The 71,922-nt window shown below is 42.2% G+C and overlaps 7 protein-coding genes across 7 annotated transcripts; 2 read left to right on the forward strand and 5 right to left on the reverse strand.

Moving 5' to 3' along the window:
• Positions 1-290: 290 nt before the first annotated feature.
• LOC115077210 (olfactory receptor 11G2-like) lies at positions 291-1,262 on the reverse strand. Its single transcript, XM_029579495.1, has one exon. The coding sequence runs from the start codon at positions 1,260-1,262 to the stop codon at positions 291-293; it is 972 nt and encodes a 323-aa protein (XP_029435355.1).
• Positions 1,263-8,870: 7,608 nt separating this feature from the next.
• LOC115077211 (olfactory receptor 11G2-like) lies at positions 8,871-9,842 on the reverse strand. Its single transcript, XM_029579496.1, has one exon. It carries the CDS (start codon positions 9,840-9,842, stop codon positions 8,871-8,873), a length of 972 nt encoding a protein of 323 aa, XP_029435356.1.
• Positions 9,843-15,532: 5,690 nt separating this feature from the next.
• Positions 15,533-16,285, reverse strand: LOC115078146 (olfactory receptor 11G2-like). Its single transcript, XM_029580841.1, has one exon. It carries the CDS (start codon positions 16,283-16,285, stop codon positions 15,533-15,535), a length of 753 nt encoding a protein of 250 aa, XP_029436701.1.
• Positions 16,286-28,214: 11,929 nt separating this feature from the next.
• LOC115077212 (olfactory receptor 11G2-like) lies at positions 28,215-29,186 on the reverse strand. The gene has a single exon (XM_029579497.1). It carries the CDS (start codon positions 29,184-29,186, stop codon positions 28,215-28,217), a length of 972 nt encoding a protein of 323 aa, XP_029435357.1.
• Positions 29,187-41,221: 12,035 nt separating this feature from the next.
• LOC115077213 (olfactory receptor 11G2-like) lies at positions 41,222-42,193 on the reverse strand. The gene has a single exon (XM_029579498.1). The coding sequence runs from the start codon at positions 42,191-42,193 to the stop codon at positions 41,222-41,224; it is 972 nt and encodes a 323-aa protein (XP_029435358.1).
• A 12,352-nt stretch (positions 42,194-54,545) lies between these two features.
• Positions 54,546-55,523, forward strand: LOC115077214 (olfactory receptor 1361-like). The gene has a single exon (XM_029579499.1). The coding sequence runs from the start codon at positions 54,546-54,548 to the stop codon at positions 55,521-55,523; it is 978 nt and encodes a 325-aa protein (XP_029435359.1).
• Positions 55,524-62,729: 7,206 nt separating this feature from the next.
• Positions 62,730-63,665, forward strand: LOC115077215 (olfactory receptor 11L1-like). The gene has a single exon (XM_029579502.1). It carries the CDS (start codon positions 62,730-62,732, stop codon positions 63,663-63,665), a length of 936 nt encoding a protein of 311 aa, XP_029435362.1.
• The last annotated feature ends 8,257 nt before the right edge of the window (positions 63,666-71,922 follow it).

Raw genomic sequence — 71,922 nt, forward strand, 5'->3', positions numbered from 1 at the left:
TTATGCAATTATCTGAATGTAATTTTCCTATATGATTATTGCTAATGAGCTGATTTGCATGATTCTGCAGCTCATTAATAATTTAACATAATATTTGTAAATGTCTTCATGAGTACAAAATTAGGTTTTGCAAAATAGCAAATGAGGCACATAAGAATTTTCAAACAGAGATTGGTTATGTTTTTTCATGTGAAAATACATTTGTGAGGCAGTTCACAGATAAGTATCTAGTGACTGTTATTAACTTAAGGACATTCTAAAATGCTGAGAATTTGTAGTATAACATCTATTTACTGAGAAGCTAGGCCCCGGATTCCAGGCTTCCTTGTCAAACCTTTGCACTTCTTTGCTGCTTTGGCCAAAGCCTCCCTCATCTCATTGTTTCTGAGGCTGTAGATCATGGGATTCAAAAATGGAGTCACTGCTAAATAGCAAAGGGATACCTCTTTTTCCAGCTTGTAGGAATAGCTAGCTGAGGGCCTTACATACATGAAAGTGACAGTCCCATAGAAGATAAAGACCACCGAGAGGTGGGAGACACAGGTGGCAAAGGCCTTGCTCTTCCCTTTGGTAGAGGACATTTTCAGTACAGTGACGATGATGTTACCATATGATAACATTATGAAACTGAAACATCCCAGAATTATGACCCAGGCAAGAATGAGAAAGCTGTTTTCAGTCAGTGAACCTCTGATGCAGGCAAGTTTCATCAGAGGTAGAAAGTCACAGAATATATGATCAATCTCAAGAGAGCCACAGAAGCTCATCCTGGACAAACCGATGACTGGCAACAGTACAACCAAGGCACCTACAACCCAGCACCCCAAAGCCATCCTGAGGCACACTTTTTCGGTCATGGTGGTCGTATATCGCAAGGGACTGCAGATGGCTACATAACGGTCATAGGCCATGATCATGAGAAAAAAATGCTCTGTGGCTCCAAAGTAAAACAAGAAATAAAACTGGATAAAGCAACCAGCAGCTGAAATGTTTTTTTTTTTGCTCAGGGTATCCATCAGAATTTTAGGCAATGTGGTTGTGACATAACAGATCTGAAGGAAGGAGAAATTGGCGAGGAAGAAATACATGGGTTTGTGAAGATGTAAGTTCTCCTTTACCACTGCAATGATGAGGATGTTGGACATGATGGTTAAAATGTACATGAAGAGGAGTCCCATGAAGAATAGGGTCTGCTGAAGATGACTGAAGTGGAATCCCAGTAACACAAACTCTGTCACAGTGGTGGCATTGTATCTCTCCATGGCTTCAAGATGTCCACCTGTTTGAATAAGTTGCAGTGAATGGTTAGTGGGATTTATCTGGAGCAAGTAGGAGACATTTTGAGATTGAGTAGAGGATGAATGGAAGGAGGAGGGTCAGCCATTAAAATGAAAAAGAACTGTGTTGTTTACTCAAAGGAAACAGTCCTTTACCCTGAGAGTAACTATGAAATCTACTGTGGAAAGAAGACATTTTATCCACTTTATACCTCTAATATTAAAGTGAATCCATTCCTGTAGACTAGTTTTGACATTGGGTGTTTCTCTTGGGTGAGATTCTATCTGATAAATACTGATCAATGTATTCAATGCCTTCACATTTGGGTTTTTTAATATGGAAACACTTGCATGAAGTTCCAGAAGGATATCATTTATTATATTTCCCTTAATGATACAAAAGTCCCCCTATTTTTCTACAGAATGGGAATCCTCTTTCAAAAAAGCTAGGTATGTAACTATACTACAGATCTTCCAAATCATGTACATATTTTCTACAAAAAAATGACTGAAAGCACACAATCACATACACATTTTAATTTATGTGCTGTTTAATAGTCTGAGTTTTTTTTAATTTTAATATACAGTATTTGAAATACATTGAGCATTATTTTGTTAAATGATAAACAGTCTAAACAGATGAAATGCATGAAATTTTCAATCTGACTTGCATAATTGAGCTGATTGGCTCACATTTTGTTGCTGTTGAGGTAAACAGGGCGATAGAAATGGCCAAGGAGCACATCACGAGAACCTGAAGGGTGAGAGGGGTGAGCTGGAAGCAACAGGGAAACCAGCCTCATTAGAATATTTGGATTTTGAGGATACTTGGACCAGTATAGTGACCGAGGGGGAAGGCTTGCCTATCCTGACAGATGGGAGACAGAATCAAATTAAAACAAATGATCAATTTAAGCAGCATTGAAAAAAATCTAAGCCCCTCCAAAGATAATTAAGTTCCATTGAAATCCAAAAATAACTTCAGTTACATTTTTCTTTTTTATTCCTTTTTTATATATATATATATTTTAACCCTGCAATGACGTAGTTGGCTCTTGTTTTTTCCTAAGTCAGTGACATTGCCGCATCTGTATACCAGCAGCCCAGTTCCCACAAGGACCACAGAAATCAATCAAAGGTTCCTCTATATTAGGTAAAACCAGAACAGCTGGTGCTCAAAACAGCCATCTGTGCCCTGTGATTTATAGGTTTTACTTAAAACAATGTTCTTGGCAACAACAAAAAACCATATTTATGGTGATCTTACTTTGCCAAATATGTGTTTTAGATTTAGAAATTTGTTCAAATTTCAGGCATGATTTATAATTAGATCCTGTGTACTTAATAAAAACATACCTATGCTGTACATTTTCTGTATTGTGAAGTAATGAGTTGATACCCCTATTTTAAGCATTTTAAAATAGATTTTGAATTTTGTTTACATTTCAGACAACAATTAAAATCAGTTCGTCCATCAACTACCCTACCTATGACATCCATTCTCTGTGTTGTAAAGTCAGGATGTACCTGGTGAGTTGTGTCTTGGTTATTGTGCATCACAAGACTCCCATTATGCACAAATAAACCCTCCTTATAACCTACCAAGCTGACGCTACCCTTCCCCCATTTTATAAAGAGGGTCTAGCTGCACTATCATGATTGTACTTATCTAAAATACCTACAGTACCTGAATGTAAACCGATGTGATATGTCAGATTGAATGTCGGTATATAAAAAATAAATAAATAACTATTTGATCTTATTCTATGTTTTTGTTTTCAGGTTGTTTCCTGTCTGTGAGTGCCAGAAGATCCTCTGAGCTGGCCCTATAAAGGAAGAATATTAGCAAGAATAATCATAACTCTTCAAAAGAAATCCTGGCTAGCTGCCTGAGGATTTATTTGATAAACCAGGCAAAATTAAGGATAATTCTTTTTTTTTAAAAAAGTATTGATAAAGCACTTACGTTTCTCTGGGAGTCACTGCTGCTGATATATCCCACCTGTGTGTAACACAGGAAGGAAGGGGCGCTCCCTGTCTAGCTTGCCATGGTTTGCGTCTCCGTCTGGAGATGCTCAGAATTTAATTGTTTCTGAATCGCGCATGGGAGGGGACTGATTGCATCACCTCAGAGTTCTTATTCCCCTGCAGATCTGTGAAAACTGAACCTTGGGGCGAGCAACACAAAAGTCCCTCACTTTCTTCTTCCTTGGGGGTTTGTTTCCCCGTCTGTCTGTCTGTCTCTTATCTTTTCCTTCCATCTCTCTGTGACTGTCTACCTCCCTCCCTCAACTTCCCTCTCTCTCTTCCACTGCTTCCTGCCTCTTGTCCATTCTCTTTCCCTCTGTTCTCTCTTCATTGTATCTTGTTTTCTAGCATCCCTTGACATTATCTATCTACCCATTCACCTAGGGTCCAGTCTCTCTACCTAACTCTTTATCTAGCCAGCTAGCCACAGTATCTAAATAGTTGTTGCTGAGCGATGGAAGTTACAGTGGCTGGGCAGAGAATCAGTGGGTGGTGTAATGATAGGCGGGTTGCAGGACAGCTCCACAACCGGCCTACTCATCCCGGGGCTCAGCGAACATCACCTGCAGCAGAGACGCTGCCACGATCTAATGTAATCTCCCTCTCCCTCATGCTGTCCTTAGGTGCACATGAGCAGCAGTGACCTGAATATGCATAGACCAAGGTGGGAACTGAAGTGGCAGCACCAGGTGATGACATCAGTGTGGCAGAATATTTAAAGCCCTGACGTGCTCCCACTCAACACCTCAGCATCAGGTCCTCCTGTCTTGTCAGCAGTGTGTGTATTGCTACTCCTCGTCTTGACTGCTTCTCTCCATCTCAGCTCCTCACCTTGTCTACCTTGTCTCTTGCTTTGTTCCACTCCTTGCTTGCCTTGACTCCAGTCCTACTCCTTGCCTTGCCTTTTCGCTCTCCTGTTACCTGTCTCATTCCCCTGTCCATGTCTTGCTTGTTGACCCATTCCATGTCTTGCCTGTTCTCATCCTTGTCTCCATGTCCCCTCCTCTGACTGATACTTGGCTCCTGACCCTGGCTTGGATTCTGTCTCTGCCTGCCCTGACCTCTACTTGGATACCAACAATGCCTGATCTCTGCTTTCCTTGACCTGTGACTAGAAACTGATGCTGCTTGACCAACGCCTGCCCTGACTTTGGCCTGCTTCCTGACTCTACCTGACCACTCCCATGGAGTGGCTGTTACTACCTTGGAAAGCTTTCTGGCCAGACTAGATGGACCATTTTGGTCTTTTTCTGCCATCATTACTATGTTACTATATGTTACTATGGAAGTGCATTAATACTTTAGAAAGGGGTGGAGTGGGGTGAGTATGTGCATCTGGAAGGGTTGGAAGGGTGATTGACAGTTCTGGAGAAATATTTTCCAAATTGGCCACCAGGAGGATTTGGTGGCTGCACTCTGAGACCACAATATTTATTTTGTGTGAGAAAACACCTGTATTAGCGATATGGGTGCATTGATATGTGCATTGTGTTCTCTTCAGCACCATGGGCAGCAGTACTGACATTTTGAGTTTCTTTTGCTCAGTCTATTCTGATCTGAGGAGAAAGTATTAGCTCCAGATAGGTAGTCAAGGCCTCTGCGCTGCATCACTCCTACCCACCTAGGGCCCAGCTACACGCATATTTGCCGGTATTTTCGCATGTGGCTCTTTTAAAATCCAGTCTTAAGGTTTTTCTTGTTTTTGCATACATTCTCATTGAAGCTGTTATAAAATCAAAGCTTCATCTTTATTGAAAAAATATTAGATAATTTAGAAAATACCTAACTAAAAAACTATAATATCCATATAGATAGTCCTACTCTATATTGCACACAGTTGAGATTAAATACATACAATCAAAAAACCTCTTGAAAAATGTAAATAAATGTAAATAAATCAGAGACGTCTCACATAAAATATGCACACATACCACACTCATTCTCCAACCATACATAGGTGAATATATGTTCATTAAACAGATCCGCTGACATCTTGATTATACTTGATCACATGACATTGATTTTTATCACAAAACCCAATGACGGCATTTAACAAAGAATGGGTCCAGCAGTTAATTAATTCTGCTCAAATAAAATCACCCTGATGATCGAGCAAACAGCTCTCAAAGTACAGCAATAAAGTTTGCCTTCCTCCCTGACAATCGCAAACTGACAACGGGTTCAGTGGGAACTAAAAATGAGGCCTCGTTAAATGCTGTCAGCAATCGCTCAGACACTAAGGGGTAGATTTTAAAAGAGACGCGTGCAAGTCCATGTGTGCACGGTTCCCAGCGCAAGCACATGTACACGCCAATTTTATAACATGTGCGCGCCTGCACATGCATGTTATAAAATCCATTGGCCATGCGCATTTATAATCCGCGTGTGCATGTGCAGGTGGCACACAGGGAGGGTGAATTTTCGAATATTATGTGTGGCGACCCAATCGCGCCTCCCCCAGTTCCCTTCCAGCCCACTCCAATGAAGGAGTGGACTGGGAGCGAAGTTCCCTACCCCCCCTGCCTAACCTTCTGTCCCTTTCCTGTCTCCACCCTGACCTCTAGCCCCTATTTAACTATAAGAATTTTTTTATTTTTTTACTTACTGCTCTGTCAGAGCAGAAGCAACTTGCACGGGCCGGCCAGCTGCCGGCACGTGCTTCCCCAGAACAGCAGCTAATAACCTCTGTCCCGGCTGGCCTCCATCCTGCCCTGCTCCGCCCCTACCCGCCTAGACCCCACCCCCAACCCATGCCTTTTTCAGGACCGGCATGTGCGCTTATCGGCAGTTACGTGCATGGCTGGGGCCTTTTGAAAATGCGCACGGTGTGCGCTGCTATTTGCATGCATGGCCCTTTTAAAATCCGGCCTTAAGGTTTTTCTTGTTTTTGCATACATGCTCATTGAAGCTGCACATGGCAGATAAGAGCTTTTCTGCAATTAGCTCCTAATAGGTAGTCAAGAAGTGTGTTTTTATTTGATACCTGTATTTTTATGCCTTTTTGTACTGAGTCAGTAAGGCAGCAGTTTTTAAACTGTTCTGATAGTTTGCAGATCGGGGGGGGGGGGGGGGGGTCCTATACATTACATTTATAAAGAGAAACTCTTCACCCAACACCCAGCCATCCATTCCTGCCATTTTCTTACCACCATGCTTTGTTATGATAAAAACAGATACCAAATCTAGTGAGGCTGTTGCCTGAATATCCATCTGCCCAAGTTCACCACTAGCCTGCTGGAATATACCTGGTTTGTGACAAGGTCAAAGACATGGGCTGAAACAAATCTATGAACAACTTTGAATACAAATAGGCAACATTTGAGCTAGACTCTGCCAGGGAATGAGATGGTAGAGTTCTGCAAGGAATACATTTAAAATGGATGAGGAACTGAAAAAAAGTATCTTGGATATACTTAGGGGATGGAGAGATATGAGGCTTGAGAGGCCTCGGCAGAAGCAACTTGTGGTAATCAAAAATCAATGAAGTGCAAACCAGAATGAAGGTCTTGTTGGAAAGGGAAAGTGTTGAACACAAGGCATCACTTCACAGTTGATGAAGTCATTCTTACAAATTCTGTATTAAAGATGTGAAACAGATCAAATTTGAACTCAAAAGTGACACCAACTTTTGAATGGAAGAGCTGAGGGTAACGACTGAGTGAAAAAAGAAAAGAAGTAACACAGATTTAAATTTGAAGAGGTGATGGATGTCTGGTTCATGAACAGTTCTTCGGCTTTAGAAGCATTGAATTATCTGAAGAGAAAGCCATGATTGAACTTCAGTTAACTTGATCATCAAGTGGATAGGTTATGAAATCCAGGATGACTAACAAATGAAATGCACTGATGTGTAGTCAACCAGGAAATGGTTGTAGTCAGCCAGCCAAATCACTTAGTGAAAGTACTACACACTGTCATGTCATGGGTTCAATTCACAAGACCAACTTCTTCTCCTTGGGCCAATTAGGTGCCAGGTTCAAACCATTACTAACATTATTTACACACCACAGGTTTAATAGATTGTACAAGCTGGTTAATTGAGCATACCTTTTCATAACCTGACCACTGACACATTTATTTTTTTTAAGGATTGTTTTCATTTGTGTTCCTCCGACTTAATATCACCACGATATTAAGTTGGAGGAAGTACAGAAAAGCAATATTTTCTGCTTTTCTGTACACTTTTTGGGCTGCTCAGAAATGAAAGCCTGCTCCAGTCAGGCATTAATTACTGAGGGTAAAAATTATTCATCGGGCATACATTTCTTTTTTGAATCAGGGGAGAATAGCTAATAGCTTCATCAGCATGCATTTGCATGGTATGAGTGCTATTAGCTTCACAGGGAGTTGGACACACGTTTTGGCCACGCTAATCCCCTTATGGCATAAGAGGATGTAGATGCGTGTTGAAAACACGTGTCCAACCTCAGGTTAACCAGTGCTTGGCTGAGCGCACTGTATTGCATCAGCCTGCTTATGGAGTCATTTACCATAACATTTCACTTACAAACATAATCAGCCAGAAATCTGAAACAGATTATGTGTGTGCTGAGGAGCCCAGCATTCAGAGGCCATAGAAGGCGGCATGGAATACTGGGAGAGTTCCTTTATTGATCAGAAGATATTTATTTATTTATTTATTTATTTTTATATATCGGTGTTCGATTTTACATATCACATTGGTTTACATTTAAACAAAATTTGCAGGAACTCATGCGTTACCATTGTCAAACACATTAAACATTTAAATATGGGGATTGTTAACAAGGGATATAAAAGAACATGGGGAATGACTAACACTACGGGATGCACGTATTGAATAGAGGAGGGATCTTCTAATGAATATGTAGTGGGTAGAAAGAAGCACAGGAAGTTTGAAGAGATCTAGTTTTGTTAGAGGCTGTAGAAGTTAGCACAGAAGCTGGACAAGTCTTTCCCTTGGTCAGATGGAGTGAAAAAGAGCATAGGTAATGCTGACAGCTCTTCAGTTCATTGTAAGATGTAGATGGGTGTGTAAGCTGTTGGGAAGCTTTTCTGTAGGTTATTGGTAGTGGTAGAAGGGAGTAAACAAGGGAGAATGCTCTTCTGTTGCTGAAAGGCATGAGGTAGGAATATGGGCAATTGGGTGAGTTCTTCTGTTGGTCAGAAGCTATGGGTGAAATTCTAGGCAACTTCTGACAATACTTGCAATTAAGTCTTCATGAAATGATGGATTTTATAGCAAAAATCTTAACTACACTTTCATAAGGTGTGGTTATGTTTTTTGAAAAATCCCTGCTTTGTGCAATTATCTGAATGTAATTTTCCTATATAATTATTGCTAATGAGCTGATTTGCATGATTCTGCAGCTCATTAATAAGAACATAAGAAAATAAGGACATAAGAAATTGCCATAATATTTGGAAAATAGCAAATGATGCACATAAGAATTTTCAAATGGAGATTGGTTGGTTTTTCATGTGAAAATACTTTTGTGAGGCAATTCACAGATTAGTATCTAGTACTTGACTGTTATTAACATAAGGAAATTATAAAATGCTGAGAATTTGTAGTATAACATCTGTCTACTGAGAAGCTAGGCCCCGGATTCCAGGCTTCCTTGTCAAACCTTTGCACTTCTTTGCTGCTTTGGCCAAAGCCTCCCTCATCTCATTGTTTCTGAGGCTGTAGATCATGGGATTCAAAAATGGAGTCACTGCTATATAGCAAAGGGATACCTCTTTTTCCAGCTTGTAGGAATAGCTAGCTGAGGGCCTTACATACATGAAAATGACAGTCCCAAAGTAGATAAAGACCACTGAGAGGTGGGAGACACAGGTAGAAAAGGCCTTGCTCTGCCCTTTGCTAGAGGACATTTTCAGTACAGTGACGATGATGTTACCATATGATAACATTATGAAACTGAAGCATCCCAGAATTATGACCCAGGCAAGAATGAGAAAGCTGTTTTCAGTCAGTGAACCTCTGATGCAGGCAAGTTTCATCAGAGGTAGAAAGTCACAGAATATATGATCAATATTAAGAGAGCCACAAAATCTCATCCTGGACAAACCGATGACTGGCAACAGTACAACCAAGGCACCCACAACCCAGCACCCCAAAGCCATCCTGATGCATACTTTTTCGGTCATGGAGGTCGTATATCGCAAGGGACTGCAGATGGCTACATAACGGTCATAGGCCATGATCATGAGAAAAAAATGCTCTGTGGCTCCAAAGTAAAACAAGAAATAAAATTGGATAAAGCAACCAGCAACTGAAATGGTTTTTTTTTTGCTCAGGGCATCTGTCAGAATTTTAGGCAATGTGGTTGTGACATAACAGATCTGAAGGAAGGAGAAATTGGCGAGGAAGAAATACATGGGTTTGTGAAGATGTAAGTTCTCCTTTACCACTGCAATGATGAGGATATTGGACATGATGGTTAAAATGTACATGAAGAGGAGTCCCATGAAGAATAGGGTCTGCTGAAGATGACTGAAGTGGAATCCCAGTAACACAAACTCTGTCACAGTGGTGGCGTTGTATCTCTCCATGGCTTCAAGATGTCCACCTGTTTGAATAAGTTGCAGTGAATGGTTAGTGGGCTTTATCTGGAGCAAGTAGGAGACATTTTGAGATTGAGTACAGGATGGATGGAAGGAGGAGGGTCAGCCATTAAAATGAAAAAGAACTGTGATGTTTACTCAGAGGAAACAGTCCTTTACCCTGAGAGTAACTATGAAATCTACTGTGGAAAGAAGACATTTTATCCACTTTATACCTCTAATATTAAAGTGAATCCATTCCTGTAGACTAGTTTTGACATTGGGTGTTTCTCTTGGGTGAGATTGTATCTGATAAATACTGATCAATGTATTCAATGCCATCGCATTTGAGTTTTTTTAATATGGAAACCCTTGCATGAAGTTCCAAAAGGATATCATTTATTATCTTTCCTTTAATGATACAAAAGTCCCCTTATTATTAAGTATTTTCCTACAGAATGGGAATCTTCTTTCAAAAAACCTAGGTATGTATTATACTACAGATCTTCCAAATCATGTACATATTTTCTACAAAAAATGACTGAAAGTACACAATCACATACACTGATTTTAATTTATGTGCTGTTTAATAGTCTGAGTTTTTTTATTTTAATATACAGTATTTGAAATACATTGAGCATTATTATATTAAATGATAAACAGTCTAAACAGATGAAATGCATGAATTTTTCAATCTGACTTGCATAATTGAGCTGATTGGCTCACATTTTGTTGCTGTTGAGGTAAACAGGGCGATAGAAATGGTAAAGGAGCACATCATGAGAACCTGAAGGGTGAGAGGGGTGAGCTGGAAGCAACAGGGAAACCAACTTCGTTAGAATGTTTGGATTTTGAGGATACTTGGACCAGTATAGTGACTGAGGGGGAAGGCTTGCCTTTCCTGACAGATGGGAGACAGAATCAAATTAAAACAAATGATCAATTTAAGCAGCATTGAAAAAAATCTAACCCCCTCCAAAGATAATTAAGTTGCATTGAAATCCAAAAATAAGTTCAGTAACATTTTTCTTTTTATTCCTTTTTTATATATATACATATTTTTAACCCTGCAATGACGTAGTTTTTTTTCTAAGTCAGTGACATTGCCGCAGCTGTATACCAGCAGCCCAGTTCCCACAAGGACCACAGAAATCAATCAAAGGTACCTCTCTATTAGGTAAAACCAGAACAGCTGGTGCTCAAAACAGCCATCTGTGCCCTGTGATTTATAGGTTTTACTTAAAACAATGTTCTCGGCAACAACAAAAAAACATATTTATGGTGATCTTACTTTGCCAAATATGTGTTTTAGATTTAGAATTTTGTTCAAATTTCAGGCATGATTTATAATTAGATCCTGTGTACTTAATAAAAACATACCTATGCTGTACACTTTCTGTATTGTGAAGTAATGAGTTGATACCTGTATTTTAAGCTTTTCAAAATAGTTTTTGAATTTTGTTCACATTTCAGGCATCAATTAAAATCAGATCGTCCGTGAGCAATCCCTACCCATGCTGTACATTTTCTGTGTTGCAAAGTTATGGTGTATATACAAAGTTGATGGCTTGGTTCATGTGCAACACAACTATCGCATCCTGCACAAATAAACCCTCCTGATGCTGCCTATAAAGAGGGAGAGCTGCACCTGAATGGGAACCCTTATTAGTTGATATTATTCTATGTTTGTGGTTACAGAAAGTCTCTTGTTTGGGAGTTTTAGAGGATCCTCTGAGCTGGGTCCATAAAGAGAGAATTTTAGCAAGAATAATCTTCAAATGAATACATTTTAAAGCCCTGGCTAGATGCATGACTAATTATTTGATAATCCAGGAAAAATAAGGAAAAGCAGTTTTATTTAATTAAAGAAACCTTGCTAAAGCCCTTACCTTAATCAGGGAGTCAGTGCTGTTGTTGCATCCCACCTGTGTCTATCATGTATGGAAAGGTAGGGGTGCTCCATGTCTGGCTTGCCACGTTTTACATCTCCTTCTGGAGATGCTCTGAATTTAACTGTTTCTGAACTACAGAAGGAAGGGGATGGGTTGCATCACCTCAGAGTTTTTATTCCCTCTGCAGATCTGAGAAAATGAACCTTGGAGCGAGGAACAAACTTTTTCTTGCTGTCTTATTCTTTTGTGTGTCTCCCTCTCTCTCCCTGTCTGTCTTTTATCCTTTCCTTCTGTCTCTCTGTGAGTTTCAGCCTCTCTCCCTCAACTTCCCTCTCCTATTGCTTCCTGACTCTTTACCTTTCCTTTTTGTTGTCGTGTCATAGGCGTACTCACCTCCTTCAATCCCACATAAAATCTCTCACCTGCACCCTCTCTGTTGCGCTCAGGGGTAGACCCTTGTCCTGGAGCAGTGGAGAACAGCTCCCTGGTAGGGACCAGGAAGCACCTGCCTCCAGGAGGTGGAGCACTGGGGGATACAGAGGCTAGGATGAACTTCACCACTGGAAGCCCACGGTCCTCCCGGGTGGAGCCCGTAGGGACCCAGGCCACTTGGACTTAGGTGGCCCTCAGAGGGTCTCCTGGAGAGATGTTAGACAGGCGAGCCCACGGACAGGAAAGTAGCATGTTCGGTTCGAGGCTGGAGGTCTGATGGAGCAAGGAAGACCAGAACAGCGTAGGCTATGAGAAGGCAAGAGACAGAGCCAGAATCAGAAGACATGGTCAATCAGGCAGGGGTCAGAATCCGAAGGTCAGTCCGAGGAGTGTCAGCCAAAGAAGAACTTGGATACCAGGAATCAGTCTGAGAGTAGTCAACGAAGTAGAGGTCAGGTTCTGGAGGTCAGATGAGATCACAAGGCAGGCCGAGGTCAGAAGGCAGGCAGCAGGCAGAATGGTCAAGGAACAAGCCAAGGTCAGAAGGCAGGCAGCAGGCAGATTGGTCAGTACCAGAGAGACAGTCTGAGGGTACTACCTGGGGAGACAACAGACGGAAACAGGAACAGAAGGACGCTGGAACAGTAGGATCCTGGAACAAGGCTGGAACAGTAGGATCCTGGAACAAGGCTGGAACGAGACTGGAATGAGACTGGAATGAGACTGGAACGAGACTGGAACAAGGCTTAGCACGCAGTGACAATATAGCACACAATACATTGCAAGCCAATTGCCAAGGCAAGGAAGTGCAGGCAGGAACTTCCTTAATTAGTTCCTTCAATCAGGGTGCGCCGCAGAGCTAGGACCCGCCCCATGCCCTACAAGAGGCTGGGAGATCCATACGCGTGCACATAGGGGCGTGGCCAATGCCACGGAAGGCGTCGAACTCCGGCGTGAGGCCAGCGACTGCCGCCGCGGGACGCCGAGGCCTGGAAGAGCTCGCGGCTGCCGCTAGGGAGGCTGACCCAGGACCTGCAGAGGAGCTAGAGAGGTGAACAGGCCTGTGCATGAGCCGGATTCGGACGGGGTGTACAACACTGTCCCTCCCTGCATCCCCACCAATTTCAATTAATTCTGCCATGAGCAAAGCTCTCTGGCACAACATTTTTCATAAATAATGATCTTTATTGGATGAATACAGCCGCAGCTTAGGATCAATTATAATTCTAAATTCAACTATCAATTAAACCCTAGACCATTATGCAATCTCTATAGCTTGACCATGCCCTCGCATGAGTTGTAGTTCAATTAAGCTCATTACATTTCATGAAACTGTAATATTCTGGCATTGGGTACACAGGGCCATCGAGGCCTCACCCCCTCTGACAATGTCATGGCCAGTAGCAGGAGCAGGATTCACTTGTTCAGGATGAAGGAGATGTATGGGGGCATGGGTGATCAGGCCAAAGCTGGCCGTCACAGCTGAAGACTTGACAGGCATCTTGTCTACACTTTCATCCATCCATGCAACACAATGGCAGCCACTTGGTATTCACACAAATCGCACATGTCATGCGCAATATAGGAGCATGTCTTCGTCCGCGATGCTGCTGCATCGATCCTGCTGTCATGTCTTCATCCGCGATGCCGCTGCATCGATCCTGCTGTCATGTCTACTTGTCAAGGCCTCCGCCTGCCCTCAACCTCAGGCCAGGCCTGCTGCTCCATGCTGTTCGCAGCAGGTCCGAAAGGGCTCGGAATGGCCGGAGGACCATTCAACTTCCAACATCCTTGGATGTTGGCCTTGGGAACTTGCAGGCCTGGCAGAGGATCAGCCTGTCAGCCATGCTGGAGCATGCCGTCAACCCTCGGCTCGGTCCTGGACGCATCTGGGGTCGGGCTGAGGCCCAAGGGCACACATAACCACCAGAACACAACACTTTTGGTCAGGTATCATGGTAGCATTAGAAAACTGAAAATGTTTCGACTGGATAAAGGCTATGGAAGTAATCCTTGACAATTTATGGTGATTTTCTTGCAATAAAGTCTGTATGAAATTATGAAATTTATTTAAAAAAATCTTTACCATAATTTCATGGGGTATAGTTATGTGGAATATTGCCATTTTGTGCAGTTTTATGAACATCATTTTGCTATGCAAAAATTGCCATTCAGCTGATTTTCATGATTCTTTAGCCTATTAATAATTATACAATTATTTTTTAAATGACTTTGCAAGGACAAAGTTTGTGTTAAAATGGAAATAAATGAGTATAAAAACATGAAAACTGTGATTATGTATGTTATGATTTTCCATGTGGCATTACATTTGCCACTGGTTAGTATATTGGCCTCAATGACTTTTATCACCAGATGGATATTTTAATTGCTGCAGAATTTGTATTTCTACATTTATTTATTTGGACATTTTACATCATCATTCCATGTGTAGATTATTACATCGGTTTACAAAGTGACATTCATAGTTATAATTCAACAAACAAATAATGATTGGTTACTGGGGTAATAGTCATAGACAGGTATTAATATCTATTCAAGTGAAATTTTCTAGTACATATTTATTTTTGATCTAGCACATTAGGCAATGAATACAGGAAATTAAAATGAAATGATAATTTTCACCTCTTAGTCGGTGGGTTGCTTTGATAATCTCACACTTTTTTTGATTAAATCTTCATGATTTGGCTATCTGTTGTCCTTCTTGTCTTTTTGGCTCTCTTTTTTCCAAATTTTTTAAAGTTAATTTATATATGTTTTTGAATAGCCATGTTTTTAAGTCACATTTAAATCTCTTTCTATCTGGTAAAGTACGTAATGTCTCAAGCAGAGAATTCCAGAGTGTTTTGAAAACACGCAATCTCTTATTGTCATCAGATGTGGACTCCGTATTGTGGCAATAGTCAATAGTCCTTTATTTTGAGATCTTAGTATTCATTGAGGGTTGTAGGGTTGTAGTGTCATTCCTAATAGGCTAGTGTTATTGTAATGAATGATGTTGAATATTATCATTAGAACTTTATAGTAGATTCAGGATTGTGCTGTAACCAATGCTGTGACACAGCAAGGGTGTGATGAGGTCATATTTTCTAGATCTCAATAAAAGTCTTGCTGTGGCATTTTGTAATATTTGTAGTGGTTTTAAATGATTTGCTAGAAGACCTAGTAGTACGAAGTTACAGTAGTCTAGGTTTGAGAATATTAGAGTTTGCAATATGACTGCCTATTGAAAAGACAGGTTCTGTATTCCAGATCTCCTTGTCAAACCTTTGAACTTATTTGCTGCTTTAGCCAATGCCTTCCTCATCTCATTGTTTCTGAGGCTATAGATCATAGGATTTAGTAATGGAGTCACCACTATATAGAAAAGAGATATTTCTTCTCCAGGTAGTAGGTATAACCAGCAGAGGGTCTTACATACATGAACATGATTGTTCCATAGAAGATAAAGACCACTGAGAGGTGGGAGACACAGGTGGTGAAGGCCTTGCTCTGTGCAATGGTAGAGGACATCTTCAGTACAGTAGTGATGATGTGTCCATAAGATGTTATTATAAAAATGAAGCAGCCTGGCACTATGAACCAGGCAAGAATGAGAGAACTGTTTTCTGTGATTGAGCCTCTCTTGCAGGCAAGCTTCATCAGAGGTAGAAAGTCACAGACTATATGATCAATCTCAAGAGAGCCACAGAAACTCATCCTGGACAAACTGATGACTGGCAAAAGTATAACCAATGCACCCATGACCCAGCACCCTAAAGCCATCCTGATACATACATTTTCAGTCATGATGATCGTATATCGCAAAGGACTACAGATGGCTACATAACGGTCATAGGCCATGACCATGAGGAAAAAATCTTCTGTGGCTGCAAATGTAAAGAAGAAATAAAATTGGACAAAGCAACCAGCAGCTGAAATAGTCTTTTTCTTGCTCAGGCTATCTTTCAGAATTTTAGGCAACGTGGTTGTGATGTAACAGATCTCCAGGAAGGAGAAATTGGAGAGGAAGAAGTACATGGGTTTGTGGAGATGGTAATTCTCCTTTACCACTGCAATGATGAGGATATTGGACATGATGGTTAAAATGTACATGATGAGGAGTCCCATAAAGAACAGGATCTGCTGAGGATGATCAAAGTGGAAGCCCAGTAACACAAACTCAGTCAGAATGGTGGCGTTGTATCTCTCCATAGTAGCTTCAAGATGTCCACCTGTTTGAATAATGAATGTTTGAGTAAGTTGTTGGAAACAGTTAGTGGGCTTTATCAAGGGTTAGTAGGAGACGTTTTGAGGAAACAGGATGGATGGAAAAAGGAACGTTAACCATTAAAATTAAAGAGTATTAAGTTCACTCAGAGGAAACATTCTATCCATTTTATACCTGTAACATTAAGCTGGATAGATCTCTGTAGACTAGTTGTGCCACTGCACGTTTCAGCTGGGTGAGATGCTATTTGATAAGTACTGATCCATGGATTTAATCCCATAAAGACAATTCACTAATGCCTTAAGCACATTGACTGGCATTTACGTTCTTTCGATTTAATCCCCTGCTTCTTTTCTATGCTCCAAGTTGTATTACGCCCTTGTTTTATTGTAACTGCATACCTTAGCCTTCTCTTGTTTAATGTTTTATTATTATTACTACGATTATTATTATTATTATTATTATTAAGATAAATATTAGTTTTTACCTTTTTTGTTACCTATCCACTTGTTAATTGTAAACCGACATGATGCGATATCTATTGTGAATGCCGGTATAGAAAAACTTTAAATAAATAAAATAAATAAAATCACCTTTGAGTCAGGAAGGATGTTTAACCTGGAAATACTTACTTGAAGATCCTTAGGGATTTTGCTTTAATATCTTTCCCTCAATGACACAAAAGGCCCCCACCCATTAACTGTGTTCCCTATGGAAAGGGAATCTTCTTTCAATAAATCTTGGTTTATAACTGCAGTGTACGTCTTCCGAATCATATACCCTGTTTCTACAGAAGATTACTGAAAGCACACGATTATTGTACATACACTGACATAGCATAATGAGTATGCTATGTAATAGAATCATTTTTCTTTATTATAATATATTTTAAATACACTGGGCATGTTTTAAAAAATAGTCTAAAGAGATGAATTGAATGAATATTTCAATCTGGCGTGCATAGTCGAGCTGATTGGCTCAGAATCTTACCACATATTTTTGTTGTTGTTGATATAAACAGAACCAGAAAATGGTCAAACAGCACACCATGAGAATCAGAGGTGTGAGGGGGAAGGAAGAGCGAAACCAACCTGTTCAGAAAGGATTGGTTCTAAGTTACAGTTAAGTCCATAAATCAGTAATGTACCTGTTTTCATTCTTTCTTAATATATTTTTAGACCTGCAATGACTTAATGGGTTACTGATTTCTCCTTTAAGGCAGAGACATCACCACAGCTGCATGCCAGTAGCCGAGTTATTTATTTATTTTATTTATTTGAGGTTTCTTATATACCGAGGCACGTTTGAAAAAAAACATCACCTCGGTTCACAATATAACATAACTTAGCAACCAGCTTTACAATATTAACATTAACAGGGAGAGGGTTAACAGGGGACAATACATGAATTATATACAGGAATAATATACAAATGTACATGTTAATTTTAACAAATGAGTTAAATAAGGCAGTGACGGTATTTGGGGGGAAAGTAATGGATGGAGGGGAGGAGGAGGAGAATACCTACAGGGGTGGGGGGTAGGGAAGGAGAGGAGAGGTCGGGGATCGGTCAGGCGGTTAAGAAGTATCTTTGGTGAGAGATAGTTCGTTAGTCAGGGAACGCTAGTTTGAAAAGCCATGTTTTAAGGTTGTGTTTAAAGTTTTTGTGGCAGGGTTCCTGGCGTAGGACCACTGAAATCCATTAAAGGTATCTCATAATTTGTGTGATGGGCAACTGGTGTGTGAGTGAATGTCTCACCTTTATTGCCAATCTTTGGAAAGTCATCTTTCCACCTGCCTCACTTTATCCTTATTATAAAAATTTGGCAGATAAATGTATCCCGATGTTGGGAGACTTAATGGTCCCAAGTAGAACAATTATGGACTCCTTTGAGAATTACATTAGTGGGGGAAGATTTACTAGGAAATACTTCTTTATGTATTTTCAATCACATCATTATCTTACTTCTTCCTTTGTGTCATTTACTTCCTCCTTTTTGTCTGCTAAATTTGATTGTTTCATGCAATTGAAAGAGCAGGAAATGGTCTCCGTGTCGCGCTTTTATAATTGTAAGAACTCTGTTGAAAGCTGTTTGATTCTGGCAGTGCTAGCTGGGGGTGTGGCAGAGGGACTGTAGAGCACAGGTAACGGCTAAAGAAGCTTAGGCATCCTGTTTCAGTTTCACCAAGGCTACCACACCTTCAAGTAAAGCCCTCCTAACCATCCCTTCAGTTAAAACAGCAAGACTAACCCAAGTGAGGGAAAGGGCCTTATCATTAGCAGGACCCACAATTTGCAACACAATGCCTCCAGAGATCAGATTACAAAGTGATCTCAAGGCATTTAAGAAAAGTTTAAAAACATGGCTTTTTAAACAGGCATTTTACAAGGAGACGGGAGAATAGAAATTATTCAGGAATAAGCAGATAAGCACCGACACACAGTACTTATGACAATACAGTAGAGTAGTCTATGAACCCCACATCACAACTAGCATATTGATAACACTATGTATGTATTTATTTATTTATTTAAAATTCTTTTAATATACCGATGCTCAAGACTAGTGTCTTATCGTACCGGTTTACATTGAAACAAGGGGTAACCAATTAACTAGGAAGATAAAGTTACAATGAACAGGGGGTCTACAGAGTGGGAGAGTTGAGATCACAAGCATACGATTAACATATCAAAGAGAAGCATAACAAAGTTTAAACATAACAGAGTTTAACATGTATGATAAATTTACCCGTAAAAGTACTTTCAGTACACTCGGTCATGACACACTTCTCTAAAAATTATTTTGTCTAATGATATATTGTAACCGAACCTTTGACGGCACCTGTTAGAATGTACTATAGTACACTTTTACCTACATTAAATATGTGCCTACATGTAAACCGTTGCGATGGTATATAACTTAGCGACGGTATAGAAAAGATTTTAAATAAATAAATAAAATAAGAGATGCAATACTGACTTTTTCATGAACTTATCATTCTGCCTACTAGAGGAACTCAGATGAAGCTTATTACTTCCGAGAAGTGTCTAAAATGCTCTGCTCATGCATATTCATTGTGGATATCCTGGTTATGGATAAGTGCCATTCACTATTTAGCTTTGACAATGGGTAAAAATGTTTCTTTTCTCCTGAATATTGTATACTCAATTATTTAGAGAGGCACATTTTCATTGGGAGGTTCCACAAGTTACTTTATCTAGAGCCTACCTATTAGCTAAGACGTGTATACTTTACACTTTGTTAAGGGAAGTGCCCTCCTCGTTCTCTGAATGGTCTGGTCGAGTGGTGGATACAGTGTGCATGGAATATCTCTAGATCTTCCTGACTGTCCTCTGCTATCAAATTTGGTATATCTTTAATAATCCTGATCAGTTTAGGAATCATCTAGATAAAGTACCCTTAAATACTGCTTTAACAGGGGAGGAAAATGTTTAATGTGGAAAAGAGGATTAGAGAAGTAGTGATTGTTTCTTGTTAATTGCTCCAGTTTACTTTAACTTGGCTAGTGGCTTCTTAAATTACCTATAGATTTCCTATGTATAGGAGGTTGTGAGATATTAATAATGTAATTGATTATTGTTTATTTTTCTTTGGATTATGTGAAATTACAGTTATCCTTATATTTGTATTTTAAACATTTGAAAATGCAATAAAAATAAAATTTAAAAAAAAATAAATTTGGACCCTTTTTTTATTGATAAGCTACCAGAGGACCTCATGATACTAATTCTATCAGTAGGTGATGTGATGATTTTCAGGAGGGTGATTATTAATTTTGAAATAATAGAGTACTCTGTTATAGTAAATCTTGTATTATGTTTGGTGTTTAAGTTTCTTTTTGTGAAATTTGATGATTTATAATTTGGGTTTTGCTGGATATTGGATGGAAAACTGTTACCATAATTTCATTTATACAGATGTAGAATATGCCAATAAAAAAGTTTAATGGTTATAAGATATCTTTTTTATTAAGTAAAAACCATAACAGCTGGTATTCAAAACATACACCTATGGCGTGTGATTTATAGGATTCGCTTAAAATGAAGATCTCGGCATCTGAAAAAGATGTATGATGATTCGCCTTCAGACTGCATAGAGAGAAATACAGATACCTGTGTGTTAAGCCTTTAAAAAACAGATTTTGAGTTTTGTTCACATTTCAGACATCAATTAAAATCATATCCTGTCTCTACCTTTGCTGTGCATTTTTTCTGTGCTTTAAGGTAAGTAGTGAGTTGGTGTCTTAGTTCTTGTGGAACAGTTGTCCCATCCTACATAAATAAATGTTCCTTATCACCCACCGAGCTGATGGTGATCTATGCCATCCCCCTAATGAGGGCTAGCTGCACTATAAAGACATTACTTATTATTTGATATTATTATAAGTTTGTGATTACAGATTGACTCTGGTTTGTAGAGGATCCCCTGTGCTGGCTCTATAAATATAGAATTTTAGCAAGAATATTTTTAACGTCCTTGTTAGGTGTATGAGGATTTGTCTGATAAACCAGGAAAAAATAAAGAAAACTATTTTTTTTTTAAATAAACATTGAAAAAGCACTCACGTTTCTCAGGGAGGCACTGCTGCTCGTATAGCCCACTTGAGTGTAACAGCAGGCGCAGGAAGGAAGGGGAGCTCTCTAGCTTGTCATGGTTTGCGTCTCCCTCTGGCGATGCTCAGACTTTAAACGTTTCCTAATCACAGAGGGGAGGGGATGGATTGCATCACCTCAGAGTTTTTAACCCCCAACCGGATCTGTGAAAACTGAACAATGGGGCATGGAACACAACAAAAATGATATGAAATGTAATGACAAATGTCATTGGATTTTTATCTTATTCCTAATTCACCATATGTAGACATTGAGACTTCACTGGAATCATATATTTGAAATCTGTCTGATTTTCCTTAATTTTGTATGATCTTCATATAAAACAGAGATGCTGACTGCAGTCATTGATGGAGTGTTCTTAAGACTCAGGACACTCCATCAATGACTGCAGTCAGCATCTCTGTTTTATATGAAGATCATACAGTCTTCTTGACTGTCGGATAGTATAATCATTGGTCATATGCACATTTTTAAAATCTTTTTCTGTTTTGCAGGGAAAATCACTTATCTTTTAAGTGAGTGGTTTGCATATCTTTAACAAATCTGCTGCCCGAAACTGTTCCAGTGTTTCATCATTCAGAGCAAACCTCTACTGAACTTATCAGTGTCTGCATGACCGTCATTGAGTGTAGTCAGCGACTCTGTTTTTTATGGTAATACAAATTTAAGTAAAATCAGAAGGATATGATTTCAGTGAAGTCTCAATGTCTACTTATGGTGAATTTCGGAATAAGATTCATATTATTATTCATCTTTTGGATTTGTTTATAAATGATGAGGTGAATATTCAAAGTGCATTCAGCGCTATTTAGCTGGACAAGCAGGATTTATGCAACTAAGTTGCAGCCTTTGACTACGCAGCAATGTTCATCAGCTGCCACTTAGCTATTTATTTATTTATTTAACATTTTTCTATATGCTATATAAATCCCATATAAGTGTATGAGGTAGATTGACATGCACTGCCTCCATTATATGCAACTCTATCTCATGCATATTCATTGTGGATATCCTAAAAACCTAGCCTGTTTGTGGCTCTCGAGGAGCAGAGTTGGCCACCCCTGCTATATGCCAATGATATATAATTTTTCATTCCAGAAAATGCCTTCTTATTCTGCCATCCTGGATATTATTGCCACTCGTTCTTCCATGAATCACTGGTTATTTCATAATCACTTAGAGCTACTGTAGCTCCTGCTAACTTTGTTTTGAAGGATGTGATATCCCTATTCTAGGACAAGTTTGCAATCTTGGTATCATTCTAGAATCTGATCTATCTATACGAACCCATATTCAACCAATAGTTAAGACCACGTTTTCTAAGCTCCTAATGTTTCAAAGGCTAAAATGTTTTCTAAATTTCACTCAGTGTTGTACAGGACTTCAAGCTCTTGCTCTGACAGGAATGGACTACTGTAATTCAGTCTTTATGGGCTTAACTGCAAATCGCACAGAATACTGTCGAATAAGTTTTAACCAGAGCCACCATTCAGAGTCACATGGTTACGTAAAACTATATGGCTAACCATAGCCAGTTAAATATATACATAACTGGATATTCTTTAGAATATTGCTGGTTAGGCATAAATGTCTCTGGTTAGTCGGAAACCTTTAGTCTTAATCGGCCATATTCATAAGAATATAGCCAGTTAAGTAGTGAACTGCTGAGAAAAAAAAGATCACAGGCCTATAGCCCTAATCAACCCACTCAAGCTCTAAAGCTTGGTCCTGCTAGGCAGAGACCGCTGCCTGTCCTCCCAAAGCAGCTGCCATCTCAAAATTAAAAAAAACATGTATGGGCTGTGGGTTGTGGTCAGTCTCTCCACCTCCCCTCACACTCCGAGCCTTAGTCTTCTCTATTTTTTATTTTAATGTATTCCTCTCCAGGGTTAGCCCTTTTTGTCCCATTCTCCTTGTGTTCCTTGATTTTAGTGTTATATTCCACCCGGATTGTGGTAGCATCCTAACGTGATCTAGGCTAAGCATTTCTGGCATCACTAAGCAGCGACGCTGGAAACATATGCTTTCAGCTTGGCTCCTTAGAAGCGCTGTGCTTGATGTCTACCAGCGTAGATACTTAGTGACACCAACAGCACCGGGCCTGGGTCACGGTGGGATGCTACCACCATCTGGGATGAAGATGGAACTAAAGTAAGGGTATAGGGAGGGTGGAGAGATAAGGCTTAGGATGGGGAGAAGGAGGTGGTTGTGCAGACAAATACAAATGAAAAAACAGATGGATCCCAGGAGTGGGGAGTGTGAGAGAGTCCAGCTTTGACTCCGGCCCATATATTTTTTTATTATTGAAATGATGAGCACTTTGGGGAGGATAGGGCAGAGCTCAGATGGGAGAGAGGATGGGGTTGGTTAGGCAAGTAGGCCCATGACCTTTTTTAAAATTTTACCAGCACTTTGTATCTTAATCAACTATATATTTTTTGAATATATCTGGTTATGTCTAAAGTAATTTGGAAATACTTTCCTGGATAAGTTTAGACCTGCTCTCAGGCTGTTGCGCTCGGGGGTGGACCCCTGTCCTGGGGCAGTGGAGGAACACCTCCTGATAGGAACAGAAGGCAACTGCCCCCAGGGAGCGGAGCACTGGAGGAGGCTGAGGCTTGGGGAGAGCTTCACCAATTGGAAGCCCAAGGTCCCCCCGGGAGGAGCCCGTAGGGACCCGGGCCACTTGGACTTAGGTGGGCCTCGCAGAGTCTCCTGGGAGAGTAGAAGTCCGGCGTGTCCACAGACACAGAGAGAGCGCAATCGGGTATGAGACTGGAAGTCTGATGGAGTAAGGAGGACTTGAACAGTGTTGTGATGACAAGGCAAGGAACAACGCCAGAATCTGGAGATGGGGTCAGGCAGGCAAAATGTCAATGTCCAAAGGTCAGTCTGAGAGTGGTCAGGCAAAGCAAGGGTCAGGCACTGGAGGTCAGATGAGGTCCCAGGCAGGCCGAAGTCAGATGGCAGGCGGCAGGCAGGCGAGTTGAGGAACAGGTCGAGGTCACAGGCAAGCAGCGGGTGGAGAGATGGGTCAAGAGACAAGCCGGGGTCAGTACCGAAAGACAGTTCAAAGGTACAACCTGGGGTTGCGCAGGAACAGACAGGCGCTGGGACAGCAGAATGCTGGAACAGGAATGAAGGATAATCGTGGTCAGTCAGGCAGAGGTCAGGTTCCGGAAGGCAGATGAGGTCACAGGCAGGCCGAGGTCAATAACGGACGAACGAGGAGATTCAAGAGACTTGAGACAGTAACAGGAGCCCAGACAACCTATGGAGGAAGCCAGTTGCAAAGGCAAGCTCTGGTTGCCAGAGCTTGCTTTCAATACTCCCGAGGGAGTGAAATCATCGAAGGGAGCCTGGCAGCCCTAGCGCGTCGCGGCCCCTTTGTCTAAGGAAAGGGTATGCACACGCGCTAGGGAGACTCTAGGCCGGAACAGGGCTTGGCGTCGGAGGAGACGTGAGGCCCGGAGGTAAACGGTGATAGTGTTCCTGCCACATCGCACAGAGAAAGGAGGCCGCCCGGGCCAGGAGCACACGGTGAGAAGGGCCGGCCCCGTGTTCCCTGGCCAGCCTTCGTAACACAGGCATGTCTACAGTTAGCTGAATAAATTATCCAGCTAACTCAACCCCTCTCCAGAATGCGCCCTACATGGTTCTTTCTTATTTAACTAAATCTTAGCTGGATAAAGACTTATCTGGGTAACTTTTAGCTGCATATGCAAGGGAAATATTCAAAACTCCTATTTAGGTGGATAACTTGTGAATTATGAATTTATTTTATTTATTTATTTATTTGTTTGCTTTTATGTACCGACATTCGTTGGGGTACATCACATCGGTTCACATTATAACAGGATAATAGCATGACGGAAGTCGTACCATTTTTACATTGTAACATTATCCATCTAAATGGCTTTGAATATTGACCTTTCAATAATTTGGGTGATTATATAGCTCCATGTCCAGGGGGGACAAGCTGAGCCAGTGCTGGTTTTGTCCCATTGCAGGTATAGAGATGCGTATTTCCCTATTGAGTCTCTAAGAAAAGCAGGCCTACCTCTTCCCAGCATGAAGTGTGATGCCTCGGCATGTCCAACTTAACAAAGAACTAATGATCACCTTTGGTATAAGAGAAATGTGTGATGTATAACTCTAATCATAGTACTTTTCCCAAGCCAATTATAATGAAAAAACAGATTTTCATACCATAGGTATACCAGGGATGGTTTTCTACCAGGTCATAACAGGTCACCAACCTCAAATCTTTTGGAATTTGTTTCCTTATTCTCATTGGGAAAAGATGGAAGGTGGAGGCAGTTCCTGATACCCAACACAGTACCCATTTTCATTATTACTTTTTGGAAATTTTCACAGAGCAAAACTTGCATAAATATATTTCATTTAATAATGCAGTGTTTTCAAATTAATATTTTTTAGGTTAAAAACATAACTTTACTCTCCCTCACCAATAAAAGGCAATAAGCTTTGCTATTATAAAAAACACATTTACCAAATCTAGTGAGGCTGTTCCCTGAAAATCTATTTACCTAGGTCCCCATAATGTTGCTGGATGTTTGTTAGCCATCATCCGCTTGCTGGAATCTATCTGGCTGAAACAAGTCCACAAACAATGTTGAAAAAATATAGGCCACATTTCAGCTGGACTCTGCAAAGGAATGAGATGGTAGAGTTCTCAGAGGACTACATTTAAAATGGATTGAGGAAAGGAAAAAAAGGATATAGTGAAGAGTTGGAGAGATATGTGGCTTGAGAGGCCCTAGCAGAAGCAACTTGTGGTAATCAAGATCTGATGAAGAGCAAACCAGAATGAAGGACTTGGTAGAAGCAGATAGTGTTGAACACAAGACATCACTTCACATCTGATGAAATCGGTCTTACAAATACTGTATTAAAGATGTAAAATATATAATAAAGTTTGTTCTCAAAGGTGACATCAACTTATAAATGGAAGAGTAGAGTGCGAGGGCTGAGTTAAAAAGGAAACGATGTAGACATTGAATAGATAGGAGAGACCTTCTAATGGATACAGATTGTGAAGAGAAAATGAATGTCATGCTCATGACTTGTTCTTCAGTCTTAGAAGCATTTCTTTACATGAAGGGAAGCCATATTTGAACTTTAATAATTTGCTCAAAGTAGGTGAGTAGGTTATGAAATCCAGGATGACTAAAAAAAGAAATGCAGAGCTGCTTAGTCAACCAGGAAATGTTGAGCTGCCAGCCCAGTCACTTTGTGAAAGTGTTACGCACTCTCATGGGTTCAGTTCTCAAGTCCAGCTTCTGCTCCTTGGGCCAGTTAGGTGTCAGGTTGAATCCATTACAAACTTCTTTTATGCACCACAGGTTTATCAGGCTGTACAAGTGTTATAGTTTCCTTCAGAACATACATAGACCACTTCTTTCTCTCCAGTATCCCAGTCCAGGACTGCCTCATTTCCAGGCCTTCAAGATGCTAAGAAGATGATCCTGTTTCCCAGCAACCCCTTTAATAGCCTTAGGGGACAAATCTGGTTCTTCAGGGGTGATATCTTTATACATAAACATAATCTTAAAAGCCCGGTATGCACATTAACTAGGGGATGTACATATAAGTTGGGCTCACGTGCGCCAAGCGGATTTTAAATGCCACCTGGATATGCGTGTATCTCCTGCAACATACGCATTGCAAAACTTTTCAAGAGGGACATGAGATGAGCGTGTTCTGGGTGGGGCCCGGCCAAGAGATGTGCGCATGCATACTTATGCACCGTAGTGCTCGCCAAGGTCCCCTCAGGAGTAACTTTACTTCTTCTATGGATGGTGTATGAGTTAAAAATAAAAATAGATTGAGCCATTTTGGAGGGGTTTAAAGGATCTGGGGTAATTGGGGGGAGTACAGGCTATCGATTCGGGGGGGGGGGTCTGGAGGATCTAGCTGTTAACTGGGTGAAGTAGTGAATGAATTGGTAAACTGGTAGTGGCTTCAGCGCACGTCCCTTTTAAAATCCCCCAACTTACACGGCAGAAGCGTGATTTCAATGCCCACTTAAAATTTGGCACACTTGTGCCTAGCCAGACTATTTTATAATATTCGCACATATTTGCAGACAATTTACGAAATAACCAGGCATGAGCTGACACACGTGTGCGGATGTGCGCCCGTGCGTCGCTTTGAAAGTTACCGTCTTCTGGCAGAAAAGCCTTTGGGTTCCCAAACATTTTGTAACATTTGGACATTTTTTTAGGTCACATTTGTTTCTGCTCTCATTTGGTAAAGAAAGAGATGGTTTGAAAACATTCTAGATGTTTCACAACAGAATTTGGGTGTCAGAAAACAATTTTGAACCTAACTAAGAAAAGATGCTTCTTGAAGAGATAAAAAAAAAAGAAACAGTTGAAACAATCACATTTAAATCACCTTATGGAGTCATTTCCCATGACATGTCCTTTTCAAACATCGACAACCATACATTTCGAGCAGAGCTTGTGTGTGCTGAGGAGGCCAACATTCAGAGGCTATGGAAGGGGGCATGGATTACTGGAAGAGTTCCTTTATTTCTGAGAAGATATTGAGTTCATAGGAGGGACCTTCTAATGGATACAGAATATGGAGAGGATCATAGGCACTTGGAAGAGTTCTAGTTTTGTTAGAGGCTGTGGAAGTTAGCAAAGAAAGCTGGCAAGGTCTTTCCATTTGTCAGCTGGAGAGGAAAGGAGCACAGGTAACTAGGAGAGCCCTTCTGTTCATTGGAAGATGCAAATGAGTGTGCAAGCTTTTGGGAAGCTTTCTGGTAGGTTCTTGGTGGTGTTGGAAGGGAGTTGAGACAAGGGAGAAAGCTCTTCCATTGCTGAAAGGCAGTGGGTAGGAATATGGGAGATTGTTTCTATAGGAGAGTTGGTCAGAGATTGTGGCTTGCAAACAGCTGAGAGCTCTTCAATTCATCAGAGGCTGTGGAAGAAAAATATTAGACAACTTCTGACAACTTTCTTACCATAAAGTATTCAGGAAATAATGGGTTTTATTACAAACGTCTTAACAACATCTCCTTGACAAACTGTGATTATGCATTTTATGATTTTCAAGTGAAATTATATTTGTGAGGCAGTTCACAGATTAGTGTCTAGCCCTCAATAACTGATATTTCCTTAAGGACATTATAAATTGCTGCAGAATTTATAGTATAACATCTGTCTATTGAGAATCTAGGTTCCGGATTCCAGGTTTCCTTGTCAAACATTTGCACTTCTTTGCTGCTTTGGCCAAAGCCTCCCTTATCTCTTTATTTCTGAGGCTGTAGATCATAGGATTCAACAATGGAGTCACCGCTATATAGAAAAGAGATACCTCTTTCTCCAGTTTGTCAGAATAAGCACCTGGAGGTCTTATATAAATGAAAATAATTGTCCCATAGTAGATAAAGACCACGGATAGGTGGGAGACACAGGTGGTCATGGCCTTGCTCTGCCCAATGGTAGAGGACATCTTCAGTACAGTGACGATGATGTTACCATATGATAACATTATGAAACTGAAACAGCCCAGAACTATGAGCCAGCAGAAAATGAGAAAGCTGTTTTCAGTGAGTGAACCTCTGATGCAGGCAAGTTTCATCAGAGGTAGAAAGTCACAGAATATATGATCAATATTAAGAGAGCCACAAAACCTCATTTTGGACAAACTGATGACTGGCAACAGAACAACCAACTCACCAATGACCCAACACCCTAAAGCCATCTTGATGCATGCTTTTTCAGTCATGGTGGTCGTATATCGCAAGGGGTTGCAGATGGCTACATAACGGTCATAGGCCATGACCATGAGAAAAAATTGCTCTGTGGCTCCAAAGTGAAAGACAAAATAAAATTGGATAAAGCAACCAGCAGCCGAAATGGTTTTTTTCTTGCTCAGAGTAATGGTCAGAATTTTAGGCAATGTGGTTGTGACATAACAGATCTGAAGGAAGGAGAAATTTGTGAGAAAGAAGTACATGGGTTTGTGGAGATTTAAGTTCTCCTTTACCACTGCAATAATGAGGATATTGGACACTATAGTTAAAATGTACATGAAGAGGAGTCCCATGAAGAACAGGATCTGCTGAAGATGACTGAAGTGGAACCCCAGTAACACAAACTCATTCACAGTAGTGGAGTTGTATCTCTCCATGGCTTCAAGATGTCCACCTGTTTGAATAATGCACATTTGAATAAGTTGTTGTGAATGGTTAGTGGGATTTATCTGGATCAAGTAGGATATCTTTGGAGATTGAGTACAGGATGGATGGAAGGAGGAGGGTCAGCCATTAAAATTAAAAAGAACTGTGATAAGTTTACTCAGAGGAAACATTCCTTTACCCTGAGAGTAACTATGAAATCTACTGTGGAAGGAGGTCATTTTATCCACTTTATACCTCTAATATTAAAGTGAATCAATTCCTGTAGACTAGTTTTGTCATTGGGTGTTTCTCTTGCGTGAGATTCTATCTGATAAATACTGATTGATGCATTCAATCCAAATGGCCTTTGGGTCAGGAAGCATTTTTAATTTGGAAGCACTTGCATGAAGTTCCATAAGGATATAATTTATTATCTTTCCCTTAATGGTAGGAAAAGGCCCACTCTTATTAAGTATTTTTCTACAGAATGGGAATCTTCTTTCAAAAAAGCTAGGTATGTAACTATACTACAGATCTTCCAAATAATATACATATTTTCTACAAAAAAATGACTGAAAGCACACAATCACATACACTGATTTTAATTTATGTGCTGTTTAATAGTCTGAGTTTTTTTTATTTTAATATACAGTATTTGAAATACATTGAGCATTATTTTATTAAATGATAAACAGTCTAAACAGATGAAATGCATGAATTTTTCAATCTGACTTGCATAATTGAGCTGATTGGCTCACATTTTGTTGCTGTTGAGGTAAACAGGGCAATAGAAATGGCCAAGGAGCACATCACGAGAACCTGAAGGATGAAAGGGGTGAGCTGGAAGCAGCAGGGAAACCAGCCTCATTAGAATATTTGGATTTTGAGGACACTTGGACCAGTATAGTGACCGAGGGGGAAGGCTTGCCTATCCTGACAGATGGGAGACAGAATCAAATTAAAACAAATGATCAATTTAAGGAACATTGAAAAGCTCTAACCCCCTTCCATTTAAATCCAAAAATAAGTCGGTAACACTTTTCTTTTCCATTCTTTTTTTTTTATATATATATTTTTAAATCTACAGTGATGTAGCTGGTTCTTGTTTTTTTTTCCTGTTAAGGCGGTGACATTGCCACAGCTGCATATCAGCAGCCCAGTTCCCACAAGGAACTGGGACCACAGAAATCAACCTCAAGTACCTCTATAGTAGATAAAACTAAAACAGCTGGTGCTCAAAACAACCATCTATGCCCTGTGATTTATAGGGTTTACTTAAAACAATGCTCTCGGCAACCAAAACATATTATGGTGATCGTCTTTCGGACTTAAGAGCGCCAAATATATATCTTAGATTCTGAATTTTGTTCAGATTTCAGGCATCATATAAAATCAGACCCTGTGTACTTGAGAAACACACTTATGCTGTACACTTTCTGTATTGTGAAGTAATGAGTTGATATCTCTGTTTTAAGCTTTTCAAAATAGATTTTGAATTTTGTTTACATTTCAGGCATCAATTAAAATCAGATCATCCGTGAGCAATCCCTACCCATGCTGTACATTTTCTGTGTTGCAAAGTTATGGTGTATATACAAAGTTGCTGGCTTGGTTCATGTGCAACACAACTATCGCATCCTGCACAAATAAACCCTCCTGATGCTGCCTATAAAGAGGGAGAGCTGCACCTGAATGGGAACCCTTATTAGTTGATATTATTCTATGTTTGTGGTTACAGAATGTCTCTTGTTTGGGAGTGTTAGGGGATCCTCGGAGCTGGCTCTATTAAGAGAGAATTTTAACAAAAATAATCTTCAAATGAATACATTTTAAAGCCCTGGCTAGATGCATGAGGAATTATTTGATAATTCAGGAAAAATAAGGAAAAGCAGTTTTATTTAATTAAAGAAACCTTGCTAAAGCCCTTACCTTAGTCAGTGAGTCAGTGCTGTTGTTGCATCCCACCTGTGTCTATCATGCATGGAAAGGTAGGGGTGCTCCATGTCTGGCTTGCCACGTTTTGCATCTCCTTCTGGAGATGCTCTGAATTTAACTGTTTCTGAACTACAGAAGGAAGGGGATGGGTTGCATCACCTCAGAGTTTTTATTCCCTCTGCAGATCTGAGAAAAGTGAAACTTGGAGTGAGGAACAAAACTTTTTCTTGCTGTCTTATTCTTTTGTGTGTCTTCCTCTCTCTCCCTGTCTGTCTTGTATCCCTTCCTTCTGTCTCTCTGTGAGTGTCTGCCTCTCTCCCTCAACTTCCCTCTCCTATTGCTTCCTGACTCTTTTCCTTTACCTTTCTAGTTTGTTGTCGTGTCATAGGCGTACTCACCTCCTTCAATCCCACATAAAATCTCTCACCTGCACCCTCTCTCCCCCCCCCCGTGCATCCCCATCAATTTCAATTAATTCTGCCATGAGCCAATCTCTCTGGCACCACATTTTTCCACAAACGAAGATCTTTATTGGATGATATGGCCGTGGCATAGGACAAATTACAATACTAAATTCAATCATGAATTAAACCCTAGACTATTATGCAATCCCTATAGATTGACCATGTCCTTACCTGAGTTGCAGTTCATACAGGCTCATTACATATCAGGCAATTGCAGTATTCTGGTGCTGGGGACACAGGGCTGTCAAAGCCTCACCCCTCCGATGATGTCCTGGTCTGTAGCAAGAGCAGAATTCACTTATTCAGGATAAAGAAGAAGTATTCGGGGAGTGATCAGGCCAATCCCAGACATCACAGCCGATGATTTGACATTCAGCTCGTCTACACTCTTTCCTACTCATGCAACACAATGGCAGGAGATACCCACTTGGTATTCATAGCCTGACCAGTTTTCAAATCGCACATGTCATGCGCAATGTAGCAGCAGGAATACCCGCTTAGTATTCTCTGACTGAACAACTTTAAAAATTGCACTTGCCTTAGGGGGTAAGGAAGGCCAAACAATTGCCAGCATGGTTAACATGTGAGGTGAAAGAAGCTATTTTAGCCAAAAGATCTTCATTCAAAAATTGGAAGAAGGATCTATCAGAAGAAAATAAGATAAAGTATAAGCATTGGCAAGTTAAATGTAAGATATTGATAAGACAGGCTAAGAGAGACTTTGAAAAGAAGTTGGCCGTAGATGCAAAAATTCATAATAAAAGCTTTTAAATATATCCGAAGCAGAAAGCCTGTGAGGGCTGGACCATTAGATAGTAGAGGGGATAAGGGGGCACTTAGAGAAGATAAGGCCATTACGGAAAGACTAAATTAATTCTTTGCTTTTGTGTTTACTGAAGAGGATGTTGGGGAGATACCTGTTCTGAAGATAGTTTTCAAGGGTGACGATTCAGATGAACTGAGCCAAATCACAGTGAGCCTGCAAGATGTAGTAGGCCAGATTGACAAACTGAAGAGTAGTAAATCACCTGGACCGGAGTTCTGAAAAACTAAAAAATGAAATTTCAGTCCTATTACAATTAGGGGTAGATTTTCAAAAAACGCGAATAGGCGTACTTTTGCTGGCGCATCAGGCGCCAGCAAAAGTACGCTGGATTTTAGTAGATACGCGCGGAGCCGCGCGTATCCACTAAAATCCTGGATCGGCACGCGCAAGGCTATGAATTCTGTATAGCTGGCGCGCGCCGAGCCGCGCAGCCTACCCCCGTTCCCTCCAAGGCTGCTCCGAAATCGGAGCGGCCTTGGAGGGAATCCTCTAACGCCCTCCCCTCACCTTCCCCTCCCTTCCTCTACCTAACCCACCCGCCCGGCCCTGTCTACACCCCCCCCTTACCTTTCTCCGGGGATTTACGCCTCCCGGAGGGAGAAGTAAATCCCTGCGCGCCAGCGGGCCTGTTGCGCGCCGGGACGCGACCTGGGGGCGGGTACGGAGGGCGCGGCCACGCCCCCGGACCGCCCTGGGCCGTAGCCACGCCTCCGTACCCGCCCCCAAAACGCTGCCGACACGCCCCCTAAACGCCGCGACGACCGGGCCCGCCCCCGACACGCCCCCCTCGGAGAACCCCGGGACTTACGCGAGTCCCGGGGCTCTGCGCGCGCCAGTAGGCCTATGTAAAATAGGCTCACCGGTGCGCAGGTCCCTGCTCGCCTAAATCTGCCCGGTTTTGGGCGGATTTAGGCGAGCAGGGCTCTGAAAATCCGCCCCTTAATTTGTATCATTAAAATCGTCCATTGTACCTGAAGATTGGAGGGTGGCCCATGTAACCCCAATATTTAAAAAGGGCTCCAGGGTTGATCCAGGAAACTATAGACTGGTGAGCCTGAGTTCAGTGCCAGGAACATTTGTGGAAACTGTTATAAAGAATAAAATCACAGAACATTTGGATAGACATGGTTTAATAGGACACAGCCAGCATGGATTTACCAGAGAGAAGTCTTGGTCTCAAATCTCCTACATTATTTTGAAGAGATGAATAAACATATGGACAAAGGTGAACTGGTAGATGTGGTATATTTGGATTTTCAGAAGGTGTTCGACAAAGTCCGTCATGAGAGGCTTCTGTTACGCTTGCCAGCCATGGAACTCGTAGCCAGCTGTGCTCACCATCTGATGCCGTGTCCTCTCTATGCAGCCCGGAGTCACTGTCACTGCCACTGATCTGCGGCACCTGGAGCCGGCCTCCCGCAGCCGCTGCCACTGCTGTACTTCTTCTTGTCTTGGAGCCATTGCCAATGCAGCCGACTTCCTGCACCAGCTGGCTCCCCCTTAGGAGTGCACGTGCGCCTCTCTCCTTCTCTTAAAGGGAATGTGGCGGGAAAACCTACACGGCCCTCCTGATGATCCCAGCACTCCTGAGCTATTTAAGACCAGGCCCTTCCCTTGGTCCTGGCCTCTGCAACAGGTCGAACTCCGTGTGAGTAGCTGGTTTCCTGACTCCGTGTTCTTGACTCCACATTCCAGACTCCGTGTTCCTGTCCCCAAGATTCTGACCCTTTGTCTTGTCTTCCCCTGGACTGATGCCTGGCTCTGACCTCAGACCTCCTCTGGACTCTGCCTGATTGCTGTCCATCTTGACCTTAGTACATTTCCTGGACTTGCTTGATTGCCGCCTGCCTTGATCCTTGGACCAACTTCTGGTATCCATTGCTAGCTTCCTCCCTGACCCTTGGAATGTCTCGACTTCTTTTGCCTACCATCTGTCATGGAAACCTTTGTCACTGGAGACCTGAGCCTAAGTCCAGCTGGCCCCAGCACCCAAGGGCTCAACCTGTAGGGAACATGGGCTGGTAGTGGTGAAGGACCTGTTGGGTCTCCGCGCCAACCAATATCACCAGCCAATGACGAGGACCTGCAGGGTCCTGGTTAAAAGACAGGAAACAGAAAGTAGGATTAAATGGTCAGTTTTCACAGTGGAAAAAGGTAAACAGTGGAGTTCCTCAGGGATCTGTACTAGGACCAGTGCTTTTTAATAATATTTATAAATGATCTGGAAAGGTGTATGACGAGCGAGGTGATCAAATTTGCCGATGACACAAAATTATGCAGAATAGTTAAATCTCAAGCAGATTGTGATAAACTGCAGGAGAACCTTGTGAGGGTGGAAGACTATGCGTTCATATGGCAGATGAAATTTAATGTGGAGAAGTGCAAGGTGATGCACATAGGGAGAAAGTACAAGGAAGGGCAACCAAAATGATAAAGGGGATGGAACAGCTCCTCTATGAGGAAAGGCTGAAGAGGTTATTTATGATCAGCATAGAGAAGAGATGGCTGAGGGGGGATATGATAGAGGTCTACAAAATCATGAAAAGACTTGAACAGGTAGATGTGAATTTGTTATTTACTCTCTCAGACAATAAATGGACTAGGGGGCACTCCATGAAGTTAGCAAGTAGCTCATTTTAAACAAATTGGAGAAAATTATTTCTCACTCAACACTCATTTAAGCTCTGGAATTCATTGCCAGAGGATGTGGTTATGGCAGTTAATGTAGCTGGGTTTAAAAAAGGTTTGGCTAAGTTCCTAGAGGAGAAGTCTATAAACTGCTGTAGATCAATAAAGAATAGTAGCTTGGGATCTATTTAAGGTTTGGGTTCTTGCCAAGTACTTGTGACTTGGATCGGATCCTTGCTCCGACCCAGTATGGCATGTCTTTTGTTCTTATATAAGAGGGTTACACATCCTTTGGGGGTAATTTTAAAATAGCCCACCCCCAAATGTTGCCTTTTGAAGAGGCGCAGTGCATATGGTTGAAATAATGTGGAAGACTAAAGAGAACAGCACAGGTGAGCAGATACTGTGCACACAGACTCATAGAGTCATCAAGTGAGTTTGTGTGCACAATAGCTGGATAATTAGATATCTGGAAAAGTGCCAGCTGTTGATCTTGGGCAGATATTCAGCTTCTGCCACTTAGCCAGGTAAGCTGAAACTTATTTGGTCTATGTGTCACTGAATATGGGCCTCTCTATTCTGAACTGATGAAGGGAATATTTGCTAGTCAAGTAATGTATTAAGTTTTAACTCTTTCTCTCTTTTTCTCTCTTTTATTTTTTAATCAATATTTCCATGCATTTTTGCATTGAGTCAGTAAGGTGGTAATTTTGAACACCCCCCCCCCCCAGATAACTTGCAGATCTACAAAATAATTTTGGAAAGGTAAATTCCTTACTGAAAATTCAAGGTTGGTGGGGAACTGTGGGCACTTGGATTTTAATTCACAAAATACTTTGCCTCTTCTGCCAACCCTTTTCCTCTTCCCCTCCTCCATACCTTATCCCTTTTCCCTATGGCTAAAAGTATAATTTTAACCACTGAAGGGAGGGATATTCTCATCTCAGGGAATTTACCAAGTTAGCTGCATAGATACCCAGGCAAATGCCTTTGAAAATTGCACTCCCAAAGCATCAGAATTAGAGCGGAGGACAATTCAGCACCAAGTACAGCCTACTCGAAATTCTTTCTAGGGTAGATATTCAAAGCTAAATGTCTAAGTTAACTGGCTAAGATATTCAGATTAGTCTTATCCAGCTAACTTTAGACCTGCTATTAAGCAGGTCTAACAAAGATCACTACTTCTCTGGTTAAGTTAACCGGATAAGTAGCTCCTCCCCAACCCACCCGCACCCCGCCCACTAGCTATCTGGCTATCTACTTAGATGGCTAAATACTTATCCATCTAAATGGCAACTGATGATTGTATCTGAATATCCAGAGGCCACCATTTAGCCAGATAAGTTCTTACTTATCCAACTAAGTAGCGATGAATATTGGCCTCACCATGATAAGGGTGATTTCATGTCCGGGGGAACAAGCTTAGCCAGCCCCATTGTATCTGCAGAGATGTAGTTGTGGTTTCCCTATTGATTCCCTAAGTAAAGCAGAACTACATCACCATGCATGAAGTGCGATTAAAAACAGGACTGACTCAGCTTCTCCAAAGAGCTATTTGTTAAACTTTGCTATACGAGATCTTGGTGGCGTATAATACAAACCTTGAGCTTGCTTCTTTTCTCTCATTGGGAAACATTAGAAGGTGGAGGCAGTTTGCTAAGACTCGACCCAGAACCCATTTTTTTCTGTTTGTTTTTTTTTTTTTTACAAAATTGCCACTGAGCTAGACTCCCTGTAGTTCTATTAAAATGCAATATTTTAAAATAATTTTCTCTCTTTCTTCCCCCAAAAAGGCAAAAAAGTAATTTTAACGTGAAGATGGGTATTCCAGTACCTTCTCTCCTTGCCAATGTCTTACCGCCCAGCTTTGCTTTAAAAACAGCTGCCAGATCTAGTGAGGCTGTTGCCTGAACATCCACCTGTGAAGATCCCTATGGCCTGCCAGCATCTACCTGGATGGAACAAGGTCAAAGACAAATCCTGACACATGCCCTTGAATAACTTTGAAAACCAGTAAGGTATGTTTGAGCTGGATTCTGCATGGGAGTGATTAGGCACAGTTCTCTGAGGACTATATTTAAAATGTATTTTTATGATTTATATGCCACCTATTCACAGCTCTAGGGTGCTTACAAAATTCACATGCATAAAGTAGATGAAACAATATACTAAAAATAAGACATAGTGACGAAATATCTGTCTCTTGTCAGGATAGCCAAAATGCCTACAATTAATCTTAGTTTCACAGTCATCCAAATGCAGATTTATGCATGAGAGGTCCATGGGTAATGAATTCCAGAAAGTAGGTCCAGCAACAAAAAAATCTTTCTCTGATCTCAGTAAGCCATATTTGCTAGAAGGAAGGTATCTCAAGTAAGCTTCTTTTAGTAGAGTGAAGTGCTCATGTTGGAAATGTAGTTGCTGATTAATCCACAGTAGGGAGTCGATCTTTTGCAGTTTATGGATGAGTAGTACCACCTTGAATAAGATGAACTCTTGAATAGGCAGCCAACGAAGCTCACAGAGAAACGGAATAATATGAGCTGATCTTTGTAGTCCAGAAGTAAGTCTTGTAGTGGAGTTCTGCAGTACTTGGAAGGCACACAAAGCAGATTTAGGTAAACCAAGAAATAGTGAATTATAATATTCAAGGCTAGGGAACAACATTGCCTAAACCACAGTTTGAAATTCATAGGGCTCAAGCAAAGATTTTAGATGTTTCACAAAGCTTTTATGACTGCTTTAAGTTGAGAATGCTACTTAGGTTAGAATCTAATAGTGCACCTAAACTCCTTATGCAAGAGACAATCGGAATCAATTGGACCTGAAACACAAATGCAGATTTATGCATGAGAGGAACAACCAACTTCTCATTTTTTTGGAAGTACCATGCCCTTAGTTTTGTTTAAGTTCAATGCCATCCTATTGCAGATCAGCAAACAACGAATGACAGAAAAACAGATAGACACCATTGCAAATGTTTATGACCATGTGGAAGAGGCAAGTATGAAAAATTGGATGTTGTCAGCATAAAGATGGTATCCCAAATAGAGGCCGTCCAACAATTTACATTGAGGAACTTTTTAGATGTTAAATAAAGTGACAGAATGTGCTACGCCCTGTGGGATACCTGTCTTTAAAGCCTGCCACGAAGAGTGTTCAGAGGATATATAGACTCTTTTGTTCTGTCAGTGACAGGATGAAAACCAGTTAAGGACCACCCCACCCACACCACTGTCCCTGAGTCTGTTAAATAGGATAGTATGATCAATGACATCAAATGAAGCTGAGACATTAAGACACACCAATACATAGCTTGAATCATTAATGCCTTTATTCCCGAAAGGGGCCACATTTTGTCATTTCTTGTAAAAAACTGGCTTAGACCCAAAAGATCTCATGAATCATACACCCATTTCATCACTTTCCTTTGTCTCTATGATCGAGTCAGCAATGTTGAGACAGCAGTGTTGAGACAGCTCTTCAAGTTCCTTCAAGAAAATCTAATACTCTGCCAATTCGAATGACACATAAAGGGGTAGATTTTAATACCTATGTGCGCACATGGACGCACGATTTTATAACATGTGCGTGCATGTTATAAAACTGGGGGTCGGCACGTGCAAGGCGGTACACAATTGCGCAACTTGTGTGCGCCAACGCCCACGGCCTTCCACCGTTCCCTCCCAGGCTGCTCTGAAATCAGGAGATTAGAGGGACGGAACTTCCCAACCCCCTAATCTAACCTTCCTACCCCTTCCCCTAATCTATCTCCCCCCAGCCCCTATCCTAACCCCCCCCGACCTTTGTTTTACCTTCTGCGCCTGCCTGCCGGCACGCGATCCCCCAGCACAGCAGCAAATGGTCACTGTGCTGGGAGCCTCTGACTCCTCCTCTTTTTTGAAGCCCCGGGACGTATGCTTGTGACCGGGCCTTTCTAAAATAGGCCCGGTGCGTGAAAGGCCTCCTACATGTGTAAATCCTTTTAAAATCTACCCCAAATTGTTCACATTGTAGTCTTAGTGGGCAAGAGCTGAAAGTATTCTCACTACGCTGGGCAGGTGTGACAAGATTTTTTTTTGCAATACAGAAGAGCTCTTTGGTATTATAGTTAGCTTTCTTCAGTTATTTTGAAATAAAAGTTTTCCTTGCATTTATCACAGGCTTTGCGGTAGGTCTGGTGGTGCCCCCTATATTGGGGAAGTGATGATTCAGATTGAACTTTGCGCCAACCTCTTTGAAGCTGGTGCAAGGAACTGAGGAGAAATATCTTTGACAGACTGAGGGAATGGAGAGACTTGAGGCTTGGGAGGCCCTGAAAGAAGCAAATTGTGGTAATCAAGATTTAATAAAGTGAAAAGTCTTGGTAGCAGCAGAAAGTGTTGAACACAGGACATCACATTGCAGCTTATGAAATCAGACTTACAAATATTGTATTAAAAGGTGTGAAACAGAAAGCAAAGTTTGTTCTCAAGGCTGAAGTGTGAGAGTTGAGATAAAAAGGAAAACAGAAGACAAAGAATTATATTTCAAGAAGTAATGGATGTCTTGTTCATGAACAGTTCTTTAACCTTAGAAGCATTTAATTACATGAAAGGAAGCTGTATTTGAACTTCACTTGACTTGCTCAAGGTTATAAAATGCAGGATCACTAGCAACAGAAATGCAGAGTTGTGTAGTCAACCAGAAAATGGTGAGCTGGTGGTCCAGCGACTTACTTAGTGAAAGTGCAACAAATTGTAATGGCTTGAATTCCCAAGTCCATCTACTGCTCCTTGGGCTATCTTGGTGGCATGTTTGGACCTGAAGGCAATGCATACCATCTCTGTTAGCTGCTTTACTCCTGGAGCACAGGTTTAACAGGCTGCAAACGTGTTCTCTTAACTTTCAGAGCATCCAGAGAGCATTTCTTTCCTTCTGCAGTCTTACAGGTATCCTGGTTGAAGACCCTCCTGCTAGGATCACAGCCTTGATGTTACTGTGAACAACTTCCTGGTTGTCAGCAAAGCCCTGAGAACCAAACCTGGCTCTTCAGGCTTGGTGTTTCCAACTCTGCCATCAAGCTCCAATCTCTCTGGGGCCAGATTTTTGAGTTTTAAAACGTCTGAATATTTTAATAATCAACTTTTGTTTCTGTTTTCATTAGGCAAAGAAAGAGATGATTTGAGAACAAGAGCAACTTGGGTGACAGTAAACACTTTTCTGAGCTTCATAACTTTTAACAAATTAATTCTCTTTCAAGAGATAAGAAAGGAAAAGTTGAATCAGTCACATTTAAAGCATCTTATTGAGTCATCTACCATAAAATGGCCTTTACAGCCACGGTCAGCCAAAAATCTGGAACAGTTGATGGACCTGCTGAGGAGACTAACATTCAGAAGCATGGACTATTGGGAGAGGTCCTTTATTGTTTAAAAGGTATAGAATAGAGGAGGGCTCCTCATGGATATGGAGAGTGGATGGAATCACAGGCAGTCGGGAGGGATCTAGAATTGGTTAGAGGCTGTAGACGTTAGTGCAGAAAACTGTGCTTCCTTCCATTGGTGGGATGGAATGGAAGGGAGCACAGATAGCTATGAGAATCCTTCTGTTCATTGGACGATATAGATAGGCGTGTAGGCAGTCGGGCAATTGTTTCCATAGATTAGTTATGGTGATGGGGGAAGGGATGTAGAGACAAGGGAGAAAGAGCTTCTGTTGGTGAAAGGCAATGGGAGGGAGCATTCACAGATGGGAGAGGTGTTGTATTGATCAGTTATCATGGTGCAATGCAGGCAACTGAGAGATTTTTCATTGGTTAGAGGCTGTGGAAGAAATCCTAGGCAAATTGTCTTGCGACAGAATCTATATGAAATTATACACTTTTTAACACCAAATATTGTAGTGTAGTTAAGTGGAAAATCACTGCTTTATGCAATTATTCAAACATAATTTTGTTTTTCGAAAATTCAGCTCATTAATGTTTTTTTTTTTTTTATAATTTTTGTAATTGGCTTTGCAAGTGCAAAATTATGTGTGGGAAAATGGAAAACAATGTGTATACAAACTTAAAAAAATTCAGTTATGCATGTTATGTTTTTTCATGTGGAATTACATTTGAGAGTTGGGTGGTGGGTTGGCGTTTTGGCCTCAATGACCGTTATCACCAGATGGACACTTTAAATTGCTGCAGAATTTGTAGGAAGAAATTTCCCTACTGAGAAGCTAGGCTCTGGATTCCAGGCTTCCCTGTCAAACCTTTGCACTTCTTTGCTGCTTTGGCCAAAGCCTCCCTCATCTCATTGTTTCTGAGGCTGTAGATCATGGGATTCAACAGTGGAGTCACCACTATATAGCAAAGAGATACCTCTTTCTCCAAGTAGTAGGAATAACCAGCTGAGGGCCTTACATACATGAAAATGACAGTCCCATAGAAGATAAAGACCACTGAGAGGTGGGAGACACAGGTAGAAAAGGCCTTGCTCTGCCCTGCGGTAGAGGACATTTTCAGTACAGTGGTGATGATGTGACCATAAGATGCCATTATGAAAACGAAGCAGCTTGGCACTATGAACCAGGCAAGAAAGAGAAAGCTGTTTTCTGTGACTGAGCCTCTCTTGCAGGCAAATTTCATAAGAGGTAGAAAGTCACAGAATATATGATCAATCTCAAGAGAGCCACAGAAGCTCATTCTGGACAAACCAATGACTGGCAAAAGTATAACCAATGCACCCATGCCCCAGCACCCCAAAGCCAGCCTGAGGCACACTTTTTCAGTCATGATGATCGTATATCGCAAAGGACTGCAGATGGCTACATAACGGTCATAGGCCATGATCATGAGAAAGAAGTGCTCTATGGCTGCAAAGGTAAAGAAGAAATAAAATTGGACAAAGCAACCAGCAGCTGAAATGGTCTTTTTCTTTCTCAGGCTATCCGTCAGAATTTTAGGCAACGTGGTTGTGATGTAACAGATCTCTAGGAAGGAGAAGTTGGAGAGGAAGAAATACATGGGTTTGTGGAGATGGTAATTCTCCTTTACCACTGCAATGATGAGGATATTGGACATGATGGCTAAAATGTACATGAAGAGGAGTCCCATGAAGAATAGGGTCTGCTGAAGAAGTCCAAAGTGGAACCCCAGTAACACAAACTCATTCACAGTGGTGGCGTTGTATCTCTCCATGGCTTCAAGATGTTCACCTGTTTGAATAATTCATGTATGAGTCACTCGTTGGAAACAGACTGTGGACGTTATCAAGGGCTAATAGGAGACTTGTTAAGACAGATAACAGGATTGATATAAGAAGGAGGGTCAGCCATTAAAATTAAATGGAACAGTGTTATGTTCACTTAGAGGAAACAATCCTTTTCCCCGAGAGTAATCATGAAATCCACTATGGAAGGAGATCATTCTGTCCACTCTATGCCAATAACATTAAGCTGGATCAGTCCCTGTAGACTAGTTGTGAAACTGCATTTTTCAACTGGGTGAGCTACTAACTGATAAGTACTGATCCATGGATTCAATCCCATTGCTTTGGGTCAGGAGACATTTGCCTGAAATTCCATAAGAATATCATTTATTACCTTTCTCTTAATGACACAAAAGCCCCCCACCCATTAAGAATTTTCCTACAGAAGGGGAGTCTTCTTTCAGTAAAGCTGGGTATGTAACTACACCGTAGGTCTTCCCAACCATATATATATTTTCTACAGTAGATTACTGAAATTCACATACTCACATATACTAATTGCAATTTATATGCTGTGTAATAGAATATATTTTTTTAATTATAACATATTTGAAATACCTTGGGCATAATTTTATTAAATGATAAACAGTCTAAAGTTACGAACTGCATTATTTTTTCAATCTCACTTGCTTAATTGAGCTGATTGTCTCAATATCCTATCACTTTTTTTTTGTTATTATTGTTGAATAAAACAGAGCAAAAGGAATGGCCTAATAGCACAGCATGAGAATCCGAGGTGTCAGAGGAAGGAAGAGGGAAACCAACCTAGTCTGAGAGGGATGGTGCTAAGTCTCTCAAATTTCGATTTTATAGATGCTTGACCAATACAGTGATAGGGTTGAAAGTTCACCTATCCTGACAGATGTGATAAAAAATCAGATTAACCCCACTGATCAATTTCAGCAGCAATATAAGACTATAACCCTGCCCTCTCAAAATAATTATGGTACAGTTAAATCCTAAAATAAGATAATAAATATCCCTGTTTTTCATTCCTTCTTTTTATTGTTTTTTTTGCTTTCTCCTTTAAGGCAGAGACATCGCCACAGCTGCATAGCAGCAGCCTAGTTCCTACCAGGCTCTCTGAAATCAATATACGGCATCTCATAATGTGTGCGACAGGCAATTGGTGTGTTGTAAATGTCTCACTTTTATTGACAATTTTTGGGAATTTTTCATTTCTCACCTACCTCACTATATCCCAGTTACAAGAAGTTGGCAGTTAAAAATATCCTGATGTTTGGAGAGTTAATGACACAAAAGCCTTCCATCCAGCAAGTGTTTTCCTACAGAAGGGAGATCTACTTTTAATAAAGCTGTACATTGTACATCTTCCAAATCATATTACTGAAAGCAAACAATCACATAAACTGACTGTAATTTATATGGTGCATAATAGCATAATATTCCTTTATTAGAATATATTTGAAATACTTTGGCCATTATTTTATTGAACGATAAACAGTGTAAAGAGATTAACTGCATGAAATTTTCAATCCGTCACGTGTAACTGAGATAATTGGCTCAATATCTTACTGCATTTTACTGTTGTTGAGGTAAACAGAGCAAAAGAAATTGTTGACATGGTTTATTCAAGGTTTGTTTGAAATGTGTGAATTATGTTTGTTCTACCAAGTACTTCGCTTAGTACACACGTGGTTAAGCGATTAACACCTTTTAATGAAGATAATAATTAAATAGTCACACCACGAGAGTTGGGGAGGGGGCGGGTGGTGATGGTGAAGGGGAAGAACGGGGAAACCAGCTTGGTCAGAGAGGGTTGGTGCTAAGTGTGTCAAATTTCCATGTTTGGATTTTGTAGACACTTGACCAACATAGTGACTGGGGAGAATGTTCGCCTACCCTGGCAGTCAGGATACAGAATCAAATAAAAGCATATGATCAATCTAAGCAGTAATACAGGGCTGTAATAACCACCTCCAAAGATAATTAAATCCAAAAATAAGTCTAGTAATATTACCGTCCTTTTTATAATTATAACCTTGCAATGACATAGAGGGTTCTTGGTTTCTCCTGTTAAGACAGTGACATGGCCAGACCTGCACACTTGCAGCCCAGTTCCCACAAGGAAGACATAAATCAGTCAAAGGTTCCTCATTATTAGGTAAAACCGAAGAGCCATCATGTTCTCGGCAACCAAAATAGATGTCTGGTGAGCCTTCTTCTGAAGGAGGAGTCTCATAGATAAATACCTGTGGTTTTAAGCCTTTCAAATCGGATTTTGAACTTTGCTCACATTTCAGGCATCATTTAAAATCAGATCCCATCTCTGAAAAATACATTTATTTATTTATTTTATTTATTTAACGTGTTTTGTATACCGTCATTCGGTTTAGCCATCAGAACGGTTTACAGTAGTCTATAAACATCATTGTAGCAAACTGTCACGTTGAATGAAGGTTTGGGGTTTGAAAGTTAGTTAATTACATATAAAATTATTATTACATATCATCAATCTTATATAGCAGCAGCATTACTACCATTACATACCATTGCTGTACATTTCCTGTGTTGTGAAATAATGAGTTGATGCCTTGGTTTTTTGTGCAACACAACTGTCCCATCCTGCACAAATAAGCCCTCCTTATAACCCCACCAAGCTGATGCTGCCCTACCCCCCCCCTTCTTAAAAATAGGACTAGCTGCACTATCATGACTGTCCTAATTGTTTGATATTATTCTATGTTTGTGGTTACAGAATGTCTCTTGTCCGGGAGGGTCAGAGGATGCTTTCAGCCGGCCCTATAAAGAGAGAATTTTAGCAAGAATGATCCCATCATCAGAAATCTTCAAAAGAAGATATTTTAAAGCCCTGGCTAGGTGCATGAGGAATTGTTTGATAATCTATTGATAATGCACTCACTTTTCTCAGGGAGTCACTGCTGCTGCTGCTGTAATAAAAACCGAGATAAGAGACATGGACATGATTAATTACATTTAACATTATTGATATGTTACCGAACCTTATGGCACTCTTATAAATGTGCAAATTACAGTATCATTAATTTTATGTGCCTCAAGGTAAACCTTTGTGACGGTCTCCTCCAAACGACGGTATAGAAAAGATTGAAAATAAATAAATAAATAAATAAATAAATAAATAAATATCCCACCTGCGTAGAACACCTACAGAAAGGAAGCAGAGCTCCCTGACTAGCTTGCCAGGGTTTGCGTCTCTGTCTGGAGTCGCTCAGAATTTTAACTGTTTCTGAACCGGGGGGGGGGGGGGGCTGGATTGCATCACCTCACAGCTGTTATTCCCCCTAGGATCTGTGGAAACTGAACCTTGGGGAGAGGAACACAGGTGTCCCTCACTTTCTTCTTCCTTTGCATCCAATCTTCTTCTTCTTCTTCTTTTTTTTTTTTTTAGAAAATTACCACCGAGATAGACTCCCTGTCAATTAAAATGCAATATTTTAAAATGAATTTATTAAAGTTTACAAATGCAATTTACCCTCCCTCTCCCCCCCCCAAAAAATTGCGAAATGAAATGTTAACTTCTGAAGCTGGATAAACCAATACCAGGTACATTCCTTCCTTGCCAATGTCTTACTACCAAGCTTTGGTGTGGAGAAGCAGCCTGGTAGTTAGAGCAGCAGGCTACAACCCAGGGAAGCCAGGATCCAAATCCCACTGGTGCCCTTCACAGACAGCTTGCTACCCCAGAGCACATAGAGGGGATATGTCATCTAGGCAGCGCTAATACCAGAGCACACATAGCACGTGCATTCTAAACAGAATTGTGATGCTCATCAAGCAGGAATTCAGATAATGGCCAACAGGGAAGTATGTGCTGTGTTTTGTGTGATCTTGCACATTCCACCCTATGCAGAAACTATTTTGAAAAAAAAAAAAGCTTTACATCTGCAGTATGGCAGTAGGTGCTCTCACTTGGAAATAGTGTCACCAAAAATATATGGCATGCTAGGTAGGCACAGGGAACCCCAAACTGGCCACATTCTCACATGACAACCCACCTTGTCAAGGCATGCCAAGTGTCATAGCAGCCTACACTATCTAGGGCAGACAGAAACAGCAGCAGGATAGGCACTTTGCCACTGTGCATCCCTAATTGCTGTCCGTCACTGCTCCTGCCCACTTTCCCAGTCATTGTGCATAGCATGGCATGCGACATTGTGGTCAAGTGGTTGTCTTACATGCAAGGCCATATTGGTAACACAATGTACACCTTCAAGCACATAGATCCCTAGTCCTGGGTGTAAGCACTAATGTGGACTGCCTGTCTTATTCCTTGGCCAGAGCTGGAGAGAACGTCATAGAACATGTCTGGTGCCCATGATAATCAATTGCTGTGCTCCTGTGGTACTATTGAGCATTTTCTACCACACTGCACTCAGTTGGATGTGAACCATAAATTTGAGTTGAATGCATTCTAACCAAAACTGGGTGACAGTTTCACCCTTATCTGTCTGGGGATACCACCTACAGCCTGGCAATACATTAGCTGACAGGAGAATGCTCCTTCTGCTGAATTGTATGCTCTTTGCGATTGACATGCCTACACAAGTGTAATAATGTGCTGTAGGTGTCCTCCTCAAAGGGCTTATGCATTTATTTCTGCCATATGTATTGTCCCCAGAGAACTAATTCCTGAAATGTATGTCTATATGGGGTCAGTTGGGGGTACCCCTCTCAGTGCAACTATAGGCAAAACTGACCAATAGAAATGTGAGTTGACTCCAGCAGTGACCCATGAGTGGCATCTCTAACAAGACTTTTCTGAGGCGGTCAACAGACAAAGGATTTTTTTTTGTTATCCACAACAACTGGACTGTATATACACACACTGATAAAGTGTGTGCTCCTCCGCTGTGGGTCTCCATCCAGACAATCTCTGTTTTGGTCATGGAGCTGAGGTGCCTTCTGGAAAGAGCTTATTATTATTGTCAGCTACCAGCTTCTCCTGGTCAAAGGGGGACCTGCTACATAAAACGTGGGCAGCGCTACACCTCTCTCACATGCTGAGCCATTTTGGCCTGGAATGCCTAGTTAAACATAAGCATCAGCTCTTGGGTGAAAGGACACTTTTGTCTGTACAGAATGCACATGTCTGTCATTATTCTATCTTCCTATGACACCTGACAGTGAGCAATGGTATACAAATGCATATATATATATATATATATAAGTAAATAAACAAAATAAATATATATGTCAAAAACAAAAATAAGGAACATTAGCAAAACCAAAAAAGGTTTTTATTCACAATTATCTGATACTTATACACAAATATCTATTTCTTAAAAACAATTAGAACACATAAATTCTTCCTGCAAAGTGCACAACTGTACACAACTGTAGTGCATTCCACAGATGACAGTCAAATCACTTTAATTATTCACAATGGTTTAAAGCAGACGATTTGAAGATGTCAGACTCAACACCGTCAAACCTCAGGAGCTCAGTTCACAAGCGCATTGTTGGCACAGAGTTGCATTTCCTCAAATCGCCAGAAAAGTGAAAGGTGTTACAAAGTAGCTGTTTTTCATAAAGCCCCAGAGATGAAAGGTGATACAAAGTAGCCGTTTTCCAGATAGCCCCGACACAAAGGCCTTAATGTTTCGCCGCTGAACGGCTTCATCAGGGGGAAACCATAAATGTATGATATTACAATATGCCGGTCAGCATTTAATAAAAAGAATAACAGATCTGAATCAGGATTTACATTTGGATAGAGAATCTCTGCCGTTCCCGTCCTGACGCTTTCAGGACACCTGCAGGACTTGGAACTCAGGACCTGAGAGTGGAGACTTGGACTGAAACTGAAGGCTTGGAAGACTTGGCCCCAGGTCTTGGTCAGTGACATAATTTACATGGCCTGCTCTGGACTGGTCGTGGTCCACATGCTCGCAGGACTTGGGTGCAGGACTCTGAGGACTTGGAAGACTCAGGACTCAGGAACAAGACAAAGACCCAGGAACCAGGAACAAGATGTGAAATGCAGGAATGAAGACTTGAACTCAGGAACAAAGACGAGGACTTGGACTCAGTACAGAAGACTCTGAACACAGGAACCAGGACATGGCAAAGATTTGGACTCAGGACTGAAGACAGGAACCAGGAACTGATGAAAGACCAGGAACATGGAACGAAGAACAGAAGACCCTGATGGTGCTGGCGATCCATTGCTAAGGTAACGAGGGACTGGCAGAGAAGCCCTTTTATAGGGCTGCAGACATGACATCATCAGAAAGGACTGCGGGGCTTTTCCTGCCGCAGTCCCTTTAAATTGAATGCAGGGGTGTGCACGCGCCTAGGAAGTCGAGACCTGGGCCACGAAGATCACATCAGCGTTGGCGGTGATCCCCTGCCACATGGATGGTGGAGGCGTCGGCTTCGGGCTACACTAAAGCAGGCCGGCAAGAAGACTCGGCGCCGCACGGAAGCGGCAGCAACATTGCCGCCATTTCCGATCCGCGAAGAAACCAGGAGTCAGCAGGCAGAAATGCTGGGCCACATCGGTGGCGTCTCCCTCCGCCACGACCGACCAGCAGCGGCGTCAGGAGTGAGTGAAGCCACTCGCGGCTCGTCTGCGGGTGGCAAGCACAACAGGTTCATGCGGTATCCCTTGATCACATGTTTCTCTGGTACGCCCAGTAATGTGATTTGTGGATGAAATATGCACTCCCTGCAGACACAGCAACACCTCTTGGCCAGCAAACCTTGAAGTTGGCCCCACTGTCCCATCTATTCTGGAGACTGTGCTGCCTCCAGTGCTGCTGCTTCCCCAGGTGGCAAATGTGCTTCCCTTCCCTCTTGGCACTGCAGTATATCTTTCTGAAGCATCCAGTGTGCCAATACCAGTTAGGAACTGCCTAACATTGTGCCTCAAGGAAGGCAGGCCTAGTAGTAATGTGTGTTTTTATAGGTGCAGGCCTAATCTGTACTTAATGTGAATGTATGAGCTGGTTAATTTTCACATTATTACCAACTTAAATGAACGTAATTTTAATGGGTTAGGTGATAGTCGCCCTCAATTTGTATGTTTTTTCTGTATTTGCATGCTTATTAGTGATATCTAAAGACAACGTGCAATATTCCATTTAGAGCACGGTAATGTCCATTATCGTGCAATATTGCCATTTTAATGAACTATAAACCCCTTTTAATGCATGATAAAACTCTATCACAGCTTAATAAATTTCACCTTTAGATTGTAAACCCTCTGGGAAATACCTACAGTACCTGAATGTAATTCACTTTGAAATTCCTGAAAAGTGGAATACACATAAGTAAATAAATAAACAAATAATGAAAACAGCTACCAGATCTAGTGAGGCTATTGCTGAATATCCAACTGTTCAGATCCCTATGGCTTTGCTAGATGGTTCTTTGTCACCAGCTTGGTGGCATCTACCTGGTTAAAACAACGTCAAAGACATAAGCTGAAACATGTCCTCGAATAACTTGGAACATAAGTAGTGAACGTTTGAGATCAACTCTGCATGGGAGTGAGTTGGTGTAGTTCTCTGAGGATGACGTGGAAAATGTATGTGGAAATGAGAAATATCTTTGACATACTGCGAGGATGGAGGGACTTGAGGCTTGGGAGGCCGTGGAAAAAGCAAACTGTGGTAATCAAGATTTGATGCAGACTAGAATGAAGGTCTTGGTAGAAGCAGAAAGTGCTGAATAAAGGACATTTCATAGCTGATGAAAACAAAATTACAAATACTGCATGAAAGATGTGAAATCGATAACGTTTGGTCTCAATGGTGACACCAAATTATGAAAGAAAAGCATGAGTGTATGGTTTGAGTTAAAAAAGAAAACAGGTGACAAAGAATTATATTTGAAGAGTCATGAACAGTTCTTTAGCCTTAAAAACATTTAGTTACATGAAGGGAAGCCATATTTGAACTTCAGTTAGTTTGTCCAAGGTAAGTGGATTGGTTTAAGTGAAGCAGGATCACTAAGAAAAGAAATGCAGAACTGTGTAGTCAGCCAGGAAATGTTGAGCTAGCGGCCCAGTGTCTTAGTGAAAGTGCTATGCTCTGTCCTGGATTCAGTTCCCAGGCTCAGCTTCTGGTCCTGGGGCCATCTGGGTGCCAGGCTTGAAGTTGACGACAATACACACCATCTTGGTTACCAGCTTTATTTATGTACCACATATCTAACAGGCTGTACAAGTGTTCCCTTAGCTATGAGAGCATGCACAGAGCACAGTTGAGGACCCTCCTGCATGGCTCACAGCCTTCAAGATGCTCAGAGAAACTTCCTCTTTCCTTTCAAAGCCCTGGGTTGGTATTTCTGCCTCTGCCATCAGGCTACAAACTCATTGAGTCCATATATTTGGGTTTTAAAACATCTGGAGGTTTTTAATAATTAATTTTGTTTCTGTTTGAATTTGGGAAAGAAAGAGATGATTTGAGAATACAGCTAATTTGGGTGACAGAAAACACTTTCTTTCAACTTCATAACCTTTATTTAAAAAAAAAAAAAAAAAAAGCCCCATCAGGAGACAAGAAAGAAACAGTTGAAACTCTTACATTTAAATCATTTTTGTGGAGTCATTTTCCATAGCATGGTCTTTACGGCCATGGTCAACCAGAAATCTGGATCAGTTGTTGGATATTCTGAGGCCAGCAATATTCAGATACATGGGCCACTGGGAGAAGTCCTTTATTGATTAGAAGGCATAGAATAGAGGAGGGCTCTTCTCCTGAATACAGAGAGTGGATGGTTGGACGCTGTGGAAGTCAGCATAGAAGCTGGGAAATGTTCTTCCACTGGTGGCATGGGATGGAAAGTTCTTCTATTTATTGGGTGTGTAGGCAGTTAGGCAACTGTTTCCATAGGTTAGTTGTGGGGATAGTGGGAGGGAGTAGAGACAAGAGAGAACGCTCTTCTCTTGATGAAAAACCTCATTGGGAGGTGTGGGCAGTTGGAAGATTTCTTCTATTTGTCAGATATCATGGTGGAGGGCAGACAATTGAGGGCTTTTTTGTTGGGTTAGAGGCTGTGGAAGAAATCCTAGGCCATTTGTGGCAATTTTCTGGCAATAAGGTTTTCAAGGAAATAATGGACTTTATCACAAAAAAAAAATAAAAAATTAACCACAACTTCTTGGGTGTAGGTATGAAGGCAACCGTCACTTTGTGCAACTGTCTGAATATAATTTTGCTATAAAAGTTAGTATTGCCGATGAACTGATTTACTTGATTCTTCAGCTCAAAAATGTTCTTGCATAAGTTTTCTAATTGCAAGCACAAAATTATGTGTGGAAAAATGGAAAAATAGTATGCGCGAAATAATTTTAAACATGTTATGTTTTCTCATGTGGAATTCCATTTGTGAGTTGTTTCGCAGTTAGTATCTTCACCTCAGTAACTGTTTATCACCAGATAGACACTTTAAAATTGCTGCAGAATTTATAGTAAACCATCTTCTTGGTTCCCAGCAACCCTGTTTTAATAGTTCTGGGGGGACAAAGCTGGTACCTCAGGGGCTATATCCCCACCTCTGCCAATAGGCTCCTAGCTGGTACGGTTTTAGTTACGCCTACTCCACAGGGCCCGCCCATGGCCTAAGGGGCGGGTCACTGGCCCCCCCCAGAGTGGCCAGACTCCAGGTTCAAGGCCCATCACAGCCTCTTTTTGTCCTTACCCTTTGGCTAGGGATACCAGGTTATTGAGGATGGGTTGCTCTGTAGGCCCCGGACAAGGACTGTAGCTGCAAGGGCTGGGCTAGATGGGAGAAGGAAGAAAGTTAAAAAAAAAAATTGGGGAAAACCTTCCCTGGTAATGGAAAATGAAATCTCATGGCCCATTAGCTTTTATCGCAGTGGATCTAATTTGGTGCTTCACTTTTCAACAGCTCATTCTATTGTAGTGGTCCCCAAATTCTAATAGTCGAGACCCTCATCCGAGTCTGGTTTTTCAGGATATAAAAAATGAATATTGGTATTGATATATTGACATACGGCTCATCTAAGAACTGGGTTAATTTGTGCATTTTGGTTTCCCTGAAAACCCAGATCTGGTTTGAGAACCTCTCTTCTGATGGGCGGCCTTCTGTTCCAAAAACAAAAAAGCTGACACTGTCAGAAGCAGCACTGTTACACTAGTAGGTGCCTTGAATTCATTGCACATCATTTTCATAAGCTACAATAGAAAGAAGGGAATTAGGAAGCCTCATCCACTAATTAAAGATCTGATATGTCATCTGTTGGCTTGTATCATCTTAATCAACTCTTTAGAGGTTAGGCTCCCAAGGGTCTCCTGAACGCAGGGGAAAGCAAAGGAAGATTCCACCCAGTCACAAATCCTGGTTTAAGAGAAACGGTTTTGAATAAAGGAGAGGGAGCTGCATTTTGTTTCATGTCTGTGCTCAAAGGTTCATCTGAATGCATCGTACAGTGACTGACAATGAATGGTGAGATAATGTCTATGTGAGAGGGAATTTTGCACTGTGCAGTGCCCTTTCTATGGTTTGAGCGTGTGTGTGTGTGTGTGTGTGTGTGTGTGTGTGTGTGAGGGAAGCTTGCTTGTATCAAGTTATCAGCGACTGGTGTTCAGAAGGAGGGGGGATCAAGGTGTGCTCATCTCTCTTCACGAGGCTAGATCACTTTGGAAACCAAGCTCGTACTTTGTGTATCAATCAGTAACAATATATTGTAGCTTATGAAACAGCTAATATGAATTTTTTTTAGTGGCCAGAGGAAAGGCAACATTTATCACACTTTAGCTGTGTTAAATCTGATAGACCTGCCTAGATTGTGCTGTCTGAGAAGTGCATCTCGTCTGGCCAACAGAAAGTATGGGTGGGCTTCCACGGTGAGTATACTTTTGGCTGGCTTGGGGAGAGGCATTTCCAGGGTGTGTGTGTGTGTGTGTGTTTGTGTGCATAGATCAGGACAGAAAACCAGTGCTCATGTATGACATTTCCGAGAGTACGTGCACTATATGACCCTGCCTGGCCACCCACTCAAAAGAGCAGGTGCATATAGCACATGCGCGCTTTCAGAGTGCGCACGTTACACTAGATTTCAGAGAAGCTGTACTCCATGATGCATTACCTTGTGACCACGAAGGTTGATTCTCATCTTTTAGATCAGACCCTGTTTTACCGATGTAGCATTTCCCTTCGCATTTCTGCACTGGATCCTTTTACGTTACAGCTCTCCACATGTTTGGATTTACTTGTGTATTTGGGCAACAGCATCCATAATTGTTTTGGCGCTGAGCTGGTGACGGGAGCAGAGCTGCTTGAAAGTGAGACACAGGCTGAAAAAGCCCATGAGCTACAAAATAGGGCACATTTGAGCCGGACTCTAAAACACAGGTCATGAAGAGGGAGATGTTCAGCCAGAGAACGTTAGCCAACTTAGCAGGATATTCCACGGCACGGCCGCACTGCTGAGTACACCTGGCTATCTAAAGGTTACCCTTCTCAATAGCAGGTTTAACTTATCTGGCTAACTTCTCCCCGGGATTCATCATTCCAGTCACGAAAAAAAAAAGGGGCGGGGGGGGGCGATAGTGTGCAGCCGGCCGCATCACAGTGGTGTGTTTTCACCCCCCCCTAGTGCCTCTGCAAAAGGTTCAGTTATTTCAGGTGCTACTGCCGGCGATAATGTGTTAAACATTATCGTCAGCAACGCAACCGGGCCCAACATTTTTTAAACTCTGCCCTAAACTCTTCCCTTTTCCTCATTTAAATTTTATTGTTGCAATGCGATAATGGCCCATCGCATTTTGATAAACGACCCTGTTAGCCGGATAAGGCGCTGAACATCAGCGCTTATCTGGCTAAGGGCCAGATTCATTAAGGCTTTTCTCCCATTTTGTGCATATGGGAAAGACCCTTAGAGACCCTTAGGCACCAAGTTAGCTGGATCAGTAGCCACGCCCTGGATCACCCCATCCTACCCATACTTTTTAACTGGATAAATAGTTATCCGACTAAGTGCTGGCCATGGAATGTGATCTAACATCTTTATCTGTATTAGTATTTATGGACCGCCTATCAAAAAACTAGGCAATATACAAAACAACTTACATAATATATCATTAACAGGTTCAAACATATTCAAAACTGCCACTTAATCTGGATAAGTCAGAACTTATCAGGCTGTGGCACTGAATATCGGCATTTAGGTGCTTAAATGAGGTGCCTAACTTTGGTAGTTAAGACCCTAAACTGGCCTTCTTTGAAAATTGACTAGGGCTGATACTGCGTAAATTAATTCGTTTATCAATTCCATATTCTTTTTTCTAGCAGATGAAGGTCTCCGAAGACATGTCAGGAAGCAATAAGTCCTTCGTGACAGAATTTATCCTGCTGGGGTTTTCAGTCACCCCCGAATTGCAGCCGCTCATGGCCTCTCTTTTCTTGTTCATGTACCTTCTGACGATTGCAGCCAACCTTCTCATCATTGGCGTGGTGAGGCTCAGCCGGCAGCTCCACACCCCCATGTACTTTTTCATTGGTAACTTCTCTTTCCTGGAGATCTGGTATACATCTGTCACAGTTCCCAAGCTGCTAGCTGGTTTAATAACAGGCAACAAAACCATATCAGTCCATGGATGTATCGCTCAGTTTTATCTGCTCTTTGTGTTTGGTTCAACTGAAAATTTCCTCCTGGCTGTGATGGCTTATGACCGCTACTTGGCTATCTGCAATCCACTCCATTATGCCACTGTTATGACCGGTATAGTTTGCATCTGCTTGGCTGTTGGGTCTTGGGTTGCTGGCCTCTTGGCTCCACTGATGCCTGCTATCTTAATTTCCATGTCAGTATTCTGTGGTTCCCAAGAGATTGACCACTTCTATTGTGATTTCCCACCCCTTCTGAGGCTGTCTTGTATCACAAACCCCCTGAACGAAGTTGTATTCTTTGCCCTTGCCTGTATTGTGATTCTAGGCTGCTTTGTTTCCATCATGGTCTCGTATGCCTACATTATCTCAGCAATCTTGAGAATTTCATCGTCAGTGGGTCGTCAAAGAGCCTTTTCCACTTGTGCCTCCCACCTGGCTGTGGTTGGTATTTTCTATGGTTCCCTCATTTTCATGTATATCAGGCCATCTGCGAGTCATTCTTCCCAGCTGGACAAGGTGGTGTCCGTGTTCTACTGTGTAGTGACCCCTGTGCTGAACCCTGTTATCTACAGCCTTAGGAACAAGGAAGTGAAGAATGCCTTATGCAAACCAGCTCGCCATTTCCTTTCCAAGAACTTCCCATTCTCAAGGATGTTTTTATCAGGAGAAATAAAGTAATGACAAAACAATACATGAAATAAAACTAAGCAGAAGCTTCTTCTCCCTATCCAACTAACCAGTAAATTTCGTGCCATCTTTGAGTTATGAAAATGTTCACTCTCTGATTCTATGAATGAACAATGTTAATGTCATTGGGGATTTGCCTCAATACTCAATGCAACTGCCACGTGGAAATTTGGGTTGAATTCCTGAAACGAGGTCCTGCTTCAAAGGCCTTCCAGGGTTGAGGCCACTGAGGAGGTGGTGTTCACAGTTCCTGGGAGAGAGGGAGTCCCAGCCATTGAATATCAGAGTTTGTGATCCAATGCTTGGAACTTCATATCTTTGATCACAATCCAAGTTTTAAGCTCCTAAAATGGAGCTGTAGGTTAAAAAATAAAATCAGTTCACAAGAACATTCCATATTCAAGACCAGAGGAAAAAAAAAATGGTCACACAATTGAGGAAAATTATCATGGCCCTCCGTCTGCCCCAGGGTCTGGACCTTTACTATTATATAAACTGAAGTCCAAGTTGTGCCTAATGTGCCCTATGCTGGAAGTGGGGAATCTCAGGTCCTGGAGAGATGGACACTACTTGGGTTTTCAGGATATCCCTAGTGAAAATGCATGTGATATAGATTTGCATACATGCTGCTTCAATTGTGTGCAAATATGTCTCATACATATTCATTAGGGATATCCTGAAAACCTCAACCAGTGTGTGACTCTCGAGGTCCGGAGGTGCCCCGCCTCTGCCCTATGCATTTCCAGGACTGCATTATAGCTGTCGCTTTACGCTGCATTTAAGAACCATTCAGAAGTCCCTTGTTCTAAACTGTTCACTTCTTAGCACACACAGCCTTTCTGTGCAATTAATTCGTTTATTTATTTTAAACTTCAAATGTATGGCATGGTACAAACTTCCTTCAGCGATTCAGGTTCAAAGACCTTTGACATGTTTGTGAATTTTTTCATATAATTGTTTTAAATGGATATTATAATAATGTTAAACTGTAAAATTTAACGGATCAAATGTCAACTTTAGAGCAATGGCCTCCTCTTGTGCCCACTGTGTAGAATAAGACTTTATAATTCAGCTCTATTTCTTCTTAGAATTTGTATTTAAATATTCTATTAAGTTTGCCCAGCTTTGCACTACATAATTTTATACTCTCTTGAAACTTGCAGTTGATGGCATGGCAGCTGGAACGTGTGCATGTGCTACCATGTGGCATATTTGCTTTTGCCAACATCTGCAGTACATTTAGTCATTATTTTCTGTTCTATCAGAGTATCTATGTAGCAGGGCTTTACAAATCTATCCTGGTGGCCTCCACAGCCAATTTTCAGGATATCCACAACGAATATGCATGAAATTAATCTGCATATATACTGAGTCCCCATGATATGCAGACGAGTGGGGTGGGTGGGTCACCTGGACAGGTTTGGGAAGTCTTGCATTGTAAAAATTCCATTGAATACAACCAGACTCAGATCTGTTACTGACTCCCTGAGTGACCTTGAACAAATCAATCTGGGATAGATTTAAGAACTGAATAAAAACGTCTTGCAGTGCCGTTGATGTGTCCTTTGCTCTTCTACATTGACAATTTTAAGCCTTGGGCAACGCTTGTGCTGCTTCTAATCTGGCATATTACTATATATGCTGCCCAACTGTTCTTCAAATGAAGCAATCCAAGCCCAGTACTAGAACAGAATCACAAAATCTTTACATTTAATCAATATATCTGTAGGTAAAGTTTATGACATGAATTGACAATACATTTAGTATACAGATATATTGATTAAATGTAGAGATTTTGTGATTCTGTTCCAGTATTGGGTTGGGACTACTTCTAAACTGAGCAAGAAAATGGTTTCTGTGCTCTTTTTACACAATTATTTATTTGCAGTGTGGTGGAAATTGGAGTGAGCACTTAAATTTGGTGCAAATGCTAAATTCACTGCATTTCATGATTATGGGATTGTTAAAATACATTGGTTGTGGTTCTGGAACTAGTCATTGTCTCAGGCCTTTGAAATGCATAAAGGATCAGAATTACCCCCTCCATGCCATGAAAGAGGCAGATGGACGGAACGAGAAAGAGAGAGAGAGAGAAAGGAAAGATGCCAGACACAGAGACATAAAAACACAAAGATACAAGGAAAGAGAAATATTTTGTTCTAGAAGAGTACCAATAAATGGGATTTTGAATTAAGCTGGATCTGCTTGTGCTATTTTTGCTTCTGATCTACTATGAAATAAATGTCTTTCTGAAAGAGGTGAACACTTTGAGTATAGCAAGGTTCATCATTGTTTAGCTGTTGACATTTCCATCATCTTCCTCAGTGCAGTCATTGTTATGTTAGTTTTCATAAACTCCTGCTTCCACACTTCTGCCTTCAGTCAACGATCCCTTGCCCCCGAAAGACTGGCTCAATCTTAAAACCCAAAATGCTGACGGTTTTGCTAAGTGGGGACTGGACTATCTCCCTCCTGGATTGCATCACCCAGTTCTCACCCCTTACCTTTATCGCCACAGCTACAAATGTCAACCTGCATTCCCCTTCTTCCATTCTTCTCTTCATGTTCTTTAAGCCCAAAGTCTATCAACCTGTCCCCTCTTACAACTCCTCTCCTCATGTCCTCTACACCCACCTCCTTCAAGTCCTCTTGCTGTATCCTCTATAAGGACAATTTCCCCCTCAACTATCTCTCTTTCTGTGTCCTTTATAAACATAGTAAATATATTCAATTTGGGTCTTTAAAAAATAAAATTACATGAGAAGGACTGGATGCAGAAGGCATTCAAGAGCAGGTAAGACTCCAAGGATGCTTTTTTTTTTTTTTAAATTGATCTAAATAAATATTTTCCTCTATCTTTGGCATAGCCAACCAATTTCAGTTAAGAGCTATCAAGGAAAATATATTGATGGGACCGATAGAATTTGAACTTTTTGGGAGAAACTGGTTCCAATGTTGTGAAAAATATTTCAACCATTCCCTGATTTCTTGGGAACAAGAGCACCACTTGCAGGAAATTTTCTTTATATTAAAATAAAATTTGTTGACACACCCGACCTTAAAAAGCTGAATTGTGATCCAAAAGATATTTTCTTCATAAAATGTATAAATGCTGAAAAAATAATTATATGAAATTAGGCTGACGTTTATACTAAGAAAAAAAGTGCCACCTCTGAGCAAGCAGGTGAGGTTCCTAAAAACCAACATGGAAATATCTGGAACCTGCACACTTTGCTGTCACCATTTTGCGTGGGTCATACAAAGCGCCAACAAATATTCTGTTTGATTGATTTATCTTACAGCTGGTTGCATGTTGCTGATCTTTCTTTCAGACACAAGGAAAAGCTTTTATAGCCGTGGAGGCTATTAAAATACTGGAACAAGTTGCTTCAGGAGATGGTGGACTCTTCATCGCTGGGAGGTCTATATTCAGACACAGTCCAGATAGAAAAGTTAGCCGGATAAACTTATTCTGGCTGCTTCTGGAGGCGCATTCAACAGTTCAGCCGCACTATTGAATATAGCTGGCTATCTTAATTAATTAGCTGAATAACTATAGCCAACTAAATTTAGGACAACTGGCTAAGTCACCTAACTTGGAATATTGGAGATATCTGGTTACTTTAGCCGGCTAACTCAACTCTTCCCAGTTACTCCCCTAGGCCGCCCCTAACTTATCTAGCTAAATTCCAGCTGCCTAACCTACTAGCCAGATAAAGGTTGAATATAGCTGGGAAAGCCATTTAAATGGATAACTACTACATTATCCATCTAAATGGCTTTTAAATATGGACCTCTGGGAGATTTTGAGAGCATTCTAAGTGAATCTTCATCCGAAATGGTTTCGGCCTGCTGGCAGGATGGAGGTGGGAGATGGGTTAGATGATATCGTGAAGTCCCTTCCCTTCCCTTCTGTTATTTTGTTCTTCGGGAGGGCAATCTTCAAGCTGTCCGTAAAAGCTCAAATTCGGAGGATACTTTCCCTTTTAAAAGTGGACCCCCCCCCCCCAAAAAAAAACGTATCCTGCATAATTTTGCAACTCCTTTAAGTGCGGTTACTTCTTCCGTGTGCTTTTTGAAAAATTAAAACTCTGCACGTGCTTGCAAGCCCCCTCCCTGACCCCTTTCCCTGGGAATGCAATGCAACCTAAATTCCATCTGCACAAAAGGAGGACAATTTCAGAGACATTCCTATGGGTAAAAACAGCGCTTTCTCCTTGGAAATGGGATTTTAGATAACTGCCTGTCTGATATTTGGGTAAACATACGTATGTGTAGGGCCTGTGTGCACATTACTTTCACCTGTGGTTGGCAGAGGCATTCCAGGCACTTAGACGCACATTTTCGCATTTTCCAAAGCGCGCACGCAATTTTCATTGAGAAATCTGCCCTCAGAAGCTAGCGGGTGTAAACGGGGATTAGATTCTGCCGATACTTGACTTTGAATCTATGCGGGCAGTTACAAAATTATCTCCACCCACCCCAAAGAAAATGTGTTTGTTTTAGTGCTAAATGGACCTTAGTCTGTCCTGGCAGCCGTCCCCCCACCAACCTGCCCACCCTACCAGTCAGCTCTGGACCACTCCCGGCAGTGCTGCAGAAGGCAACAAAACAATCATCGCATCCATTAATCAACTCCTCATCTGAGCTTAGAGCTCTGATCGGTGCCCTGGGAGCCCTCTGGAGACTGCTCCCTGGTGGGGGGGGGGGGGGGGGCGTTATCATAGGAACTGAAACAGCGTTAATTACGATAGGCTTGCTCTATAAAAAAAAAGAGCCTTGTTCTGGCAGATGGGTTTGGAAAGGAGTTCTTTCATTTTTCAGGTGTTTTAAAAAAATGTGTGGGCTGCCTTATCAGCACAGAAAGGTATGTGCCATTAATGCTACCACACCTTGGTTTCATCTCTGTCTTGTCTTCACACGGGATGTATTCACACAAAGTATGCTGAAACGATATTATAGCTTGGCAGCCCCGCTGTACGGTGTCGCCTCACAAATCAGAATTATGTGAAAAAGCTATGTGTTAGGTCACATCGACAAGAGAAAAGCCTTCAGCCTCTCCTTGCCATGGCTAGCTCGACAGGTAGGTGACCTGTGCCCCTGTTCTGTCTGGGTGGTCCTCTGTCCAACGGGAGGCTGGTGCTCAGCTCATTGCACTGGAGAGAACACCGACCAAATGGAGCAGGTGGAGAGAGAGAGAGCGAGAGAGATTCTGTACTTTCAGAGGGGGACGCCTATCCCTGAGGAAATCTTCAGAGGAATACCACCGGCCCCCCTGCACAGGGCAATGCTTGGACTAGGGCCGGCCCTCTTCCCAGCTGTTCCTTCTCTCTCTCTCTCTCGCTCCTGTTATGTATCCTCCAATGTCTAACTAAACCTCTTCTCTTTTTCTCTCCACTCTCCTCTCATTCTCTGTGAAGGTTCTCAAACTCTCTCCTTTCTACAGCTTGTCCAGATTTTTGCCCCTTCTGCTAAAGAAAATCCTCTTCATTTCTTTACTTCTGTTCTCATGGATATTTTCATCTCTGGACTCTGGCTCTTAGCCTCTCCCCCTAATATTTCCTGACACATTCTCACACCCTTAAAGTGTCTCTCCCAATCACCCACCTCTAATCTCCCACACATCGTTTTCCTCTGTTTCTTACCCTTTTGTCAATCTTTCTTGCCTGTAATTCCTTCCTCCTGGTATCTACCCAATATCCCTTCTCCTCCCTTCTCTGATTCCCAGTCCTCTGTCCTCTCCTCTCTCCAGTCTCTCATTCCTCCTTTGAGCCCTCATTCCACTTTTCTAGTGAGGGTTCAGGATGACAGAGAAACATCAAAGGAAAAGGTTATTATGGTATAACAGATATAACAACCGAGGGATCGTGAGCAAGCTCAGGGCTGAAAATTCAATATTTTTTTTCAGCGAAACTTTTTTATTTACCGACTTGAAACCTGAAATGAATGTCTCTTTCGGTATTCCACAAGGCAGGGCTATTAGGTTCCATGCTGGTATGAGGGAAAGCCATGGTGGGGGTGAGGGGTGGGGAGGGGAGGATATGTCACTGTCACTGTGCGTCCACAGAGCCTATTCTGAAAACCCCAAACTTCAAATGCAACCTGCCCCGCCCTCAAAGAACACAGGTTCCATATTTCCCTAACACATTGCCGAAGTGGGATATTCAAACTCACAATTTTTTTTTTCCGAGTTAGAGGGGTTACAAAGATGACTGGATAAAATGGTTGAAGATTAAATTGTGGTGTTTGTTTTTTTTTTAACTTCATCTACACCAGAAAACAAAAAGCCGATTTTTAAAACGTTCAGGGAAAACTCACAGATCATCATAAAAATAGGATTCCAATAACCGAGGCGCTCTTCCGTTTGAAATAAGAAGTCACCCGTCTGTCTGCATAATCAGCAGCTCATCCCTTTTACAGACAGAAGGACAAACCCTTGAAAACATGCTATTCCTTTCCTTTATGACAAAGGAGAGAAAATGGATCTAGAGAGCACAGAGTGAAGAAAGACAGGAGGGGACAGACTGAAGGTTATTACTGTGGGTATAGAGGACATAGGGTGAGGAATGACAGGAGGGAACAGGGTGGTGAATATAGAGGACACAGGGTGAGGACTGAAGATTGATAGGAGGGGACGGATTAATAACTATTATTGTGAGTGTATAGGGCATGGGATAAAGATTGATAGGAGTGGGCGACTTAATGGCTATTAGTCTGGGTGTGGAGGGCATAGGGTGAGAAGTGATTGTGGGAAGGCCTGGTGGCTATTTTGTTCACATAATAAACTTCTGTCTATGTTAATGCAACCGTTGCTGTAACTCAAATAGCTTTGAGTAAAAAAATACTTTTTATTATATTTTTAATCCAATATCACAAGTGTTTCCTAGAATTTGAATGAAATCTCTGTTTAAGCTTATTTTTCTAATTCTTTGGTTCACTTTTCAAGAAATGTTTTCTATAGAAACTAAACAGGAAGGATCCCTGATGGATCAGACCCATAGGAAGACATATTGGAAAAGTACACCATAAATAATTAAGGAACCATCTAGAAAGTCTTCTAAGATTGCCAAAGATATTGCAGAACATCTCATGGGTTCTCCCAATTACAGTGGAGGGTTCTGTGACTGTGAATCTATTTGGTTTTGGATATTGACTTCTCTTCAATTTTTCCTTCCGGTAGGACATAGCAGTGAAGACATGGAAAGGAGAAATCAAACCATGGTGACTGAATTCATCCTTCTGGGATTTTCCCTTCCTGCAGCATTCAACAAGCTCCTCTTTGCCATCTTTTTAGCCGCCTACCTCTTAACCATCATGGCCAACTCAGTCATCATCATTGTGGTCAGAGCCAATCCCCACCTTCATACCCCTATGTACTTCTTCATCAGTAACTTCTCTGCCATGGAGATTGGTTACACTTCGGTCACCATTCCCAAAATGCTGGTGGATTTAGCGACGGAGACAAAGACAATTACAGCCAGTGGTTGTATAACTCAGTTCTATTTTATCTTTTTCTGTGGCTCAATAGAGAACACTCTCCTTGCCATCATGGCCTATGATCGCTATATTGCCATTTGCAACCCCTTGCGCTACTCAACCATCATGACCTACAAGTTTTGTGGCCAACTGGCTGTTGGGTCTTGGCTTAGTGGTTGCCTGATTCCCATGCTGCCGACCATCTGGATCTCTAGGCTGACCTTTTGCAGCCCAAATAAAATGGACCATTTCTTTTGTGACTTTGCTCCTCTGTTGAAACTTTCCTGCACTGAGTCATCCCTTAGTGCAATCACATTTTTGGTGCAGGCCTGGTTTTTAATCATGACTTGTTTTCTCCTTACCCTGGTCTCTTACATTTACATTATCTGCTCAGTCCTGAAGATCCCTTCTACCACTGGAAGGCAGAAGGCCTTCTCCACTTGTGCCTCCCATCTTATGGTCGTCAGCATTTTTTACGGCACCATCATTTTCATGTATGTCAGGCCGTCCGCAGAGAGAACCTCTCACCTGGATAAAGTGGTGTCCGTTTTCTACTCCGTTGTGACCCCACTCTTAAACCCCATTATTTACAGCCTCAGAAACAAGGACATGAAAAAAGCCGTGAGAAAAGCAATAAAGAATTTTCAGAGAGAGTGAATAAATGCATGTGGTTGGTTTAGTTTTGCTTTTCTCTATTTCTAAATGTAATTTTTCGTTTATAAAGGCAAGAAAATGCTAGAATAATAGAGATGATCAGAGTTGGTTGCAAGAAGTGAAGTCTTTATAGAAAACAATCCTTCCTGTGTCCATGATATTAGTACTAATATTCAACAAGTCAGAACCTGGCCTGTCACAAAGGATCCCAACGCTGCTACAAAGACTTGAAAAGACAATATATGAAGCCATCTCTGGGTGGCCCTGACAGCTTGATAACATGAACCTTCCCAAAGAAGGAATAATAAAGGCACAGCTACGATTATTCAATAGCTGTTGGGTAAAACCAGGCTCTCTCGGAGGCTCAGAGAGGACCAGACCACTTCCAGCTTTTGAGGCCCCTGACCATAATAAAATGAAATGATGATGCACAAAACAAAGATAAGGCACCAAAAAATAAAGAGCGAGAGGTCCCCTCTGAGCTTGAGATCCAGGACAAATGGACCTTCTGGGTTCCCGATTCCCTGCCCCCACCCCCCCAACCACGATTAGTCCTGGGTAAAAATTACCCTCCAACCTCCACCCTCAGGCCTTGCTCACTCCCTCCATCCTTTACCCCTTTGTGATCTCACATTCCCATCCCTCCTCATCTCCCCTCTACTCCAAAGAAAAGAGGTGACATTGGGCTGTCAGTGAAGAGTGCCAGAGACAGCAGGACCAGCAGTCCTTCGGTGAGCATGGGGACTCGCGACTCCCCACGGTTATACCACTTCCCACTGCCCGGGGTTTGCCCTTAGAAATGGGGAAAACCACGCAGGAGGATGTGGGCCGCACCCCTGCCGCTTTGGAGGAGTGGAAAAGTGAGCAGATTGGGAAGGGGAAGGGAGACAGAAAGAGAGACAGGAGGAGGTGCATAGTGTGAGGGAACGTTGGTGGACGTGCAGGATGTGGTCAGAGATGATACTGGTGCAGGTGGCGCAGGGATGAGAAATGCCAAATGTAGTGCGATCATATTTTTATTAACAGCAAGACAAGTCACAGTTTGAAAGGAAGAAAACAGCTTCTCTGGGGTCTAACTCTATGCTGCAGTTGGCTCCCATTAAAAAATATCAGTCCTTTCTAAAATGATTTCTATTTCGGTCAGATAGTTCCTCAATTCTCTTTTCCCCTATAGGTTCATCGCAACCAGTGCTGGGCAATCCTGGCAGTGACAGTCCTGAGGCAGGGAGCCACGCACCCGGGGGCTTCTTCTGGGGCTCTGTGTCGTGGGCTCCAAATCTGGCCACCAGGTGTCGCTCTTTACGGAGTGGCTACTGCCGCTCCATGCAGCAAAACACTGCACGGAGCGGCAGTAGCCACAGAGGCATTCACGGAGCGGGATGCCAGTGGCCAGTGGTTGGTGTTCCACCTTCACGGAGCGGAAGGATGGAGGGCTGCCATCTCCAAAAAAAAACAAACAACAAAAAAAACCCAAACAAACAAAAAAAACAAACAAACCAGGGGTGGGTAAGAGTATGGGGCAGGGGTGTGGCCTGCTTGTTACAGCGGTTGCTACCCCCTAATTTATTTATTTATTTATTTATTTTTAGTTTTTCTATACCGATTTTTATCAAACCGGTTTACAATAAAAACTGAATAAGCAGGAAGTAAAATTCCTTTGTCTAATACATTTAAACATCTATAACGAAATAATAATTTTTTTAAACAGTGCAAAAGGATAAACAACATTAATAAAGATTAAATTGTTAACCAAAACATATACATACAGTTATGATATAAGGAGCACAAAGGTTAGCACAAAGGGGCGCGACAAAGGGGGAAAACCCCTTTGTCGCGCCCCTTCGTCGTGCGACGCCTGGTGTAATCGCGCCGTTAATCGGGTCGCCGCTGGCTGGTCATCGTGACGTCGGGGGGGGGGGGGGGGGGGGCGGGTCTTCACATCGCTGGTTTTCCCTCTCATTTTTTACTTCAGTTTTTCAATTTTTTTGGTTTTTTTTTTTCTCTCAAAGTGAAGCTGGATGTTCACTTGGATGCTGATCCGGCGCTGCTCTCTACATTGGTGGTGGGGTGGAGGGGAATTAGGGCTGGAGGGTACTGGAAGCCAATAGTAACAGGTGGGAGAGAGAAAAAGGGAAAAAAAAATTGATAAAGTGCGTAGCTTGCTGGGCAGACTGGATGGGCCGTTTGGTCTTCTTCTGCCGTCATTTCTATGTTTCTATGTTTCTTACCCAGGGTCTGTGAACGCTGCCTCTGCAGTGTGCCTAGCAGGACCTGGGAATCTTGCCTGGGACACTCTGCACGGCAGTATACGGCACTGCCACAGAGCCATCAGGCTGGCCCCCTAAAAATATTTTTAATATGCTGCCATCAGAGTGGAAACTGGTTTTCTGTTGCTGCTACTTGCGTGCAATCCTTGCGGTGACATCACTGCATTTTCTGTACATGGCAATGCATTCCCACCGGGACGTTGGAAGTCCAGTTCCCACCGTAAGGTCCCTTTGGCTTAACTTAATTCAATCTATTACTCTAACCCTATGATCCTTTCCAGCCCTGCTGGGGGGGGGGGGGGGGGGGGGGGCTGTGTTTCAGTCCTCAGGGGAGAGCACTAGGATACCGGAAAGTTTCCAGAGATGGCTCCTTCTGGAGGGCTGAAACAGTAAGCAGAAGTGAAGATGTTAGAGGAATTGGAAGGCTCTTTGGAGAGCCTGAAAGTTACACCTCCCTATCTTTCCAACAAGACTCTCAAATGGGAAATGTAGGTAGGAGGGATAAGAGCATTGACATTCCTTGAGGTGCCAATGCTCACAGTCCTGTGGGATAAGGGGAGCAGCCCCCAGAATGGTGGCCAGGAGGTCAGACAGTAGCTCATGTCTGGATCTATCCATGTGGGTTGGGCACAGATGGAGACCTTTCTGCCCTAAACACGAGGATTCCCCCTGTCTTCCTGAAGGCTCAAGTCAGAACTCTTTATCTACGCATTAGGTCTGAGGAGACGGGCAAGGGGAGACATCTTATTCATCAAGAATAGGAACAGTGACTGTACATAGGCAGCATTTTTCTTTCTCTTGTAAGTGTTCTATCTCAACAATGAATGCAAGCCGTTGGGAATAACAGCCGGATGTTAAAAATGCCTTTATACAGCAAATCCGTGTTCCCTGCCATTGAGAGCCTGCTTGAGCTGTGAAGTCCCTCACCTCTGGTCTGAATCACCTCCAGCATCCTGCTGCATCCAAGGGAAATGTCTAAACGTCCTGCAGCGCTTGAGCCCTTGAGTTCTGTCCTAGGGGCAGAACTTCCTGTGATCACTCAGATGATATAACATCCTGCCTGGCATAAGCGGAGGCTCAGAACTCTTACCCGGTGCTTTCCTGGCAGGTTCTCTGCTTTCCCTGCGCGTTCTTGTGCATTCCTGGTGTCCCTGTTTCCTGCCTCGCTCCTGGTGACCTCCTTGTGAGTCCTATGCTTCCCTGTTCCACTCTCTGTTGTCTGCCTTGGTGCTAGTTCCTGCATTTCTCATCTGGTCCTCAAGTAGCATGGCCAGCTGTCTAGTGTCTGTCACCACCTCTGGATCATGACTGGAAAGTTCTGCCGGCCACCAGATTCTATGGGCTCAACCCAAGGGGGGAGGTGGTTGGCTAGGCAGAAGGCTTACTCCTGTGATGAGTCAGCTGCCGCCTGTTAAAACCTATCTTGTGCTCACACAAGACAGGTAGCACAAACTTAACAGTGGCATTAGAGCTCATTTTGTCCTCTGGCACGACATGAGCATCTATAAGAACATAAGAACATAAGAACATGCCATACTGGGTCAGACCAAAGGTCCATCAAGCCCAGTATCTTGTGTCCAACAGTGGCCAAGCCAAGTCACAAGTACCTGGCAAGCACCCAAACATTAAATAAATCCCAAGCTACTATTCCTTATTGATTAATAGTAGTTTATGGATTTCTACTCCGGGACTTATCCAAACCTTCTTTAAAGCCAGCTACACTAACTGGCGTAACCACAAACCCTGCAATGGATTCCAGAGCTTAATTGTGCATTGACTGAAAAATAATTTTCTCCAATTTGTTTTAAATGTGCTACTTGATAATTTCATGCAGTGCCCCCTATCCTTGTATTATCTGAAAGAGTAAATAACCGATTCACATTTTCCTGGTCACGTCCTTTCATGATTTTGTAGACCTGTATCCTGTCCCCTCTCAGCCGTTTCTTCTCCAAGCTGAACAGCCCTAACCTCTTCAGCCTTTCCTCATAGGGGAGTTGTTCCATCTCCTTCATTATTTTGGTCGCCCTTCTCTGTACCTTCTCCATCGCAATTATATCTTTTTTGAGATGTGGTGACCAGAATTGTGCACAGTATTCAAGGTGAGGTCTCACCATGGAGCGATACAGAGGCATTATGACATTTTCCGTTTTATTCACCATTCCCTTCCTAATAATTCCTAACATTCTGTTTGCTTTTTTCATCACCACAGCACACTGAGCTTTCTTTCTTTCTTTCTGAATTTTTGTGGACTTGCATGCCAGAATGCACTGCAACATGGTGCTATCGGCCTAGATTCGTTTTATTTAAACTCTAATTGTTATCTTCTGGCTCTGTTCAAAATTGATTGTATGGCATTTCTCTAAAACCTGAATAAAATTAGCAAGAATAAAAAAGAAATACATCCTCGAAAACAGATTCTCTGTTCTGAAACGCGTCACGTGCCCGGGCCGCATCGTGTCACGTGATGTCATTTGACACATCTGAGTCATGTGCCTGAAACAGAGTCACGTGTCACTGTTGAGAAGTATCCTTAAATCCTTAAATAACAAATTACAGCCCTCATCCCTCCCCACCTTGACAAAAATTCACCCCCCCCCCCACTCTCACCGCATGTCATTATCTGTGACATCACAGAAAATGTCACAGGTACCGTGCGGACCAGTTCGGCCTTGGGACATGTCAGATGATCTCCAACCCGCCCCGAAAAGGCACAGCTGCGGAGAGGTGCAGGAGTGCATTGCTTGGATTGGGAGAGGGTGAGAAGGAGGTGATGAACAGTGATCGGATTTTAATGAACCCCAGAATGCATATATATATATTTATATGTATAAGACCCCCCCCTAGCCACATCTCTAGCTAAGATATTTTTAGTTATAACCCTCACCTTTGTGTATCTTACTCATTCTAGACCTGCTGTAGCTTTCAGGGTAAAATGCGATGGTCAGCAGGGTCAAGCTGGGGCTCAGTCCCGGTGCTTCTATGGAACCCTAGTCGTTGGCTATTTATTATTTCTCAGCCACATTCAGGCACGTCCCTGCCTCAGAAAGCTTGCAGTGGATGCCCCAACCAGAGGGAGAGAAAGGGATTAATCCAAGGTCTCAGGGCTAGTGTCAGAGAGAGGTCTTCCTGGTTCCCAGTCCTAACCACCAGTTAACCCAGTTAACCCAGTCCTAACCACCAGACCACACCCTCCCCTGAGAGATGCGAGACCGGGGAGTGGGGGAGGAGTCAGATCAGCACTTGGGGGGTGGGGGGGGGGGGGTGTGTGTGAGGCTGTCCACATGGCATGGAGCCAACTGGTGAGCCTCGTTGTAAGTAACCCTGTGGCTCCATGCCGAAAGGGACACCGGACGTTTGGAGATTTCAGGACATCAGAAAGACAAGCCAATGTGTGCTACAATTTATAACCGGGACAGGATCAGCCCATCTTTATTTGACAGGGACTGCCTCTCCCCTTCTCTGCCTGATTGAGAGACCCCCGTTCCCGAAACCTGCCTGGACAGAGCCTTGAGTGACCAGACACCGTTAGGGCCAGTTGCCATCCCCTGCAAGCTCAGCGTCCCTGTCTGATCTGAATTATTTTTGTTTTTTTGTTTTCCTGCACAATCTCTTTGGAGTGTTTAAGGATTAATGCAAAAAAAACCAGACACCTGCTCTGCAAGTACCTCCCGGGAGACTTAAGTCCCACTTCCCTTCCCCTCCCCGGTGTACAAGGCACGCTTTGAAATACCCAAATCTGCCCACGCTTCAGATCCTTCGGCGTCAGCAGCCACTGTCGGGAGAGGCAGGGCACCTAAGACCGGAGAAGCCGGAAGGGTGAGCCGGATCCACAAATGGGTGAAGCGCCCAATGATTTCTTTGAGTTTCTGAAATTCTAAATCTGAATATCCAGGAGGGAAATGCGTCTTTTCATTCCCGGGGACGGGAGCCGGCGATGGGTTCACCAGCGACCCTCGTGGGTGCCGCTTTGGCTGCAGCACTGGAGAACGGATCGGGTGCGTTCCCGGCCGCTGGCGGCAGTAAGGAGACCACGGCGGTATGAGCAAGGGTTTGGGTAACTGGGTGTGTGCGTGTGTGTGTGTGTGTGTGCGGTATTTAGGGTGCTAGAAAGGGCGCCAGGCAGGACAGCAGGAGAGAAGGATCTCTGCATTCGTCTCAGAGCTGTCACTGTGTTTTCACTGAGATCCTCCCATTTTTCTCTGCCTGAGATTTTCCAGTTACTTATTCGTATTTTTTTTTGTCTGAGTGAATTTAATGCTGGCGGAAGGTGTTAAAAAGGGCAGGAAATTAATGTCCTCCAGTTATTTACAGAACGGGTACAGCACACGGGCAGCACCCCCCCCCCCCCCCACCGCAGGGTGGTAAAAGGAGGTAGTGGGGGTGGAGAGAGAAGTTTTTTTTAAAAGACTGGAAATGTTTATGAGCTCCCAAGGCTGCAGTGTCCCCGGCTCAAGGATTGCGGTGCCAACAGCAGCACAGGGAGGTTAAGTGAGGGTTTCCCGCAGTCTTAAACAGTGACACAGTCTAATCCTGACACTTTCCATGTCACGTGTGCAGAACCGTGCAATGCGAAGGCAAGCGCTGTCCTTGCATTAAAAGCTCTGCTTTGGGGTCACTTTGTGCACAAAAGTTCCCCGTGTAAGAATGGCTCCCGTGTGCAAGTGTCTCTGCGCGACTCCAGGCTCACCTGTGTTTGTTTTAACCATTTACGTGACCGCTTTTGTCTCAGCTGCTGCACAGCGGCAACGGAGGAGAAAGCTCAGGATGTGTTCTCTGTATCAGGGAACGTCACAGTGCAAGGGTTACCTGGAGGGGGCGATGCCCGCCCGTGTGTGTCCTCTGCTCTGTGGCGCCCAGCTTACATCCGCTCGGTCTTCCTGGTTAAAATCAATGCCTTTTTTAAAGCTTGATCGCGGCAAGGGAGGAATGGAGTCTAAAGAGCAGAACGGGTGGGACCTCGCCACAGACTAGGGCAGCCCCTGGATGATGCTGGCTGCCAACATTAGGCCCAGGACAGGAACACATTCTGAGCTTTGTGATCTGTTTCTTCTCTGCAGTTTCCGGGGGGGGGGGGCTAGACTCAGGAGCAACATCACAAAATACCTTTCCATGGGAAGGGTGGTGGATGCCTGGAATGCCCTTATGGCACAGGTAATTGCAAGCTAAAATGGTAATGAACTTCAACAAATTCTGGCATGGATAATGGAGAGTGCTTGATCTGAGCCCTGAAGCGCTCACCTGCCAGACCCCACGAGATATGATCAGAGCTTCTGTCTTGTGCTGTATTCTCCACCAATAAATTCTAAATGGATAAGTACAGAATTTAATTATAAGAGAGTTGATTTAAAAAAAAAAAAAAAAAAGTAGTATGCAAACGGATAAGGTTTTTCCTATAAACATTATCAGCTAATGGTGGATACTCTTGGAATTGGTAGATGACATTATCTGCATTGCTTTTAAAAGTGTTCTGCAGCCCCATTGCGGACAAGAGACTGTGGATTGAGTTCCTAAGCACATTCACGATCGGATTATCACTCCCTGAAGATTTATACTTTGCTTGTGTGCACTGGGCTTTTTTTTGTATGAGCCCTTGTGATACAAGGTGCTTTGCTCGTGTTTTTTTTCTGAGTAAATAAAGGAGGATCATGACTTGCAAAATATGAAGCACGACCTGGTGGCACCACAGGCCACTGGAGCAACCAACGGGTAGCCGGATTGGAGTGGTGGTTATGACCCACACAGCAGTGTTATGACTGCAACGGGCTTCCAAGAAGGCATTGGTGGGGGTAACCTGCGTGGAGTGACCGTGGTTATAACTTTCTCAAACATTAATGAGCATGAGGGAAATTGGATGTTTTAGGCCATGACTTTGCTGGGTTTGGTAGCGGTGTGGATTACTGGAGAGCATGGCAGCGACGATGTGGGTGTTGAATTTAGTGCTGGTCTTGCAGGAGTCATAGAGGAAGGTTGTCATGACCTGAAATGGTCTAGTA

Source organism: Rhinatrema bivittatum, chromosome 16 (genome assembly GCF_901001135.1).
Source record: "Rhinatrema bivittatum chromosome 16, aRhiBiv1.1, whole genome shotgun sequence".
Lineage (NCBI taxonomy): Eukaryota > Metazoa > Chordata > Amphibia > Gymnophiona > Rhinatrematidae > Rhinatrema > Rhinatrema bivittatum.

Bases quoted from the DNA above. Each gene is read 5' to 3' on its own strand.
- LOC115077211 (XM_029579496.1), bottom strand. From the start codon at position 9,842: ATGGAGAGATACAACGCCACCACTGTGACAGAGTTTGTGTTACTGGGA.
- LOC115077215 (XM_029579502.1), top strand. From the start codon at position 62,730: ATGGAAAGGAGAAATCAAACCATGGTGACTGAATTCATCCTTCTGGGA.
- LOC115077213 (XM_029579498.1), bottom strand. From the start codon at position 42,193: ATGGAGAGATACAACGCCACCACTGTGAATGAGTTTGTGTTACTGGGG.
- LOC115077212 (XM_029579497.1), bottom strand. From the start codon at position 29,186: ATGGAGAGATACAACTCCACTACTGTGAATGAGTTTGTGTTACTGGGG.
- LOC115078146 (XM_029580841.1), bottom strand. From the start codon at position 16,285: ATGGGACTCCTCATCATGTACATTTTAACCATCATGTCCAATATCCTC.
- LOC115077214 (XM_029579499.1), top strand. From the start codon at position 54,546: ATGTCAGGAAGCAATAAGTCCTTCGTGACAGAATTTATCCTGCTGGGG.
- LOC115077210 (XM_029579495.1), bottom strand. From the start codon at position 1,262: ATGGAGAGATACAATGCCACCACTGTGACAGAGTTTGTGTTACTGGGA.